Source organism: Sabethes cyaneus, chromosome 1 (assembly GCF_943734655.1).
Source record: "Sabethes cyaneus chromosome 1, idSabCyanKW18_F2, whole genome shotgun sequence".
Lineage (NCBI taxonomy): Eukaryota > Metazoa > Arthropoda > Insecta > Diptera > Culicidae > Sabethes > Sabethes cyaneus.
In genome coordinates, this window is record NC_071353.1 from 52601766 (window position 1) to 52673854 (window position 72089).

The window sequence follows — 72089 nt, forward strand, 5'->3', positions numbered from 1 at the left end:
TTCCGATTTTCACAGCCAACTCTATCACACTAAATTTTATTCTTTCGTCACCATCGCAAATTCCGGACGAAGCAAGCAAACGGATTTGAAGCTATTTCTTCCACTTATATCCCGGTACTTGACGTCTAGCGCTTACAGCCAGATTCGGCAACCGATATAGTCTCCGTTGTCATGGTACAATCGCAAACTTGCACTAATTGAATTCATTCTGAAAATACCCCGCATTCTAGCAATACCCATATCCTATACACAAATCATGTGCCGGTCGAGTTTGAAAACCGAACCGAAAGCTGACTTTTGGCGACGGTTGACTTTGGAGCTTAATTTAAACCTTGCTGCTTGCTATAGCTACACGGTGTCCTCTCGTCGATGCTTTGTTGTTGTTCGCCAGTGTAATTTGCAGACTTAGTTCTGGCACATCGGGCATGCTTCCATACTTCATGAGGTGGTGGCTACGATCGAATTTTCCCGGAGGTGATAAATTGGTACATTGTTTTCGGATTTAGCTGGAAGAAAATAGAAAACATTTTTATATTGACATTGTTGTTGTTACCTCCGTTGAATGCCGTACGAACGAACGATGGCTTTGCGATTCTTCCCGTCCGCGTGTGGATTTGTTCATGCTTCCTTTTTATTTTATCGATTTCTTTGATTGATTACAAAATTGATTACAAATTTTGACTATTTTTTCAGAAACACTGTCTAAGCATAATATTTTTTGACATAAGACTGTACGTCTTATACGGGCTCGGTTTGTTTACATTTCTCAGTTACACCCTTTTGACTAGTTGGTATCAGAATTTCTCTTTTGAAGATTTATACGTTATGTAACTTCTCGGTTGGTCTCGTATCTAACCGGGAAGGAGGTAGTGAGTCTCGGCACTATAAGATGGCAGCCCCATCACGAGACTCGGTAGTGTTGCCCCAGTACGGCTACACACCTAAACAACACAAACTAACAACATTCAAGCATATTCGGAGCGGAATATTCGGCATCGACCTAGGCGACGGAATAAGGACGACGAATGGAGACTCGGGACTTGGAACTGCAGATCGCTAAATTTCGCAGGTTGCGAGCGGGTGCTGATTGAACAGCTGGAACCCCGCAAACTCGGTATCGTAGCTCTGCAGGAAATCTGTCGCAAAGGAGAGAAGGTATGGAAGATACGTGGCGGAAAGGCCCAGTTTTACCAGAGCGGTGGCGCTACCAACGAACTGGGAACGGGCTTTGTAGTGCTGGGCGGAATGCAGGATCGCGTGATAGATTGGAAGGCGATCAACGAGAGAATGTGTGTATTGAGGATAAAGGGTCGTTTCTTCAATTATAGCATCATTAACGTGCACTGCCCGCACGAAGGTAGACCCGACGATGAGAAAGAAGCGTTCTACGCGAGGCTGGAAGCAACGTACGACAGCTGCTCGTCACGGGACATCAAGATCGTCATCGGGGATATGAACGCCCAGGTCAGTAGGGAAGAAATGTATAGACCGGTGGTAGGACCCCATAGCCTGCACATCGACACAAACGATAACGGCCAACGATGTATAAACTTCGCAGCTTCCCGAGGCCTGGTGATCCGAAGTACCTTTTTCCCGCGCAAGGATATCCACAAAGCCACCTGGAGATCACCTGACCAACGTACAATGAACCAAATTGACCACGTTCTCATAGAGGGCCGGTTCTTCTCTAACATCACGAACGTACGCTCCCGTCGGGGTGCGGATATCGATTCTGACCATTACCTAGTAGCAGTACATGTGCGCTAAAAGCTGTCCACCGTATACCGGACACGTCAAAGCCGCCCTCCTCGGCTGAACATCAGGCAGCTAGATAACCCACAAGCTGCCGAGAACTACGCGCAAGTACTGAATGAGGCACTGCCTTCTTCCGAGGAGTTAGGTGCTTCAAACCTCGAAGACGGTTGGCGCAGAATACGCTCGGCCATCGGAGAGGCCGCTACCGCGGCACTAGGTATTGAGCCTCGGAGTATACAAAATGATTGGTTTGATGGGGAATGCCAACAAGCGGTGGAGGAGAAAAAAAATGCTTGGAAAAATTATCTAAGTATTGCCACTAGAGAGAACCTGGCCAAGTACCGACGAGCTAGGAACAAGTTGACCACGATCCTGAGGAGAAAAAAGCGCCAAAAGGAGGACAGAGATCGTGAAGAATTGGAGCAACTATTCCGAGCTAATGACACGCGCAAGTTTTATGAGAAGGTGAACCAAACTCGGAAGGGCTACACACCGAAACCTGACGTGTGTAGGGACGAGGGAGGGAATCTAATTACAAACGAGCGTGAGGTGGTCGACAGGTGGAAGCAGTTCTTCGATGAACACCTCAATGGCGAAGTCGCAGAAGGAGGCGGAACGGAAATTAACCTAGGAGCGCCCATGGAAGATAGTGATGTCCTAGCACCTGATCTCCAAGAAGTCAAACGAGAAATCAGGTTGCTGAAGACCAATAAAGCCGCTGGGAAGGACCGCTTACCGGCAGAGCTTTATAAACATGGCGGAGAAACGCTAGCAAAGGCTCTACACTGGGTTATTTCGAGGATTTGGGAGGAGGAAAAGCTACTGGAGGAATGGATGGAAGGAGTGGTTTGTCCCATCTACAAAAAGGGTGATCGGCTAGACTGCTGCAACTATCGCGGTATTACGCTGGTAAATGCCGCCTACAAGGTACTCTCCCAGATCCTGTTACGCCGGCTGTCACCGATAGCACAAGGTTTCGTAGGGAATTATCAGGCGGGTTTCATGGGGGCTCGCGCAACTACGGACCAAATTTTTACTCTCCGACAGATCTTGCAGAAATGTCGGGAGTACAACGTGCCCACGCATCACATCTTTATTGATTTCAAAGCAGCATACGATACAGTCGATCGAGACAAGCTATGGCAGATAATGCACGAATACGGTTTTCCGGACAAACTGACGCGACTGATCAGAGCTACATTGGATCGAGTGATGTGTTTCGTACGCATCTCGGGGACACTCTCGAGTCCCTTCGAGACACGACGAGGGTTGAGACAAGGTGACGGTCTATCCTGCATGCTGTTCAACATCGCTCTTGAGGGGGTGATCCGACGAGCGGGTATCGAAACGAGAGGCACGATTTTTACCAAGAGTAGCCAACTTCTAGGCTTTGCAGATGACTTCGATATCATTGCCAGGAACTTTGCGACGGCGGAGGCAATCTACGCCAGACTGAAAGCGGAGTCTAGGAGAATTGGGCTAAAAATAAATGCGTCGAAGACCAAATACATGAAAGGAAGAGGCTCAAAGGAAACAAATGCGCGCCTCCCACGGACGGTAACCGTTGACGGCGACGAACTAGAAGTGGTAGAAGAGTTCGTGTATTTGGGATCGCTGGTGACCGCGGACAACAACACTAGTAAGGAGATCCAGCGGCGCATCCAAGCGGGAAATCGGGCCTACTTTGCCCTTCGTAAAACGCTACGATCAGGAAGCATACGCCGCCGCACGAAGCTAACAATGTACAAAACCATTATTAGACCAGTAGTTCTTTATGGACTTGAAGCCGTGACGCTGCTTACGGAGGACATACGCGCCCTTGCCGTGTTTGAGCGGAAAGTGCTGCGGACGATATTTGGCGGAGTACAAACTGAAAGCGGAGAGTGGCGGAGGCGTATGAATCACGAGCTACAGGCACTGCTTGGGGAGACTCCCATCGTACATCTAGCGAAAGTTAGCAGGCTACGGTGGGCCGGACACGTCGTAAGGATGCCGGACGACTGTGCGACGAAAATAGTCCTCTTCAACAACCCCACCGGCACCAGGAACAGGGGGGCCCAACGTGCACGATGGCTCGACCAGGTCGAGAGCGATTTGCGACTTCTGAGACGACTAGGAAATTGGCGACGAGTGGCCCAAGACCGAGTTGAATGGAGACGAGTGCTTGAAACAGCACGAGCCACCCCGGCTCTATGCTGCTGAAGAAGAAGAAGAAGAAACTTCTCGGTTGGCCTCGAAGTACGACCTTGGTCAACCAAGCTAGGCATCGAGTGTTCGGCTCTAGACTGGGAGAGGCTATTAGAGTCAATAGCATCGTAGCACATATCTCGCAATTGTCCTGTACTCTTACAGTTAGCTGCGCAGTCTTGTATAAATCAGAAGGTCAAAATTCGAAATAGAAATGTAGCACCTATTTAGGCTTTGCTTTGCTTTTTTATTGATAACTAGCTGACCCGACATACTTCGTATTGCCAAAAATGAAACTGTGCTATACATAAATCCTGGGGGCCTCCCCCCGCAGTGGCCGGCGCTTCCGACGGCAGGTCGCTGACAACACTCGTGGCCTGCGGCCGTCTCGCCCTGAATCATCTAGTGTTACTATAGGTAGTTTCTGGTGGTCTTGTTATTGACTAATAATTTATGGAAGAGTCTAAAATTTCTCGAATTCGAGTAGTTTTTAAGTTACGTAAAAATTTCTATTTCATTTGTATGAGAGTCCGCCCCCACTACTCAAACCAACATAAAATAAATTCATGCCTCTAAAATCCCCCACATGCCAAATTTGGGTCCATATGCTTGATTAGTTCTCGAATTATGAAGAAATTTGTATTTCATTTGTATGGGAGGAATTATAACCCCTCCTACCCTCTTATAGGTAGGAGGGGTTATAATTCCCCTCCTAAAGAGGGGAGGAGTCTCAACTCACCATAGAAAAAAAATTGACTCCAAAAACACCCACATGCCAAATTTGGTTTCATTCGCTTGATTAGATCTGAAGTTATTAGGAAATTTGTATTTCATTTGTATGGGAGCCCCCTCTCCCAAAAAGAATAGAATTCATCATAGAAAAAATTCTTGTCACCAAAAACTCCCAAAGGCCAAATTTGGTTTCATTAAATGTTGCCATTTTTTATCTTCTTTTGTAGCGGTTTGGGTTCGATGGTGTTGTCATTTGTAATCTTTTTCGACGTTTCTAGTTGTGGTTTTGATGTAATTTTATTGTCTCTTCATTGCGTTTTCTGCATCCATTTATAGTCTCTTGCCTCTCTTCATCGTTGTGCATGGTTTTTTTTCTTGATATTTTTGATCGCTTTTATGACGATGTTTTCGATGTCTTTCTGACGTACAGTGATAGGCATAAAAAAGCCCACCTTGGATGTTGAGACACTTTTTTCGGTTTCTGGACTTTTTATCAAAGACTATTTTATAGCATTGTTTGTTAACTATTACTCTTGCAAGTAATAAACAAGTTTTGCCATTTTTGTTAGATTATGTTTACTCCCTTACATGACTTCTTCAATGTGTGCAAATATTCATTGACCAACATAAAAGCCCACGCGCAAAAAAATAATATTAAGGTGAAATTAGTCGTCATCGATTCTGCAAATTTCAAAAGCAGTTTTTTTGTTTGACCTTCAACTTTGTTCATGAAAATATATTCGCTGTCTTCAGATTGGCAAGAGGAATGCAGTGAATACATTTTCATAAACAGAATCCCGCTTTTGGGCCCAAAAACTGCTTCGGAAATTGGGCTCTCCCACGAAAACGTAATAACTGCAAGTTTCCCGTTAAAATTACTCAAAACCTTTGAGTAACCCCCTTTTTTTCATGTTATGACAGCTAGGACTGTGCGATGTTATTTACAACCTTCAGTGAATCAATTGATACGATATAAACAAAGAAATATTTACTTAGGCATATAAAAGTCGATTGTTGTTGGCTACACAAAGAGTTTTTAACAATCAAAATGGGTGGAAAGAACATCAGCATGCAAGTCCAAAATCTAGTTGTTCAGGATCTTTTGCAGCAGATTTCACAGTGGAACATTGCATAGAAGTTCGGAATAAGACGGGGAGCAGTCAGTGAAATTGTGCACAAGCACAAAGCTTACGATTCACTTGCTAACAGATCCGGAAGAGGCCATCATCGGAAGACCGATAGCTGGACGAATCATCCGGGAAATGAAGAAATCTCCAGAAGTATCAGTCAAGGGCATTTAGAAAAACCTCTTCTTGGCGCTATCGGCCAGAACCGTACGCCGCAGATTAGCGTACGTCATCGAGATCGAGATCGATGTTGTGGACAGATGTCAGCGGCAAAGAATGTTGGTCTGTCTGTCATCGGTCGGGTGAGTGAAGAAACATAAACAACAGGTAAAGAGAAGAGTTGTACAAGATGTGCTAACCCATAAAATAATAAATATATACGGGTCATTCCGTATCAAACGTACACAAGGTTTGGATTCGACCATCAGCGATTTCAACTAAAGTTGGTATAATTATTCATTCGGACCCCACAGCCAATTTCCCAAAGTTTTACGCCAATTGATCAATCCCCCTAGCAGTGGCGCTACTTCCTTTTTCACAAATTTTCAAAAAAAGTCATTTTTCCGGTTTAAAAATCTCTGAAACAGCTTGATGTAAAGACATGCCAATAGTTTTTTATAGGTTTTTGGCCTCGCAATCGTATGATGTTTTTTTGCAATTTGCAATTTGAAACGAAAAATGCGAATATCTCAAAACATCCCCAATTTTATTTGCAAATAAATATACTTAAAATGTTCGCCAGAAAATTCTACATAAGAATCACTTAACTAGAAAAAACAATACTGGTAGTTTCGGAGATATGGCATTTTGAATATCTTGGGCAGACGTAATTCTATCTGAATCGTAAGTCAATATATGTCCAAACTCGTCTGCCCACAGCTTTCGGACATTTTCATGGCTAGATAATGTATTTTAATGAAAAAGATGCATTTTCAACTTAGAATCAACGTAATGAATTTTCATATTCTGGATACTTTTGCATATATTTAAATAAAAGTAACAATTTCGTACAAATACATTGCAATATAATGCATTGTTTGTCGACTAATGCGATATTTAACTCCTGAGATTATTCAAAACTTTGAAGTAATTGCAAAACTCAAACGAAATGACCCATACACCTTTTATATTATACTAGCTGACCCGACAAACTTCGTATTGCCACAAATTAAACTGTGTTGTACATAAATCGTAAATCTCGGATGACCTTTGTCACAATCTTGAGTTTTGCAAGTTTCTGGGGAGTTCATGGGTGGTTTAATATACAAATTTTCCTCACAGTAAAGTAGAAAACAACTCCCCCCATGGCTTAGCCTGATAAAATAAAGCGGATAGCATTTGAATATTCTCCATCATTACAAACCATTTCGCCGAATACCATTTGCGGAACACCAATTCTCGGTTGACCATAACGCGGAATATAGAGTTTCGCAGAATACCATTTCGCGAAAAACCTTACGCGGGATGAACCACTTCACGGAAAATCTTTTCGAAGAAAATACCATTTCGCAGCGGTGACCCAACTGAAAGAAAATAATAGAGGTCAGTAGATCTAGGGAAATAAATATACCTAGATAGAGGTGATCTCTACGGGGAGTTGCCCCCCGCAGCGGCCGGCGCTTCCGACGGCAGGTCGCCGGCAACACTCGCAAATTTCTATTTTATTTGTATGAGAGTCCTTATCCCCCTACCGCAAGGGTGAGGGGTCTCAAACCATCATTAAAAAAATTCCTGCCTCCAAAACCCTCCACATGCCAAATTTGGTTCCATTTGCTTGATTACTTCTAGAGTTATGAGGAAATTTGTATTCCATTTGTATAGCCTCCCCCTCCTAATGCAGGGAGAGGTTTCAATTCACCATAGAAAACATTTTTGTCTCCAAAAACACACACATGTCAAATTTTGTTCCATTTGCTTTATTAGTTCTCGAGTTATGCAGAAATTTGTGTTTCATTTGTATGGGAGCCCCCCCCTCTTAGTGGGGGGAGGGGTCTCTAACCATCATAAGAACCTTCCCTTGCCCCAAAAACCCCTATATGCAAATTTTCATGCCGATCGGTTCAGTAGTTTTCGATTCTATATGGAACATACGGACAGACAGACAAACAGAAATACTTTTTTATAGGTATAGATTTGTAATGGCCTAATTGAATTAGTACAGTGGTTTACCGGTTTTATCTACCCCTTCGAAAGTTTTTGGTAGATATATTTGGAAAGTAGACAAATTTGGGAAAAATAAATTGCTCCAAAATAATTTAAATGAACAAAAAATATTGTTAATATTCATCATTTTCTTCAATTATGTATTATTTCAGTGGAATTTTACGAATCGAACTCAGCAGAATCAGAATTTTATAAAAAAAGACATATTGAAATTCAAAATTGCTCTGATTTGATTCAAATTTTGTGTACTGATTCCTTTGAAATAAATTTTAAATCCGTATTTTTATTAATCACTCTGGATTCTCTTTTCTGAGTCAGTCTGGTCTCAAAAATTATCACTCTTTCCACCTTTATTTCTTTAAAAATTCATAACTTTTGAACCACTGAACCGATTTAAATGATGTTAGTACCAAATGGAAAGTACATTAATTACATTAAAAAATTGAAATCTAAAGTTTTTTTTATGATTGCAAAAACAATAGTGTTTTTATTATGTAGACCAAAGAAACTCTAAGTTTTTATAAAGTGCCGAGAATATAATGGAGGCGCATTGTTTTTGTTTTTACTTGTAATAAAAGGGGTATTTTTGGCAAAGAAAGGTGTCTCTTAAATAAAACATCATGCGAGTCCGTTGCATTTTCGCAACTTTGAAACATAATTAAAAACATAATAAAAACAAAAAAACGATCATTTTAAATGTTTTAAGTGATTTTAAGAGGTCCAAAGCTCCTACAAAAAAAGTTTTTGCAATCATAAAAATTTTGAACGTCAGTTTATTGCTGTTATTTTTCCAGAAAAAAAAAATCATTAAAATACTTTTTATTTGGTATTAAAATTGGTTGAATGGTTCAAAAGTTGAGAATTTTTAAGGAAAAATGGTTGATAAACCACAGTTCCCAGCGGAGACGGGGTTTGTCCGTTAGCGTTACGGTATAGAAAAATGTCACAAAGGATCATTATGAAATATTACAAAGAAGCGTTACAAAATAAATGGATGTTACTTTGCGTAATTGACTTTAGCATTTTTATACCCATTCTGTCTATAACTACATACCACAGATGCCATATAGATAACTATAAAATACAAAAAAATATTCTCTGTTATGTATAAATTCATGCATTTAGAAGATAATTTTCATGCCGCATGGTTAAATTGACAATTTAAAAAAAAGGTAGACAAAAACGGGTCGAAATGGTAGACAAAATCGGGGGTACCTAAAATCGGGTGTAGATTAAATCAAGTGTAGATATAATCGGAATACCACTGTAGTAGCTTTTTTTATTATGGGGTTTTCAGCCGTAGCTAATTGGATACGAAATCGGACTTAAAATTGTACTTGAAGTAGGACTTAAAATCAAAATTGAAATTAGACCTGAAATTGAACTTAAAGTAGGAATTGAAATTAGATGTAAATCAGATTCAAGTTACAATTTGTTTTTCGATTTGATTATATTCACTTTAACAACTTGGGTCATTCGTGACTTCTGCGGGGTAGGGATTTGAACCCGAGTCCTCGGCGTGAGAGGCGTTAATGCTAACCACTACACCGGGATTGACCCTGTGCACTTGAAATTGTATTTGGAATTAAGCTTAAAATTAGACTTAAAATTGGAATTGAAATCAGTGTTGAAATTAGTCATGAAATTCGAGTCCGGAAGCCGAAACTCAGAATTATGGCATGTGGTGAGCGTTAATTTTTAAAATCGTTGATGGCATTCAAGAATGCGAGATCAACAGGCCTGGCATTTTCCGAGAAGTGTTTCTGTTAGTAGGGTAAGACGGGGCAAAGAGTGTCACCTAGGCTCAAACTGTGCTAGATTAAAAAATATCAGTATTTCTACCGCAATGCGCAATGTACCTAACATTTTAGGATATTTTCTAAACAATCTTGGAAATATTGAGCATTAGAAAAGGTCTTTTCTATTTTTCCAAGAGCTTTGAAAAAGAGCCTTTTTTCTAATAGTGGAAAAACACCGGGGCAAAGTGCGTCAATCAATGGGGCAAAGAGTGTCACGTTCATAGGATGGTTTAAATCTGTAGGACCCAGTAAAGTTAAAAATAGTGAAAAACAATTGTCGGTGCATGTTTAAGTCAATCAGTGGCAAGTTTTGCAGATTCTCGCAACGTCTATTCAATATTTTTGACACGTTGTTTTAAGCATTTTATCGCGTGGTCTATTTAGCTCATACGTTCTTTTTCTAATCGTTGTTATTTTATGCACACTTGTGCCATATAGGTAATCTAGATTAAACAGTAGATGTGTTTGGTAGTACAAACCGTACTAACGGAGGTCTCACTTTACGCGTCGTGAGTGACCCGTGATTAAGTGACGCTGCCGGCCTAGCGAACTAACCAACAATATGGCATTGTAAGGCATTATTAAAAATAAGTTCTTATAACCCATGAAAATTGCGGATCGAAAATTGAAATGGACATTGTTTGTCATAGATTATATAAGGCACTAAGCGACATGCTTAGTCAGTCCGCGTCCTTAATCCGCCAGCAGCCGTAGTGCTGTCTGTGCCTATAGTTGAATATGTTCTCTGTTAAGTGTTAAGTTTGTAAATATATTAACTAGTGTAGTATACAGTGTGTGGTGTGTTTGTGTCCCAAGAGCCCGTCCGATCATTGCAATCGGCGAAGACGCCCTAAGGGGAACTACTCTAGGCCTTAATTGCCTAGGACAGGCAATTCCCAGAATACGAGACATCGCATCCGGTAATCTGCGCTGATGGAGGAATTTAAAACATACAGTCCACCCACTCCCAACCGTGCTGTCGAACAAGATGTTTTAAACCTTTTCAAAGCAATATTTTTCTAACTATACATTTACACCCCTCTCCCCAGACTACTGTGACGCACTTTACCCCGAAGCATGTTATTTGAACAAACATGAAAATTAACGCTTGCTTGCAAATAAATAGCCTGTAAATCACTTTTCTATGCAGTCGTTAAACCTAAATAAATAATTTATCTATAATATGGGGTAAATACATTGAATACTTAGAAAGCTTCATTGACACACTTTGCCCCGTGACACACTTTTCCCCGTTCTACCCTACTCGTTTTGCTCAGTTGATACGTTTGTCAGAAGAAAACTGCTAGTGTCGGAGCAAAAAGTCCAGATAGTTTAGACGCTAAACAGATTGGCATTTATAAGGTTGCTTATGGCAATTAACCCTCTAACGGGTAAGACCGTCTGTAGACGGCCTTCGCTTTTGGAGCTCCAGAGCCGCATACGAAATTTGTCTTTAATTGGCAATATGCAAAATGTGTTCAGAACAAATTTCTTGACATTTTGATACTAATACCATAACATTCTGACCATGCATTCAAAAGTTATCATCTTTCAAAAACAAAAATTCCGAAAAATTCCGAAAATAATTAATGCGCGAATATTCCCTTTTTTACTTTTGAAGGAAAAGGACATCTAGAACAAAATGATTGACCTAAAAAATGTTTCTATGAGTAAATTTCATGCATTATTTTAATTTTGTAATATATCTGAATTGAAAAAATATCTGGGCAGAGCGTTAGGCATGAAAAAAGAAAAAGAGAAATTGGACTTTTTCTTGCCTGGCGCTCCTCCAGATAATTATTTTTGCATGAAAATCAGAACTTACGGTTTTTTTGTGGGTAGTTTTATGATAAAATAGTCATTAGCTTGATCGCATCGTTTTTACGGTGTTGCCCGTTAGAGGGTTAACACACTAACTCTACGCACCCCGGCGTATCTATATAATATGACATTCGAAGATAGTGTTGAAGAAGCTATGTCACTATTTCGTAAAGCCGAGAACGACGGAAGAAAAAAATTATTCATCTTCGTTCGTAACTCTCTCCGCACATTCTGGTAGTATATATATCGTAGGAGAAAGGTTGTAAATTCGCAGAAGAGGTCAGGGTCTAACTGAGTCCTACTTCTGTTAGTGTGGGAAATGCAGGTTCCAAAAAAACCCATGTAGAAACCAGCCACGTAGCCAGGGGGGGGGTGCCCTGGGGGCCTTGCCCCCCCCCCCCCCCCCCCCCCCCGAAATGTTTTGGCTTACATTTTTAAAAAAATTTTCAGTGCAGAATAACAATACACCAAGCTAAAACTGTAGCACAAGTATATTTTTGATGAGCGCGCCTTTGAATAATATATAACCGACATCATTTTGTATCTCTCATAGTCTGTGAAAATTCTCAACTATGTAGCTCTCCGTTACTTGGAACATTCGGCATGGACAAAGGCGACGAAATATGAACATTGAATGGAGACTTGGTACCTGGAACTGCAGATCGTTAAATTTCGTTGGTGGTGATAGAGTGCTGCTCGATTAGTTAGGACCCCGAAAGTTTGGCATCGGGCACTGCAGCGGAGATATGTCGCAAAGGCGAGGAGGTGTGGAGGATCCGTGGCAATAAAGCCCAAATTTTTCAGAGTGGTGGAGCGACCAACGAGCTGGGAACGGGCTTCGTAGTGTTGGGCAAAATGCAGAATCGCATAAAGGACTGGAAAACGATCAACGAGAGGATGTGCCTGTGACGTACACGAAGGTATACTCGACGACGAGAAGGAAGCGTTCTATGCGCAGCTGAAGGCAACGTACGACAGCTGCTCATGATAGGACATCAAGATCGTCATCGGGGCTATGAACACCCAAGTCGGCAGGGAAGCAATGTATAGACCTGTGATCGGGCCCCATAGTCAGCACCGACACAAACGACAACAGTCAGCGATGCATCAACTTTGCAGTTCCCGAGCATTTTCGTTTCCCACAAAGATATCCACAAAGCCACCTGGAGACCACCTGACCAACGAACTTCTAACCAAATCGACCATATTCTCAACGAGGGCCGGTTTTTCTCGAACATCACCAACGTATGCTCCCTATCGACTCGGACCATTACCTAGTAGCAGTACATGTGCGTTTAAAACTCGGTTTATATCTCGCGACAAAACCGCTCTTCTCGGTTAAACATTCGACAGTTAAACACCCGCCAGTTGCCGAAAACTACGCGCGCGTACTGGATGAAGCTCTGCCTTCTTCTGTGGAGCTAGGGGGCCATCCATATACCACGTGGACAGCTTAGAGGGGGGTGGGGGTATGAAAATGTCCACGCTTGTCCACGGAAGGGGGGGAGGGGGTATGGAAAATGTCCACGTGGACAAGTTTTTTTTCCTACAAAAAATAGCAATTAGAAACAGCAATCTTGAATTGATTAGCATTAACCACTGATCAGTGATTGTTTTTGAGATCGAATAAAGTTTTATCTTCTGAGGCATATGTTGACCTAAACACATGAACCGAGCATTACGAGGGCACATATCTGACATAAATCTTATCGAAAAGATCAAGCCTGCGTTTGTACACATAGCTGTTGATTGCCGAGTCTGACATTTGATGTAATGCAGTAATAAAGATATAATTGTTTTACAATCCTTGCACCCTTTTGAAAATGATAAGGGTAACGGAAGAATCCACGAATATTCACCAGTCACGTGACTCATTTATCATTTAGGTCGCGGTTGCACCAAATGTGGATTGTATTTTGCCTTAAAATCAAATGCAAGGGCATCCATGGGCAACGTATTTCCAAAAGGATTCGCTTTCAAAAAATTTTATGAATCACATCGCATCGGATTGTGTTGTGTTGAAGTAGACGGCCAAGTTGAGGTGCTTTGGGTAGACAAAGATACTCTGGAGCGCGAAAGTCAAGCTGAAATGGACTTTCTTGCAGTCGATAATAATTTGCAGTAGACAAGATCACAAGAATTCAGATTCTAACACCTTGCATACGGATTTTAATACGCTGCGGAAAATCCATGGAAAAACTCAAATTTCCGCAACGACTGAAAATCCGTAAGCATTGTGTCGGGGTTTTTAGACTGGAGCTTCCTTTCACGTAAGCTTTTTCAATAAATACTGCATAAATCAAGTTGAAAACAAAATTTAGCACAATGCATTTCTGTTTTGTTAAATTTGACATAAGAAAAAAAAAGGTCCACGTGGACAAACAGGGGAGGGGGGGGGGGGGGTTGAGCCAATGTCCACGCTTGTCCACGGAGGGGGACGGGGGGGTTGAAAATTGGTATTTTTCTGTCCACGTGGTATCTGGATGGCCCCTAGATGCTTCAACCCTCGAAAACGGATGGAGTATGATACGCTCGGCCGTCAACGATGCAACCACGGTGTTAGAAGTGGATACATCGAGTGCACGAAATGATTGGTTTGACGGGGAATGCCAACAAGCGATAGAATTGTAGGAAAAGAAGAGCTTGGAAAAACTATCTAATCATATCCACGAGAGGGAATTAGGCCAAGAATCGACAAGCGCGGAATGAGTTGACCATGATCCTGAGGAGGAAAAAGCGCCAGAAGGAGGACAGAGATTGTGAGGAGCTGGAACAACTATTCTGGGTTAATGACGCGCGCACGTTTTACGAAGAGATAAACCAAACTCGTATAGGCTACACACCTAAACCTGACATGTGTAGGGACGAGGGAGGGGATCTAATCACAAACGAGCGCGAGGTGTTCGATAGGTGGAAGCACTATTTCCATGAGCATCTCAACGGCGATATAGCAATAGGAGACGCAACGGAAGTTAACCTCGGAGTGCCTACAAACGACAACAGCGTGCCGGCTCCCGATCTTGAAGAGATCCGGCGAGAAATCCGTCTGCTGAAGAATAGGATTATCGGTCTGATTAGCGCTTTGTACATCGTCTGCTTTGTGCGGTGTATGCTCCTTGATCGAAGCGTCTTGCGGAGGGAAAAGTAGGTTCGATGCGAGAGTGCCAGAAGCTATGAAGTTTTTAAAAATCCTGTAAAACATTTTTCTCACCAGCAAACTAATTAGCAGAAATCATATTGTACGCAAACTTATGAAAACCATTAGAAAGTTACTTGTGTTACATGAATACTTAGTTAAACAAATTAATTAATTAATTCGAAAGAACATTCTGTAACATAACCATTAACCGTTATGTGTTCGACAAAAAAAACACCTTTAAGTGCTCGACAAGGGTACCCGGGTACCCACAAATTGAAACGCTTGTAACTTTGGCGATTTTTGACCGATTCGGACACTTTTACCACCAAAAGATTCAGGAACTTATCGACTTCCAGTGTGGTTATAACAGAGCCGGAAGTGGTTCATCTGGCTCCCGGAAATCCGGCAGTCCGAGGATGTGTTCCAGAATTAAAGCACTTTTTATATTTTTGGATGTAATTATAGTAATATGGGTGTCCAAAGTTCTTCCAATTACTCCGAAAGGTCATTCTTCATTGTTTTAAAACAATACAATGATATATCCTCGGAATGGCCATTCTGCGACAAGTTCCCGTGGGACCTCCTGTGGCCATAAAACTGTTTGGTTTGCAACACTGGCAATATGGGTGTCTAAATTCATGAAATTACTCCAGAAGGTCATTTTTCATTATTTTGATTCTATCTGATGATTTTGCCACGGCATGGCCATTCCGGAACATATTCCCGTGGGGCTTCACAGTTGTCCAAAACCAAAAATATGTGCGCATTAGAGTTTTGAGTGGGAAAACTTGCTTTTAGGTTTATGGAACCTTTGGGAGAGTTTCTTGAAATTAAAAGTTCTATCGTATGGTGAAATTCAAATTTTGAATAATCCCCCTAAAAGTGAAATAAAAAATTTATTTTTCTGCAGCTTCAATATAACACATTGATGAGTTCTGCAAAGTTTTAGAGCATATTATTACAAGAAATTTTGCTGACGACCGTAACCTTTTATCTCTTCAGCGAAGATAGAAAAATCCTATTTCTTAGATGTGAATCGTCAAAATCAGTTTTTCTATTTTAGCTTTTTTTGTAGTAGTTGTATGACTTTTTCAGGTTTTATAAAGTTGCACAAATAGCAAAGATACACAGCTTTGCCAAATGTAGTATACCTCTATCGTTGCTTGTTTAGGAACTGTAAAACTTTTGATATAAAAAATACCCTAATTTTGATCCCCAATTACGCGACTATGCGCAGACGGATACACATGAAACTTCCTGACTTTTTGTAGTTTTTTATTTAGTTTCAGATTTATGTAATGTAATTTGTATCTGTTTGCGCATAGTTGAGTAATTCGGGGTCAGAATTAGGGTATTTATTATAACAAAAGTTTTACAGCTCCTAAACAAGCAAAGATAGAGGTATACTACATTCGGCAAAGTTGTGTATTTTTACTATTTGTACAACTTTATGAAACCTGAAAAAATCATACAACTACTACAAAAAAAGCTAAAATAGAAAAACTGATTTTGAAGATTTACATCTAAGAAATAGGATTTTTCTATCTTCGCTGAAGAGATAGAAGGTTACGGTCTTCAGCAAAATTTCTTGTAATAATATGCTCTAAAACTTTGCAGAACTCATCAATGTGTTATATTGAAGCTGCAGAAAAATAAATTTTTTATTTCACTTTTAGGGGGATTATTCAAAATTTGAATTTCACCATACGATAGAACTTTTAATTTCAAGAAACTCTCCCAAAGGTTCCATAAACCTAAAATCAAGTTTTCCTACTCAAAACTCTAATGCGCACATATTTTTGGTTTTGGACAACTGTGAAGCCCCACGGGAATATGTTCCGGAATGGCCATGCCGTGGCAAAATCATCAGATAGAATCAAAATAATAAAAAATGATCTTCTGGAGTAATTTCATGAATTTAGACACCCATATTGCCAGTGTTGCAAACCAAACAGTTTTATGGCCACCGGAGGTCCCACGGGAACTTGTCGCAGAATGGCCATTCCGAGGATATATCATTGTATTGTTTTAAAACAATGAAGAATGACCTTTCAGGGTAATAGAAAGAACTTTGAACACCCATATTACTATAATTACATCCAAAAATATAAAAAGTGCTTTAATTCCGGAACATATCCTCGGACTGCCGGATTTCCGGGAACCAGATGAACCACTTCCGGCTCTGTTATAACCACACTGGAAGTCGATAAGTTCCTGAATCTTTTGGTGGTAAAAGTGTGCGAATCGGTCAAAAATTGCCAAAGTTACAAGTGTTTCTATTTGTGGGTACCCGGGTACCCTTGTCGAGCACTTAAGGGGTAAAAAAATTCGAAGCCCCCCCATTCCACCTCCTTAAGTGCTACATGAAAACTTATTTTATGAAAAGTTGCACTTTAACTAGTTCTTAGATGTCACAGAGTTTCAGTATCCTTGATCAAAGAAAACTTTAGAATTTCGTACTTTGAAAGCTGAAAAGGTACCCGGGTACCCTGTCGAACCCATAACGGTTAAACATATTTCTTAAACAAAAGGTTTTCTGCATACTAACTTGGCCTCCCTCCAGAGGCGAGTGAACCTCTTAAGTTTAAAACTTCTCTAATAATAAAATGACGTGCACCCCCCGAACGAAAATCCTGGCTACGTCACTGGTAGAAACTGAGTTATCCTCAACCGCATGGAGTGCTATGCCAATAGACAGAAGCAAATACCTGGCCATTCATTTTGACGCAATTTGGTCTTCAACTTTTTTATTCCCCTTCGAGGCAAACTCAGTTTACTTCGAGACCAGCTCGGATGCTAACAGGCCAAGTATTTGAATTACATATACAGGCAGAATCTTATATATAAAAATGGATTTCTGTCTGTCTGTCTGTCGGGATGTTCCGTATAGAATCAAAAACTACTAAACCAATCGGCGTGAAAATTTGGATGTAGAGGTTTTTGGGGCCAGGAAAGATTTTAGTGATGGTTAGAGACCCCTCCCCGCACTAAGAGGGGCAGCTCCCATACAAATGAAACACAAATTTCTGCATAACTCGAGAACTAACCAAACAAATAGAACAAAATTTGGCGTGTGGGTGTTTTTGGTTACAAGAATTTATTCTATGGTAAATTGAGACCCCTCCCCTCTTTAGAAGGGGAATTATGACTCCTCTCCCCTTTAAGAGGAGGGGCTTGCATACAAATGAAATACAAATTTCCTCATAACTCGAGAACTAATCAAGCAAATGGAACAAAATTTGGCATGTGACAGTTTTCGAGGGCAAGAATTTTTTTTCTATGATGAATTAGGACCTCTGCCCGCTTTAGGATGGGGGGCTCTTACACAAATGAAATACAAATTTCCTCATAACTCGAGAATTAATCAATCATATGGAACCAAATTTGACTTGAAAGTGGTTTTGGAGGCAATATTTTTTTCTATGGTGAATTGAGACCCCTATCCTCTTTAGAAAGCGAGTTATGACCCATCTCCCCTTTAAGAGGGTGGGCTTCCAAACAAATGAAATGCAATTTTCTTCTTATCTCGAGAACTAATCAAGCAAATGGAACCAAATTTGGCATGCGGGAATTTTAGATGGCAGAAATATTTTCTATGGTGCATTATGACCCCTTCCCCTTTAAGAGAGGGGGCTCCCATACAAATGAAATACAAATTTCCTCATAACTTGAGGACTAATCAAGCAAATGGAACCAAATTTGGCATGTGGGAGATTTTTGAGTCTTGAACTTATTTTATGATAGTTAGAAACCTCTCCCCCCTGTGGTGGGGGAATATGGACTCTCATACAAATAAAACAGAAATTTTTACGAAACTCAAAAACTAATCGAACTCGAGAAATTGGAGACTCTTCCATAAAACATTAGTCAATAACAAGGCCACAAAAACTATCTATAGTAACTCTAGATCATTCAGGACGAGACGGCCGCGACTGTTGCCGGCGATCCGCCGTCGGAAGCGCCGCCCACTGGGGGGAGGCAACTCCCCGCAGAATTCACTACTGTCTAGGTTTATTCGTTTTCCTAGGTCTACCTGGGTTTCCTGGAACGAGCGACAGCGAGTAAGAAGTGCATCACGAAATGGTACTTTCCACCAAAAAGTTTTCCGTGAAATGGTACATTCCGCTTAAGGTTTTCCGCAAAATGATATTTGGCGAAATGTTGTACAATCATGGCGAATATTACTATCCGCTTTCTGGCTATGCAATGACGGGACAGGGGAGTTGTTTTCTACTTTACTGTGAGGAAAAATGGCAAATTTGTATTTTTAACTACCCATTCCTGGTAACTAATAAGCATTAACATAAGCAGCAAATCAGCATATCTGGCATTTTATAATGCACGTTGTTGTATATTAGCTTTTTGACTGCATAGGTGTTGTAAATTGAATTCAAATTCTTCGTGTCGGTAATTAGCTGTAAATTAGCATTGTCAGCACTATAAGAAGGTTATCAGTAAAGTAGCTGTATATTTTGCCAAAATAGCATTTAAGTAGCATTTAAGGCGCCTTAAATGTTTATTGGCCTACATTTGAATAGCATTGGTGATACTTATTGGTTACCTGGTATGCTTTCATAGTTACGTAACTGCCAAAATGAATCGTCTAAGGTTGAACTCCTCAGACTCTTGCAAAACTGGAGATTGTGACAAAGATCATCCGAGATTCATGATTTTTGTACAACACAGGTTAATTTGTGGTGATACGAAGTTTGTCGGGTCAGCTAGTTTTTCATAAATACGATTAGACACTGTCAGCCTAACGAAAAACGTTGTTACACTAACGCCACGCAAAATTTTTGACATATCTGCTACGATCTCGACGTTCTTGTCTTAAATTTACAACTTAAAAATGACTAAAATTGGTCATAACTAAAGATGGTCGTTTTGATAAAAACGGTTTGGTTTTTCAAATAACTTGCATATATTTTATACACACATGGTTTTCGATGATTAACTTTTTTAGTTAACGTGTATGAATTGAACTCAAATTTCAAATAAACATTCGATACTCATTCAATTCAAATCCATATCACAGAGAAGAAAATGTGGCACACTGCATCAAGGATATTCAAACCGATCCTCTCTTCAAATAACAATAAATCACAGAAGCGGTTGCTCGGCAGCGCACCTTCATTTTCCATTCACGTACAATATCTACACCCTATACCGTTGAACGTCGGTACGGGAAGAATCGCTAAATTTGACGAAGAATAAGATTACCAAAATTTCATGAATATTTGCGTTGGTAACTTCCGCTAGGGAATGGAAATTGATTTCATCGCTTCAACATCCACCACGAAAATGATGCTTGTCAGAGTTTTCCGCGGGCGAAAAAAAAAGAAATATATTTCTATCACTTTTGACACTCACTTCCTACCACCACCGCAGCAGCGCAGATTTTTGCTTCAAATTGCCACACCGCACTGCAAGTTGCCACAGAATATTCCAGCCGTTGCCTTGCTGGTCCAATCGATGTGCACAAATTTCCCCCGTCAATTAACAAGATCAACTTAAGCACAACAGTAGCGAGCAGTTTTCCCGGCAAAGTAAACAGCCTCAAAGTGGCACCTCTCCATCGTTAAGCCCCCTCAACAAACATCGGCTCGTGGCCATAAATTGCCACCATTTCAGCTGCTACTTGAAGCCAATCATTTGCCGCCCGATCACAGTTTACTGTCGTCGACACAAAACCGCCTGCTCGCAGGGAGCTTTTTTCAACCGTAATCTAAATAGCACTTCAACGGCCGTCGGCACGCTGCCACACGCGAAACATTTAATTGGCGCGCTTTAATTTTATGATTTGTTGTGCTGTTTCCCACACAAACGCACAATGCGTAATTAACAGCTAGCACACTCGAACCCGAGGGGGGTACACCCAAGCCGGAAAACCGTTTTTTTCTACGCCAACAAAACAAAACGACAGGTCAGTTTCCGTTTCAAATCCGGAAAAAAGGCGCAAACAGACGGCGGTCACTGCAACAGTTATATCCTTTTTATTTGCTATATCCAACGCTTCAACGGGCCATTAGACTGGCGGCAACACACAAACACAAATCTCCACCACTACTATACCACAAGCAGCAACAATAGTACGTTCTGTGTTCTAGCAGCACGGAAGGTTCAAAGGGCGCAACATAGTCCGTCGGAAGCTCGATGCTGACTGACTTTACTACTCCGAACCGGCGCGGGCGGGACGAATCATCTGCTTCCACCCATCGCCTTCCACCTCACTTAGAACGCTGTGCACACACAGTCTATCACAGGTTCCGTGGGACCCCTGTCCGTGCCTAACTGCCTTGTAGACCGGACCAGCTGTTTTGCGTTGTTTCTTCCCGGATGTGCTAGACTTCATCGTCCCACCGACCGACGACGGAGAGCTGCCACACGTTGTTGCCACTGGAAGCACTGAGAGTGAGTTACTCTCTTGTCCATTATTGTCTCGCGCTTATCGGAAAGCTCGGTGCGGGAAAATCAGATGTTCGATCCGGGTAGGAAACTGTTCTAGTTTCCTCAGTGCGCGCTAAATGGTGAATAAATTCACTCCACCCTGGAAGGGGTTTAACGCATTCAACAGTTGGCTCGAACCCGGCAGTGAACTTATCTTGCTAGGTCAGTGGCGGAGGCACAATTCGTTAGTTATTGCTCGGTGCTTGCATTCCGAGAATAGTTGGTTAACAAGTCATACGACTTTTTAGCAGTGAGGGTAATTATTTTTATTTAAATTGTAACTTATAAATAGTCACTAATTGGTTATATTCTGTGACCAGTTTTAGGTAGTGTTAATATCATCGTTAACAGAAAATGTTAATTGATAATGTTAGGATTTTCTTTCGTAATAATGATGAATTAATTATTTTATTTGTAAAGGATTACAATTCCAATTTTCCTGTCCAATGAAAAGTAAAGACGGATTTCGGGCCAATCCGAGTAGAGGTTGGTATAGCCCACTTTCTGTGTATAAAGACTTAAGGAGTTCATGTAAATAAGGAACTTTGCATACTTAGTTTTTCCAAAATTGGTCCAGAACAACTTTTGGAAAGGGATAAATTTTTAACGTAGAACTACGTCTTACTACAGGGTTTCGATCCAAAATTCAGTTCCAGGCCAGCGTCATGAAAAAATGAAAGATTTTGACTATCAACAGCTCTTCCAATTCAGAACGGATTTTGTGCGATAACTTTCATTCACAGGCACAGACGACTATTACATACACCAAGCATACGGCTGCTATTGTTGCTTCAAAAAAAAAAGAAGAATAAACTTACGACACTTGCGTAACCCCGCTTTTCTGACGTGAAAAGGCTACTGAAATGCTATATAAACAAAAGTCGAGCCGTTGTCGTCGTTCATTCCCTGTTCGAGTGTCGAGTTGTTCAGGTCAACTTTCGATCTGAGCTTGGACCCCACCAGTGGTGATCCGGCTTGGATATCGTCGTGTGGAAAATTATTGTATAAGCTGTTTTTCGTTTACTGCTTGACTCGACTGTCCTACTAGACTGCTCTAATCGACTGCTTGATTCAACTGCTCGACTCAACTGCTCGACTCAACTGCTTGCCCCGACTGCTTGACATGATTGCTCGACTGAACTGCTCGACCCGAACCGCTCGAATTGACTGCTCGAAAAACCTGCTCAACTCGACTGCACGACTTAACTGCTCGATTCAAGCAAGTCGAAACGACTGCTTGATTTTAGTGCTGAAACGACTGAAATGCTCGATTGGACTGCTCGACTCGATTTAAGCTGTTTTAGTTTACATGGGTCACTGCAGGTGAATAAAGTGCTGTTCACAAATCCCGCATAACGCAGTTCTACGCCAACTGGTCGTGTCTGGAAGACAAACGTTCATCATCATCTTCATCATCAAAAAATATAACTCGAAAATTATAAGGCCTACAAAAAATGGGTGACTTTTAGAAAATATCCTAAATTTTCAAATAAAAATAATAAAACCCCCGCCACAAATAGAAATATCTTCAATCGGTAAAAGTGACTGTTTTGTTATGGGCCGATGTAGAAGCATACTAACCACCAACCTTACTATCAACGACCCGAACAAGGCCATCGTTTCCTGAAAAGACCTTCAAAACCTCGGAATTAGAACTATCACTCGCAAGTTTTATAACAACGCGAACCAAATTCGTAAGAGTTTGAAACACGACTTGTGCAGAGACGAGGCAGGGAATCTACTCACAAACTTCGATTCTTCGATGAACACCTCAATGGCGAAGTTGCAGTAGGAGATGGAACGGAAGTTAACCTAGGAGTGCCCATTGAAGATAGTAATACCATAGCCCATCATCCCTAAGAAGCCAAATAAGAAATCGGGCTGCCGAAGCCCAACAAAGCATAAAGCTGACAAACGCCACCTAGAAAGGACTCTTCCAGATCCTGTTACGCCGGCTGTTCCCGATTGCACAGAGTTTCGTAAGGAATTACCAGGCAGGCTTAATGAGGGGGGTCGCGAAACACCGAACTAGATTTTTACCTTTTGACAGATCATGCAGAAATGTCAGGAGTGCAACGTGCCCACGCATCACATCTTTATTGATTTCAAAGCAGCATACGATACACTCGATCAAGACCAGCTATGGCACATAATGCACGAACATGCTTTTCCGGATGAACTGACGCGACGCGACTGATCAGAGCTACATTAGATCGAATGATGTATTTCGTGCGTATCTCTGTCACACTCTCGAGCCACTGCGAGACGCGGTAAGGGTTGAGACAATGTGACGACTTGCTATCCATGCATGCTGCTCAACATCGCTCTTGAGATGTTGATCCAACGAGCATCGAAACGAGAGGCACGATTTTCGCCAAGGGTAGTTTACTCCTAGGCTTTGCAGATAACTTTGGTATCGGTAAATTTGCAATGGTGGAGGCAATCCACGCCAATGCGTCGAGGACCAAACACATTAAAAGGAAGAGGCTCGCAGGAAACAAACGCGTGCCTCCCACGGACAGTAACCGTTGACGGTGACTAACTAGAAGGCTCGTGTATTTGGGATCGCTGGTGGCCGCGGACAACAAAACTAATAAAAAGATCCAGCGGCGCATTCAAGCGCAAAATCGGGCCTACTTTTCCCTTTTCAAAACACTACGCCGCCGTACGAAGCTGACGGTGTCCAAAGCCTTTATCAGATCAGTAGTTCATTAGCCGTAGCACTGCTCACGGAGGACATACGCGCTCTTTTCGTGTTTGAGCGGAAGGTACTGCTACAGGTACAAACTGAAACCGAAGAGTGGCGGAGATGTATGAATCACGAGCTACGGCTACGGTGCAGTAGGGTACGGTGGACCGGACACGTCGTAAGGATGCCGGACGACAGTGCGACGAATGGAGACGTTGAATGGAGACGACTACTCGAAACAGAACGAGCCATCCCTGCTCTAGGCTGCTGACGACGCAACCATCATTATCTTTCTCAACTTCCAGTTCCAGTTTATCTTCGAGTAAAACAATTATCCCTTGGCTGCTAGCTAACCCATTAATCTCGAGTCGAAGAGTTCCAAAAGTTTTCTCTCATTTGTTGTAAGTGTTGTCATCGCGAAAGAAGAAAAAACGAGAATGGTTTCGTATGAAGGTTCGGGAATGGATCTGGGGAACCAGTATTTCACTGCAAAGCATAAGTTTGATGTTCCAGAGATCATGCGAAACCAGAATATGTCGAAGTTTGCCAAGAAATTTTTGATTTGGCGGGCAATTTGGTTATGTAACGGGTGGCAACTAAAATTTTGGAATTTTTTCGCGGCCTTTATGCTCAACAACAAACGAGCTCAGAGAGAAGTATGAGTATGTATGTGTTAGCTCTCTCTGTCCTCTTTTTGTTAATATTTTTTGTATTGTTCATGCTTGCCCAGTTTTGTTTAAAATGGCGTCGAAACAAGAAGCGTTTCGGGAGCGCGTTTACATTTTTACGAACTGCCACAGAAATCTCGGCAAAAAGTATACGGTACAACAATTGAAAATCAAATATGTTGCGGCTTCGACTGCTTACCATATCCTCAGATGCGCAACAACTATTCGCAAGCAAGGTATTGGAAGACCAGCCAAAATTATGGACGCAGAAGGACATCGTTCTCTTTCTCGTTTCTTCAACAACAAGCTCTCTGTTTTGGCTATCAATTAAGATGCACTAGACGAATGTATGAAGAAAATTTTAATCATGTTTCTACAAAAATATCATGCAGATAGACAATAGGCCGTATGAATAAAAGAGTTAGAGCAAATGCTCCCATACGATTTAAACGGAAAAAGCAAAGTAAACTGTCTTATTCATACGGCCTAATACGTGTTTTGGCCGGATAGAGCATCATCACATTACGCCAAAAAAGCACAATCGCTCTTGAATTCGATCCCATTTTTACCCAAAAACCACTACCCGAAAAATCTGTCTCAGTGCTCCCAATCGAAGATTTCTTCGGGATTTTGAGTTGTACAAAAATAACTGGAGAGCCACGAATTGCAAACAGTTGATTGGTAGAACCAAGAGATGCATTCGCCAAGTTAACAGACGGCCGTACAACACTCCATTTTCGACGTCGAACGAAAGCTTTGCCGAACAGCCGATTACGGACCGTTTTCAAATGTACACTAATTTTTTTTCAACAATGGATAATGTATCTTTGATTTCGGTAAATCAGATCTTCTTCATGTATCTTTGTCTTTTTTTGAGAGCTTGAGAAGAGAGTTCCAAAATTTTAGTTGCCACCCGTTATCATCGGAATACAAAAACAATCGAGGGAAATCAATGTGGTTTTAATTTGAGATATTAATGTAGAGAACTCTCCAAAAGTCATAGGGGCTGATTTAAGAATTCGTTTCCAATCAAATTTCATGCTTTCAACAGCGGCTTCCCACAAGCCGCCGAGTTCAGGCGCCTCAGGAGGAATAAAAGATCTTTTTTTCTTTTGTGCTATGGATGGCTATGGAGGTATATATGCTATTGCACAAAAAAAACAATAGAATTCAGTCGCCTCTCGCCAATGAGGAAATAACTCGGTATGACTCCATCCAAATCCCTTCATTTCGGAGGGGTCTGGGAGTCTGCCGTGAAGATTGCCAAGAAACATCTCCACAGACAGCTTGGAAATTCACGCTTATCTTTCGAGGAAATGTCAACTCTCTTAACCAGGTCCCCTATGCACTCAATTCCAGTACCAGATGTAAGAAGTATGCATTCCTGCCGGTAGACTTGAGCATCACCAAGGGCTACAAGCGTTACACCAAAAGTTCTGGCATCGGTGGCGCATAGAGTATCTTCTGGAGCTTCAACGAGAAGGCAGTGCACTTCCAGCCAATCATCACTTAAAAGTCGAGTAAATGATAATCATATTGGACGAGCTTCAGGCTCTGTTAAAGTGGCCGCTAGTCCGTATTATTACTTTGCATTCCGGACTAGACCAGCTGATGCGTGTAGTTACGCTACGCACCGCCAAGGGAATAATTATGAGGCCTGTCGTCAAAATTTGTGTTCCTCCAGTCGATCCACACGAATCAGCCGATATCAATCCCGAGTTTGGAAGCAACCACAAGTGTCAGCTCTCCGCTAGTATGAGCTGTAAAATGCTTTATGTTATGCGAAAATTGGGAACCTTCATCTTTGCTTAGTTGAACCAATGATCGGATAACAAGAAACAATGCAGGGGCTGTTCCGTAGGTTACAGTTTGCAGTTCTAATATTCGGAGTCTTTCCTTTAGATTTGAACGCCAAAATAAACGTTGGACTGAGGTTTGATCTGGATTTACTAAAACTTATTTGTACATTTACTTCTTATCAGCAGTAAGTACAAAAGGAAAGGGTCAAAAATGTAACAAAACGGTTTGCAAACCGTTTTGCACAGTGGATTCGATTTGTAGGCTATCGTTCAAGGATTTAATAGAAGGAGGTGGCTTAGCCGATGCACCGAATATTCCTCTAAGATTTGTGCTCGAGCTAGTCGGTCGTAGGACGGCATGATGAAAGGGGCAATATTTTAACTTGCCAGGGGGAGCATCCGTTTGATGGATTTCTCGGCATCGATCAAGAGACTCATATTCTTCGATAAATTTAGAGTATTGGAGGCTCAACCCAGAATTTTGAGACCGGCGTCGTCACACAAGAAACGGCGAAATGCTGATGACCGATTGTCGTCTAATTGGCTTATATTATCGCGGAAGGGGAGATCAACTACATGACGGCCGGTAACATCTCTTCGGCGAGTTGCTAAAAAAAAATTTTACACATTCTTGGTCTTCAGGATTAGGAGGAAGTGAGTCTTCTACGTCTTCGATATTCCAAAACTATTGGATCATTTCGTTCAGCGACCCAGTGTAACTGCGGTTGCCTGATTTTCGTTTGTAATAGGTTCAAATTTATCACGTATTCCACCGGAAACAACCTAACCCAACTCGGTTACTCGTAGCTTGGACAAATCTTCATAAATTTTTAAGTGACCACGCTTCACGATTGAAAAGAAATGATCAAGACGACCAATTAATAAATCTATTATAAATAGATATAATAGATTATAATAGGGAGTATGAAACTAGGGATTTTACCGACACATACACATCGATAAAATCGGTCAAGAAGAAGGGGTGGTTGTCCATTTGTTCAAAACGATTTACGTTCAGGACATCATCTTCGTCTAGGTTAACTAGAAACAACTAATCGACTTGGCTTGGTTACTTTTTTCTAAGATCGAAGTAAACAAAATAGCATATGTATAAAATCGTCGCCTGGGGCAAGGGAAGTAAGAAGTATGCTTGCATGTGATTGGCTGAAAAATGAAAATGGAAATATTTGATCAATTTTGACTATTTTGCAATTGCGTAACGGTGATAATCTTGTCTAAACAAAACATCTTACCAACAATCACTCTCCCACTAGAGGGAAAGTGTTTGGGACTGGAAGCACCCAATCGAGAAAATTCATTGCGAATTTTCACTGAAGAAAGTTGTTCAACGATCATGGCAGAGTTAAATAATTTTCGCGATATTCCAGATTTCGAGCTCTTTAAAGTTCAAAAATCTAGAGAAATTTTAGAAGGAGGATGTATTTTAGGATTTAAGGAAAACAGGCCGTGCAGCCTCTAAATATCTATGAATCTGTCAATTTTATGCTTAATCATTTAGTGTCAACAACCGACTGCCGTGGATTTGCGTTTGCAATCGAAACGAATTGAAGTTTTTACTATCAATTCAGGTGAACACTTTAGGCAAAATCATTACAATATCTTTTATGATAACTACTCGGACGACAAGTCTAAGTTATATGTGCATTAAGTTAACTTTTGCGAGTGCTTTGATGAGCGGAACAGTCGAAAATGAAGTGAAAATCGCCGGCGAAAATATAGAGGTGAATTTTAATTGTGAACAAATCTCAATATTTAGTCAAATTTACGACCCAATCAGTAATACAACCTATAGAATGTGATTTTTAATGCTTTGAGTTGCAAAATCTTCAAATGAAGAATCAGCTTCAATCAACCGTTCAATTCAATCCGTTCGAAGTAAAGAATATTGGTGCATGAGTTGACTTCGTGCCCTACTTTTAGACGCAGACGAAATATCAAATGTGGATTGGTAAGTAGCAAGGATTACTTTGTATGAACCAATAACCAATGTGGAGCTCGTCAGCTTTCAAAAGTAATTGCTATTGAGGTCGGCTTGTCCCATTTTTTCGAGTGCTGAAATTGTCTAATGTTGTTCCTCAGCACAACTCCAGCCATCGTCAGTATTGTAACGCTTTACGCAACTTCATCATGATAATCTAATAAACAGAGAACGAAAGTAACGAAGAACTTTATTACCTGTTGTCCAACAGAATACCTTTTGTGTTTTTTTTTGCATTATCTGTTGGTTCGCAGATACTTGGGTGTTAAAGGTTTCCTCCCTTCTCATCTCACCTGCACGTCATCTACAGGCATGTCAACAACTGGAAATAGCATTCCAAAAAGGGGAGAAACAGTGTTCATGTGTTTTACCTTCCCAGAGGTTTGTCATAATGATTGAACGAAATCAATAAAACTTTTTTTCCTCGTAATCAAGCTAGCCTTTATCTTGTCCGAGCGAAAACAAAACACGTAAATACACACAACTTCTACGAACTAATGCTCTTATCTTTAAGAAATAACAAATTTAACACGAAACGGAACCCAATCGTCTCCGTCAAAATTTACTCAAACGATGCTTGTACTTGATCTCATTAATATCGTTCCGAAAATGCACTTCGTCTCGTTCTTGCGGTCGATAGAGGTTCACACTGGAGGTTGGAGGAAACTTGTGTGAAATCGAGCCAGTGTCCCATTCGCAGTCAGGCTGCTGCTGCTGGTGCTGCTGCTGCAGACGATTTTTGAGCTGCTGCTGTAGCTTACGGTGAATGGTTTGATCCAGAGGTCTCGGATGGTTGTAGGTGTTGTTGACCCGCTGCTGGTTAGTGTTTTTAACTGGAAACTGTTGCTTTATTGTGCGATCGATTTGCTTTCCACTACAGTACAGATAGGCTCCGCAGGCGGTCGTTAGAATGCACAGGGTTAGAAAGACTCCCGTTAGAGCGATCCAAGCAACATCGGATCGAGTTCGAACTAATGGCTGGGGCGTTGGCATCGTGATGGGGAGAATCGACTGAGTTTCTTCTAGGTCTTCCGTGGAAGAAGCGGCAGTTGGAGTACTTTTTGTAGAAGTAGGAATGTTGGTTGAGCCTGTTGTTGTAGGAGTAGTGGTTGTTGATGGAGTAGACGAAATTGTGGTTGAGGTTGTTGAAGCGATTGAACTACTGCTTGTAATCGGAAAAAAAGTTATGGTACTCGTTGTTGAAGTTGTGGGTGTAACTGTTGTTGTTGTTGTTGTTGTTGTTGTTGTTGTAGTTGTTGTTGATGCTGTTGATCTTATCGTCGTCGTCGGTACCGTTGAAGGAGACGTGTAGTCCTCGTTCAACTCCTTACAAAACTGTTCCTCAACTTGAGAGTTGAATACCGTCACGTACTCCATGGCCACATCGGCATCACTGCTCATGTCGACTTCGATTTGTAATTTTGCTTCACGAATTTCTCGTTCAACTTTTCCGACGAATAAAGCCCAGTCATCGGTAGCGTTCGACAATGTCAACTGTTGAACTACCGCTGGTTGGCCAGCTTCAATTAACTTCGTGTCCAAAATTCTCAACGTAAGCATCGACGAAGTGCGAAATCTTAACTGATAGATAAGACGAATCTCTGTGAATTCATGCATGTAAAAGCTCTCAACACTTTCGCAACAGCTCACTCCGGTTACTACACTACCCAAATAGTATTGCACATTCTCACGGTACGGTTTGAACACTGCTGTATTGACGTAAGGAAGTACTTTGAACTGCTGTTTGGTAACAGATCCGGAACATTCGTGCATTTTTCTCAGCGTAGAAGCTTCGTTAAAATCAATTCTTTCGCAAATCGCATCCAAACCGAAACTTTTCAACGATTGCTCTGCTACAACCAGCAGCAGCAATGTCACTCGGAATATCCTCAGCATAATTTGCTTCCGTTACCGGACGTATTTGATCGTAAACTGCCTCGGCAGTGCATTTCGGTTTCACGCAAACACTAAAGTATGCTTCTGCTGTTATCTGCTTTCGCCTATTTCAGAGATTATATCTTTCCGATAGGCGATACAACATGCTACGAGTGAAGTCAAACCAGCGCGCGCAAAGCGTGGTCCAGCTTGTGCGGGAAAAGATAAACGACCTTACCGATTGCCGATAAATATGTGTCAGAAAGTCAAATTCAATGACAATCAAGTGGTCATAGGAGTAATGGATTGAGTACAACGTATCGTTTGTCACCCATCCACCGGACATGAGGTTGGATTTGATATATAAAATAACTTTCTTCTATCCAGCTAGTGATATGGTCTGGTTGTCTTTGCACCAAAAATAGATTATTTTCCATATAATCACCCTTGGTACAATGAAAACAAAAATGAAAACTAAAATAATTAAGATTTAGTGCTTATTTCCGTCGTAGTAGGTAAAGACACCTACCGATTCTGGCACTCTAATTTCACTAAAAGCGATTATTATAAGCACTTTATTGAACGTACGTCACTGACTTTATTATTTGAAGTCGTCATACCTTTTAACGTGTTTACATACGTACCGTTTTACGCATTCTGTAATTCTCTTCGACCTAATAATATTCAAATTTGATATCTCTATACAAAATCTATGGAAAGGTCCATAGTATGATTGTGAGGAACGTGGCAAAGATGCTGATACCTGATACGATAGTACAGTGGACCCCCGTTCGTTTGAACGATTCCTCATGCAAACTAACGGGGTTAGTTTTTAATTTGAACAACTGGTAGCCCTAAATATGCTGGAACTTGTGTAAACTGGCTGCCCTACTCTTTGTTATTGTTTGGTGGTTTGATTCAGTTGGCAATTGCAAGCAGCGAATATTTCATTCTCCGATCGGATTTCTACCATAATCGTTGGGAAAAAGCAATGTGAAACAGATTAAGCACGTAGATCAGCACAAAAGAATCATGTTTATGTGCATTGTCTGCATAAGCAAATGATGTCATATTGAGAATGACGTTTGAACCATTTTTAATTTGCACGTCGTGCAAACCAACGGGGTTCAAATTAAAAAGTGTTCAGATTAAAAACGGTCAAACGAACGGGGGTCCACGGTATTAACATTAAAAGGAGGGCTATACCTATATACTCTTAATATACCTACCTATAAGTGTCTTTTTACACGGTTTTTCTATGATTTTTGGAATAACGCGGTTGTTTATAACAATTTTTAGTTCAACGTGATGGTTATTAACATTATTTTTCGAAGTAACACGTTTTTTTAAATCGTGTATGGGCTATATCTTACGTTAGACTTTCTAGAAAGCTGTGGTCTTTGGGAAGGTGGTACAAGTGATCTTCACCTGCCATATAGTAGGGAAAATAACTCAGACATTCTTCAACAGGTGGAGTTAGAGTATATGCAGCTCTTTTTGTGTACGCTATGTCTCATCATTTATATAACCTAAGAATATTATTTTGTTCGGACGCTACGACCAGAAAGTATACGCTACCGTACAAAGCTGACGATGTACAAAACCCTTATTAAACCGGTAGCTCTTTATGGACTTGAAGCCATGACACTGCTCACAGAGGATATACGCGTCCTTGCCGTGTTCGAGCGGAAGGTGGATCGGATCAGGATCGGGTCTTTCTTATGGGAAAATGGGATTGCTGAGCACTTCTGCGGGTTCACTATCATACAGTTCACGTCACACCAAGTGGCAAAGGCCTCGAGTTGATTTTGAAAAAAGTGACAGTCGTCAGTCGAGCGGATCCGGAAGTACATTTTAAGATCAGCTTCATACGAGAGTCGTTGGCCCTTAATGACCAAATTAGCGTCGTTGAAATAAAGCAGAAAAATCAGAGGACCTAGGTGGCTTCCTTGAGGTATACCTGATGAGGCTGGATAGCTATCGGATCGATAAACTTCAACGGGAACCACCAGCTGTCGATCGGTGAGATACGAGCAAAAGGTCGCCGCTAACATGTAGTTTTGCAATTGTGATGGCGTGGTTTACCTAGTCAAAGGCTGTCGACAGCTCGATGTACAAAACATCTGTTTGAGCTCGTTGTGCGATACCCTCCGTTATGTATGATGTAAGACACAGCAGAGTAGTAGTGGTAAAACGCTGGAACGTGAAGCCATGTTGATCAGCACTTACATATTGCTTACAGTGGGAAAGCAGAAGTTCCATGAACACCAGCTCAAACAGTTTCGAGATTGCATTCAGCGATGTGATGCCTCGATAGTTGTCTACATCTCGTTTACTTCCTTTTTTGTGTACAGAGAACATATGTGCAAATTTCCAACACGACGGGAAAATCGCACTGGAGATGGACATTTGAAATAAACGAAGCAGCGGTGTCAGCAAGCAGTCTATGTGGCTCTTCAGGAATACAGAAGGTACTCCATAAGGTCCAAGGTTGAAGGATGACTTGAGCATGGTAACAGCCTTCGAAATCATATCGACATTGATGTCAATGGCACCCAGCGTATGACCATATATTGGAACGTTGTTGGCTGCTAGGGCAACACGGTCCGCGCTCAATACCTCATTGGTGAAAACACTTGCAAACTGCTTGGAAAAGAAACGGCATGCATCCTGAGTGGCAGCAACTTCCCCGTTGTATTCCATTGATGATGGGAGCCCGGACTCTTTGCGTTGCTCGTTTTCGTAATTCCAGAAAGACTTCGGGTGATGCTTCAATCTTTCGTTGAACACTGCGTTGATACCGCGAAAAGCAATAAGGCGTGGTACACAAATTACGTAACGCAAAAATTCCGGTTTTTTGACCCCCTCCCTCCCCTATGTAACATTAAGTAACGCTTGGCACAACCCCCCCATTAAATTACGTAACGTTAACCAATTCTTCCCCCCCCCCCCTGGTACTCAACATTGAATGAAAATGGCATAAACCGCATATTTAATTTAATTTTTAAAGAATTCAACTAAATCAGCAAGAGCTTCATATTAAAAACCACAATCGGCCATCGGCTCATGTTCAGCTTAAATGGTCTTGAACCGTAATATGTAACTGGAAATTTAATAGGATTATCTCATTCAGCTACAAACCATAATTTTGTACCAGAATTTTCATCAGTATAAACCGATTCACTGTTTTCCACCTCCAACACATCCTATCCTCGTTTGGCAACTGCCTCTTTGGTATTCATAAATTTGTTACGTAACTATTCTCATGACTCACCTACTCCTCCACCGCTCCCTCCCCTCTAAGCGTTACGTAATTTGTGTACGAAGCCTAACAAGTCAGTCGTCTGTATAAATTGTTTATCCTCGTATAGAGGAATTTTAGTGAAAGCGTACGAAATTTCATGAATCGTCTTAATGCTGCTCTTTTATATGACATCAGCCTGCGTAGCTCATTCGTGTGCTAAGAGAGATGAAATGTACTACGGAGACTACTTTTCGGTACATGTCGATCGATAGCATATATCAAGACATGAGTGAAGGTCTGGGCAGCGGCTTCAATGTTGTCGGGATCTAGTGTGTTTGCCCAGTCAATACTAGACAACAAATCATTGATGCTTTGTTGATCAACTGTACAGAAATTATATGAGATAGCAGTTGGACATTCATCGAAATCCTGAAGGAGTTTATCTACTATGCAGACGATCACAGGACGATGGTGTGGAACTCTCTTGATCAACAGACATGGAGCCGCTGAGACGAATGGGGCCTAGTCCTGTGAGCTTACGAAGCGGAGGTCTAAGGAACGATTGTTCTCGTTGACGGCATGATGAACCATTGCAGCACTATAGTTGTCAAGAAGATTAATTGCACCGGCATGGATCGTAGAGTTTTCAGAATCAGGATAGAGGAAACCGCTAAGGGCAGGTTTCCACGAGATATCTGGCAGATTGAAGTCGCCCAAAATAACGGCGGCGTAACGTCCCTCATAACTGAGTAAACTGACTGGCAGTGAGCGTCAGTTAGATCGTTATCACGGACACGATCAGGTGGGATGTATAAGGCACACAAAAAGAGCAAGCGATCACTCAGCCAGTTGATTTGCGGCTGTTGTTAGGGTTCCGATCACAACGGGAAATGTAATAGAATCCAGAGACTTGCTTGAAAATCGTCTGAGAGTTAAACCTGAATATTCCGTTGTTCAAAATAGGTACAACACATATCCTTTCCTTTAGCTGTAGCGATGTTGATTAGCCTCAAGTCATTGTTGTTTGTGGTAGGATTGGAGGCTTTCTCTACCAGTAACGGGACGAAAGAATTCTTCGCGTCCGACATGTGCATTTGTATCCCCGATGACTATCTTTATGTTAATTCCTGGCACTTTCCTTTCGAGAAGATCCTGAAGCTCCTCTCACGTCATCGGGTTTGTTGTTCTTGACCTGCGTAATGCCGCGGTTGTTACAGCAATCTAGCCGGTCGCTCTTTTTGCAGATGAGATAAACTACACCTTCCATTCACTCCTCCGGTAATTTCTCCTCCTCTCAAATCCTAGAAATTAACCAGTGAAGTGCCGTTGCTAGCGATTCTTGGCCATTTCTGTCGAGTTCTGCCGGGAGTCTATCTCTTCCAGTGGCTTTATTTTTCTTCAGTTGACCGATTTCTCGCCGGATCTCTTCGAAATCGCAACCGCCACGCTGTTGTCGTTTGTCGGCACTCCTAGGTTAACTTCCGTTGCGTCTCCTTCTGCTATATCGCCGTTGAGGTACTCATCGAAGAACTGCTTCCACATGTCGACCACCTCGCGCTCGTTTATTATTAGATCCCCTCCCTCCTCCCTCCCTCCTGCATATGTCAGGTATAGGTGTGTAGCCTCTACGAGTTTGGTTCACCTTCTCGAAAAACTTGCGCGTGTTATTAGCCCAAAACAGTTGTTCCAGCTCTTCATGATCTCTGTCCTCCTTCTGGCGCTTTACTCTCATCAGGATCGTGGTCAACTCATTCCGCGTTCGTCGATCGTTGGCCAAGTTTTCTCTCGTGGATATGCTTAGAAGAATTTTCGAAGCTCTTTTTTTCCTCTCTATCGCTTGTTGGCATTCCCTATTAAACCCATCATTTCGTGCACTCAAGGTTTCCACTCCTAGCACCGTGGTTGCAGCCTCGTTGACGGCCGAGCGTATCATACTCCATCCAATTTTTGAGGGCCGAAGCATCTCGAGTCGATATATGCACCCCGTAGGGAGCGTACGTTTGTAATGTTCGATTAAAACCGGCCCTCGATGAGGCGTTCGTGTTGGTGCGCAACCTATGGTAAAATTCGGCTTTACTGTCACGGATCCTCCACGCCTTCTCGCATTTGCAACAGATCTCCTGCAGTTCTACGATGCCAAACTTTCGGTGTTCTAACTGACCGAGCTGCACCCTGTCGCCACCAACGAAATTTAGCGATCTTCAGTTCTTCCCAAGCAACCAAAAGTTCCGATAAAAGTGGATTTTTAGCTTAATCAGCTACCCAAATTATCATGAATAGAATTCTATTCAGCTTAGTTTTTAAGCAACTAACCGTACTTTCAGGTTTCAAGTAGGAATGCTAAACAACTTTCAAACAGAACCAGAAAGATCGCAAAAAGTTTGCTTAGGTCGCTGTATAGAACGCTGTTCAGCTCGAAAAAAAACTTCGGTTAGCACAAAATTAAAAAGTAATTTTCCACTTTTCCCTGTTTTTTCCTTAACTAAACCATTTGTTTTGGTTATTAATGATAAGCTTAGATCGAAACCTATAGATCAGAAGAATAAAGATTGTTTATTAATATTAATTTATTTTCATAACATGCCTCGAGTTTCGAACTCGAGTACTCCTCTTGGTAACCTAGACACATACCACTGCTCCATTGCTGAAATATGAGATCTGCATAAATTGCACTCGATGTACTGATTTCTCAATTACTGTAACATCAAGGACAGCCCCTCGTTTCTTTTTGAACTTGAAAGTCATAATCTGAACTTGAAGTTCAGAAATAGTACGCGCAAAACTTCATCCGAACGTGAAAGTTTTGAAATAGTACGCGCGAAACTTCATCCGAACGTGACAGTTCAGAAAAAGTACGCGCGAAACATTTTTCGAACTGGATGGTTCGAAAAAAATACGCGCGAGGCTTTATGTGAACTTGCGTTTGACAGTTCACCAGTTTGTTTTGAATGTTTCAGCAGTACCAAGTGGTAATTTTTTCTGCATTTTTCGCAAAATCCAGGTTAGTAATTATATACAATGCAAACAATATTGACTGACGCAAAATTAATTACAGCTTCATTGATTACAGATATGCCGTTTGCCGTAGTCGAGACTATGAATGCAATTCACAGTGAGTGAAAAAAATGCTTCGGGATATCAACATCACCCCCAAAAAAGCAAGGCTAAAATATAAATGTACGATCAAGCGGAATGGCATCCGGTCCTACGATGAGGCGATAGGCTTATGTGAGAAACTCTCCGGTGAGTCCTCATCAGGTGCGCGGCCAGCCAACAGCCATCGCAAGAAAAAAGTTAACCAGAATCCTGTGAGCTTTCAAAACATGCAGGTTCTGGATATTGCAGGTCTGCCTTTACCTTGGTCTTGGTTAACGCCGCACCGCTGCAGCCACAACCCATACCAATGTAACCACCACTCGCTTTACCGCAGGCATAGAACAAACCATTTCTTTTTATTGTTTTAGAAAAATCCATTTTTTGTTTTAATGCCGGAGAAAAAATTCACTATTCAATCAAAACGCCGTTTCAGTGTTTGCGTCGAAGTTTCGCTTCAATTTCAAATTTTCAAATCGCATGTTAAACTTTCTAGTCGCACGTTAAACTTTCAATTCGCAGGTTGAACTTTCAAGTCGCATAATGAACTTTCAAGTTGCTACGAATATTAACGGTACTTTATTAGGAATCAAGTTCGGTTTGGAAATGTAGTATCATGTTGTTCAGCAAGAAAGTCCTATGGAACTAAATTTGAACCAAATATGAACTTCCGAGTTCGTTCCTTAAGTGAAATCCGAACTTTTGGTTGCTTGGGTTGGTACCAAGTTTCCTTATTTCATGCCCTTATTTCGTCGCCTTCGTCCATGCCGAATGTTCCGAGTATAATTTTCCTGTCTTTGGATTTAGATAGGTAGCCGTACTAGGGCCTACGCTACCGAATCTCATGATGGGGCTGCCATCTTACAGTGTACAGACAACACTGTGCGTCCTGCCCTGCTTGTATACGACCTTAGTTTTCAACGAGGTTGGCTACCCGATCTCCGCTAAGGTTGCTCAAATTCCGGCTAGTCCCGCGTGGAGGTAGGGATAGAAATTGCTGGATAAGAGGCTAAGGAGTACTATGGGGTATGTTTTACGCATTATCCAACCATTTCCCAACCTTGCAAACTGTCAAGCTTTGTCGAATTGAAGCTGGATTCGTAGTTCAACGTGAGCCCCTCGTTCGTGTCTCTAGGTACAGACCTTCATATTTTTTTCTCGTACATCCGTGTGCTCGAACTGAGCGCTGGGTGCTACCTCTACAGGCATTCCAGTACAGGATCTTATACATTATCGAGACCGACAACAGAACTGACACCATTCAATGAAGTTGTAAGTTATAGTTATTTTAGGTGTTTAAACACTCAATTAATTAATACTTTCTACTAAAATTCTAGGGGTGCCGGTCTTACCCGTGCTATCTCTAGGTCCATTAATCACTTGAAAACTATATATCTTCTATATTGATTGCATTCCTAAACCATCTTTTTGACATGACGCATTCTTCTTCCATTGTTGCATTGGCCACTGACTGTAATAAAAAAAAATGCCATCACTCTCTAGTGGGACAACTCTGGGTTTCTCAATTGAACTTTCAATTATTCGACAAAAAGTACCTTTTCAGCAGATTGGAACGGGTATTTCTATGGAATCGCGACCATGGCAAAGTAAAGCACTGGTACTGGCGCAGTTGGTACCTACTAGTAGGATATGCAGCAGCAGGTAAACGTCAGCATCGTTAATTCTAAAGTTGGACTATTTGTTGAGTAAGATTGATGACCGAACGGTTGACTGTCTGTTTGCGTTTGCGAAGTCACCGAGTTGTTGAATTTGCTATTTTTGCGCTTACTGGCTCTATTCAGGATATGCAAGCGAATGCACCAAGAAGGATGGCGGATTATTTCCTGTTTCGAAACGATGCGATTTTGTTTCGATTTTTGATGTGTAGCGGAGCACAACTGGAATTAATCACTGTTTTCGGTGCCTTTCTGAGCTACCGTCAGAGGCGTAGCAAAGTGACAAGTAAAAAATAGATTTATTGTTCATTTGTTATGTTTTTATTTCATTCGACAGAATTGAACTTTTCAGAAAAGAATGTTCTAAACAAAAAAGGTTTCGAACAAAAAACGAAGCACAACTCTTTCCCATTTGCCAAAATAAGCTCTACATGCATTCTGCTTGCTATATCCGGCTGCTCACAATTTCAATCTCAATTTCACCGATCCGGTATCGGCTTCGGGTGACTGCATCAAAGCGACTACATCGGAAACAATCATGAATACCATGGTGGCGTGTCACACGGCAATCACGAAATTCCATTAGACTCATCAATTTCTCATTTAGGACGCCGCAGCGTCGTCGTTGTCGCTACGCAGCGAGCTTTTTGCCGTCCGGTAGGACACCACCAAACTGAGCAGCTTACTTCCATCAGCAAATTATCCCCCAATGACCCATTTCTCATTCGACAACACTTCGCAGCTAGTCTGCTTCGTAGTTCCAGTGTTGATTTTTTCCCACAACCGAGCCTCTGCTGGTGCGCAACGAAGAGAAACAACAACAACAAAAAATCAGAAACAAACAACACAACAGGTAAAACATAACATTTCATTCAGATTCCCACATGCCACCTAGGTGCTACGGCGGGAAACGATATAGGTACCGGACAAGGGGGCCATCCATTCTGCTTAACAAGCCGAACATAAAGGATATCACTTCTGTGAACCTACTCCTCACCTAAACGTTAGAGATGTGTGTGGTTCTCACTCGAACCGATATTACGTACAGTCGGTCGACCAACGGGGCTTTGATGCTTCTTCGACTGCTCTCTCCGCTGAACCTTTTTGTCACCACTGTGATCGACGGACGAACGGCACATGCAGCCTGCTAAAAATAGCGGAGAAACATGTTATTCCGTGCAACGACGCGAACCAAAATGCCCACGTGTGTGTGATGAAAAGAGAGTGACAAAAAGGATTGCGAAGAACAAGAAAACAATGAAAACAATGAAAACGTGCAGAAAACGGAAGTGATGACGGTTAAGGAACAGGAAACAATAAAAGCAAGTATAAACAATAAAAACAATGAAAATAGTACAGAATCATTAGACTGACGTCCTTTTCGATGCAAAGCAGAATGATAACTAGTAAAAGCTCGGCTCTTCAATCGGAAGGATTGCAATGATTTTCTACAATAGAGTCGATTAGTGATACGCCTGCGCTGGAAGGAACTCACGGTTTGATTGAAATTTGAATGAACATAGAATGAATTGCATGAGTTTTACCATTTCTTTAAGTACGAGCAACAGTTTGCTAGTTACAGCTTGCCGTTGTTATGCTTTGCGGGAAAGATCTAAAGTGTTCCTAACCTATAATTCGGCACCAAATTTTCAAAAGGGTCAATCTGCAAAATGCAAACAAACCGAGTGAGGGTTTCTTTCATATGCTCCAGCAAAAGACAACCCTCACTCGGTTTATTTACATTTTGCAGATTGGCCCTTTTGAAAATTTGGTGCAGAATTATTAATTCCTGATATACAACACCGTGGGTGTGTATTTTCCAGCCCAAAATGAAGTCTCCAAATCTTTTACAAATAATATCTCGAGATCTGGCTAATCAATACTCAGCTGACTAAGATTCTGAAAATACGGCGAAACAAATTGGATGTTTCGGTCTCAAATCTCAAATAAGCAATTACTGATTTCGGTTGGTAAGGTATTTTTGCGGGAATACCACGTATACATTACGGCCAGCGTAGCGTGCTGGAGAATGACGGTGTAGTCAGTGATCCTAGTCTAAGTGCCAACGACCTTCTGGAGTTGACTGATTCAGGGGATTCAATGGTCAACCGTTAAAGCTACTGGACTGCAAGCAATTGGATAAAATAAAGCTGGGCAATGGTATCTAAAGTATATCCGGTCAGATTCGTTAGGGGTGGCTTTCGCGGGTCTGCTCTACCTAGCCCACAGTTTTCAGCACTTCCATGAACACCCAAAATCCTAACGTTTCATCATTTTCATCTAATTTATTTATTCATTATAATTCATTTGATAATTTTGTCTTAATGAATAGTATTTACTTGCCCGCCCAGTTAGCTTCGGGATACGATACTGGCCTAACAAGCCAGTCGTCGTATGTTCGAATCTCGGCTGGGAAGTGCTGCCATAGAGTCAGTAGGATCGTTACACTGGCCCCCGTAATTATCCTGTACTCTAATAACCGGCTGCGAAGTCTGTCGATAAAGAAGGGTCAAGTCCTCAACAGGACGTTTTTACCTATGGCTTTGCTTTGCCACAACCACAACACGAATCTGCCAAAATGTACGGAGTAATACTTTATGGTCAAATTGTCGAAAGCCGCTTTCAGGTCTTTCATCAACTTGGATTTAGATCAGTCATATGAAAATTAAAACAAAATATTTCTAATCCCTTAACGTTTCGACAATATATTTTGTCATTTTCAAAAGGTCTGTATGGGAAGGGGTACACAAAATATAAATATTCACACATTAATCTGAGCGACATTTTACGGACATTTTACAAACAGATTTTTCTCAGTGTACTTACAATAGACGAAAACCTATTTGTCTTGTCTATGTTGATGTCGTCATTATGCGTTATAAATGTCCTGTTATGTAAATAGCAAATAGTCTTATAACATAATAATATAGGGTATGTTGCTACATCGTCATAATTGCCTATTCCCGTCCTATCCAACACAAATTATTAAAAAAACTAGTTATTCCCTAATATTTTAGTTAGTTGTCTATCATATGCGATGAATCAAAGTGAGCTGAGATCTATTTAAATGCTTTTTATCATAAAAGAAGTCCTACCAGCCAAATTTCCTACGATTTTCGTGCGACGAGGAAGACAATGTCGACTAATCGTTATTTCCGTCATTCATAAATGAAAATAACTTACGTAAGGCACTGTTGTTCTTCTACAGCCAGGAAAACTTTCCCGATCTGCAGAAATTTTGTAGAATAACATTTGTCATGCCGTAATAGTCGCTTTTCAGTGATTTCAAAGTTCACGGATCGGAAGGTAAGTGTGTTTTAATCAAATCAGCACAAGAACTTTTGGAGTATTCATTAAATCCATCCAAAAAATGATGAACATTAGAATGGCTTTACTTATTACGACGGAAAATAGAAAAACCCCTACCTAGTTATTTATTTAATCAAACATTATGAATGTGGGTATTTTGAAAGGCATAGAAAGTAATATGGGGAAAATATGCTTTTTATTGAGATCTAAAATCTTAAATTTGATGAGTTATTTCTTAATCCAAACTGTAAGCTTTCGAAGTATTTTGGCTCTACTAAGAGTTGGATTTTATGAGGTAATTTATTTATTCCAAATATTTGTTTGCTAATAATGGTGTTTAATGGTGTTTGTTGCCCACTTCTCTGTTTTTGAGTAATATCTGAGAATATCTATATTATCGCAGCACTATAAGCAATCAATACACAAATATATGTCATTACCTTCAAATATGTGTAAACAATTAAATTACACATATTTGAAGGTAATGACATATATTTGTGTATTGATTGCTTATAGTGCTGCGATAATATAGATATTCTCAGATATTATTCAAAAACAGAGAAGTGGGCAACAACTGGGTGGTGGGCAACAATTGACAAACTATCCTAGGTATAATTTGCGCATGAACAAAAGACTTAGTTAACTGGTGTTTTTCGACTGATATATATGTATCGAATGATTGTGGTTTTGGCGGTTCAGTCATTGAATTATAGTAGACGCTTGATTTTAGGCTGAGTTATAATTTGTTTCTTACTTACAAAGTGTTGATCGTCTTTGTCTAAATTCTTTTAGCCAAAATTCAAAACCAGACAATACTGTACTCTGGTTTTGAATTTTGGTACAATTTGTTTTGCTACATAATGTTTACGTTAATCAGAATTTAGTTACGATTTCTAATTGGGTATATAATATTGATTTGACTTACTGGTAAATCATATGTTTACGTTGTTATATTTATTACTATTAAGGGGACATGAACGACTAAAAATTTTGAAAAAATCATTTTGAAAAAATCATTATTTTTACCTTTGTTATACTATAACAAAGGTTTAAAAATTGGTCGAAAAACACGAAATTGATCCGAGGCCCGGAGGGCCAAGTCACATATACCAATCGATAGGGTTCGACGATTTGAGCAATGTCTGTGTGTGTGTGTGTGTGTGTGTATGTATGTAATGATTTTTTCTATCGCCTGTTTCTCAGAGATGACTGAACCGAATCGTTCGCTATTACTTTTGTTTGAAAGGTATTATTGTCTAGTAGATCACTATTGAGTTGCTTCGTGACACGACGTTTCGTTTAAAAGTTATAAACAAAAATGTGAAAAATACGTGACACGGGTTTCTCTAGAACTACATGACCGATTTCAACGATCTTAGTATCAAATGAAAGCCCTTATTAAAGCTAAATTATTCAGAAATTTTTAATTGAAAACAAACATGTAGTTTAAAAGTTATGCTTAAAAAACCTGTTTTGACAAGGTAATAATTATCGCCTGTTTCTTAGAGATGGCCAAACCGATTTATGCGCTATTAGTCTCATTTGAAAGATAATATATGCTAATAGATCACTATTGAATGGTTTTTTGATTGGACGTTTAATTTGAAAGTTATGAGCAACCGTATAGACCACACCAAAATTAACAATAATTTATAATGATTTTAACCAAGATAATTTACCTAATTTCAATTATTTTAATATCAAACGAGAGGTTTTGACACTACGAATATATATGCAAAATTTCATAAGAATTGGTTGTACCGGTCAAAAGATATTAACCCTCGAACACTCGCGCCAACTTTTGCAACACAGTTACTCGCGCGCACTATAACCCCAAACCAAAGAAAACGTGCGCACTAGAGGTTTGACTGGGAAAACTTGGTTTTAGGTTTATCGAACCTTTAGAATAGTTTCTTGAAATTAAAAGCTCTATCGTCTGGTGGAATCTAAATTTTGACTAATCCCCCTAAAAGTGAAATAAAAAAACCCGATTTAATCCACCTAGTGGTGAAAGGAACCTTTGTTTATACGGTCTTACTTGCTATTTGAGATAGAAATCGACACGTCTTCGGAACATAATTCATCTATTGGTTAACGTGGCGTGGTTTTAATTAAATTTTTGGAAATTAAATAAGTTTACAAAATTTGAACAAAATAGCAGCACCTATAAATTTTGATAGATCCTTTTTTCTTGAAATTACTGAGTAAGGGTAAGCTGGTTGTTACTAATTTGAGTAAGTGCAAGTAAAAGCAAGTTATAAGAGGAAATATTATTCTTTAACATATACATTGCGTAGTAAAAGTCTAGTTTATAGGTTTTTGAACTACGCATAAATTTCTGTAACGCCATTATTTTTGATTGACATCAATAAAGTTTTCTTGAATAAATTTCATCAATTTCTATTAACCTTCGATTACTCACGCTGTTGCATTTTGTACAACACGTGTAGGTTTTTGAATGCCATATTGTTATAAAGTTACAAATCTCTGTTTAACTAACGTATGTTCTTCAATTACCTTGTTATGAGCAAAATGTCATAATTATTCAATGCATTAATACTTTAAATTGTTGGGCAAATAAATCAGCATAAACTGACATCACAGAAACGAAGCAATCAGCATGTGAGTTGTACCGCGATTGGCCCTTGAAGTTTCTCTCGTTTCTTCATTTGTAAAAATGGTGTCTGTATGCAGCAACACAATCAGCAAATATAAAATGTTTAACCGTTATGTGTTCGACAAAAACAACACCTTTAAGTGCTCGACAAGGGTACCCGGGTACCCACAAATTGAAACGCTTGTAACTTTGGCAATATTTGACCGATTTGGACCATCTTACCACCTAAAGATTTAGGAACTTATCCACTTTCAGTGGTGTTGCAACAGGACCGGAAGTGGTTCATCTGGTTCTCGGAAATCCGGTATTCCGAGAGTGTGTTCCGGAATTAAGGCGCTTTTTAAGATTTTTAATGTAATCATAGTAATATGGGTATCCAAAATTCTTCAAATGACTCCGAAAGATCATTTTTCATAGTTTTAAAACAGTATAATGATTTATCCTCGGAATGGCCATTCTGGAACAAGTTCCCATGGGACCTCCTGTGGCCACAGAACTGTTTGGATTGCAACACTGGCAATATGGGTATCTAAATTCATGAAATTACTCCGGAAGGTCGTTTTTCATTGTTTTAACTCTATCTGATGATTTTGCCCCGGCATGGCCATTCCGGAACATATTCCCGTGGGGCTTCACAGTGGTTCAAAACCAAATAAACGTGCGTATTACATTTTTGAGTAAAAAACTTGATTTTAGGTTGATGAAGGCTTTGGAAGAGTTTCTTGAAATTAAAAGTTCTATCGTTTGGTGGAATTCAAATTTTTATTAATCCCCCTAAAAGTGAAATAAAAATTTTATTTTTCTTCAGTTTCAATATAACACATTTACGAGTTCTGCAAGGTTTTAGAGCATATTATTACAAGAATTTTTTCAGTGGACAGTAACCTTCTATCTCTTTAGCGAAGATAGAAAAATCCTTTTCAGCAATTTTTAGCTTTAATTCCGGAACACATCCTCGGAATACCGGATTTCCGGAAACCAGATAAACCACTTCGGTTCTGTTGTAACCCCACTGAAAGTGGATAAGTTTCTGAATCTTTAGGTGGTAAGTTGGTCCAAATCGGTCAAATATTGCCAAAGTTACAAGCATTTCAATTTGTGGGTACCCGGGTACCCTTGTCGAGCACTTAAAGGGTAAAAAATTTCGAAGCCCTCCCTTTCCTCCCCCTTAAATGCTACATGAAAACTTATTTTATAAAAAGTTGTAATTTAGCGAGTTCTGAGATGTCACGGAGTTTCAGTATCCTGGGTCGAAGAAAACTTTAAAATTTCTTACTTTGAAATCTGAAAAGGTACCCGGGTACCCTGTCGAACACATAACGGTTAAAATGTATCTGTTGGTAGTCGAGTCATTCGGGGTCAAAATTAAGGCATTTTTTTTAATCAAAGTTCTACAGTACCTAAACAAACAAACATAAGGTATACTATATTCATCAAAGTTGTGTATTTTTACTATTTATATAATTTTGTAATACATGAAAAAGGAATACAACAATTACAAAAAGAGCTAAAATAGAAAAAACTGATCTTACAAATTCATATACAATGAAAAAGATTTTTCTCTCTTCGCTTAATAGATAGAAGGTTACTGTATTCAACAAAATTTCTTGTAATAATATGTTCTAAAACTTTGCAGAACACATCAATGTGTTATATTGAAACTGAAGAAAAATATTTTGTTTATTTCACTTTTAGGGGGATTAATCAAAATTTAAATTGCACCAGACGATAGAACTTTCAATTTCAAGAAATTCTTCCAAAGGTTCCATAAACCTAAAACCAAGTTTTCCCAGTCAAAATTCTAATGCGCATGTCTTTTTGGCTTTGGGCCATTGTGCGCGCGAGTAACCGAATTACAAAAGTTGGTGCGAGTGTTTGAGGGTTAATATCTTTTGATCGGCAAAACCGATTCTTCTGAAATTTTGCAGATATATTTGTAGCGTTAAAATCTCTAATTTGAAGCCAAAATAATTCAAACTAGATAAATCATGCTTGATGAAATCGTTATAACTTATTGTAAATTTTAATGTGTTGTATTCAATTAATCATAACTTTCAAATTAAACGTCAAATCAAAAAACAAATCAATAGTGATCTATTAGGTTATGTTACCTGTCAAATGAGACTAATGGCGTCTAAATCGGTTTAGTCATTTCTAAGAAACAGGCGATAATTATTACCTTGTCAAAACAGGTTTTTTAAGCATAACTTTTAAACTGATTGTTTGTTTTCAATAAAATTTATCCGAAAAATTTAGTGTTAACAAGAGCTTTCATTCGATACCAAGATCGTTGAAATCGGTCATTTGGGTCCGGAGAAAATTGTGTCACGTAATTTTTACTTTTTTACTTATAACTTTTAAACGAAATGTCGGACCTCGAAACAATTCAATAGTGATATACTAGGCAATAATACCTTTCAAACAAAAGTAATAGCGAACAAATCGGTTCAGCCATCTCCGAGAAACAGGCGATAGAAAAGTTGCGCCCCGCACATACATACACACATACACACACACACACACACACACACACAGACATTGCTCAGTTCGTCGAACCCTGTCGATTGGTATATGTGGCTCGGCCCTCCGGGCCTCGGATCAATTTCGTGTTTTTCGACCAATTCCTAAACCTTTGTTATACAGGGATACCTCGATATAAGACAATTTATAATTTCAAAAAGTTGTCTTATATCGAAATTGTCTTATATCGAAACATGATTTTTTCACAAAAATTTGGCATTAGCAGTCACCAATTTTGCTCTGTGTTGTGTGTTTATGATTTTTGAACTATTTAATATTGTTTGAGTTATTAGTTGTTTACAATTTTTAGCATTATTTCGAAATAATGAACAAATTTATGGCGACACTTTTGGAATGGAAAATGTGCTCTGGTGTCGTTACCAACAATGTCAAAGGGATTTGTCTTATATCGAGGTAAAAATTGTCTTATATCGAATTGTCTTATATCGAGGTTGTTTTATAACGAGGTTGTCTTATATCGAGGTATCCCTGTAGTATAACAAAGGTAAAAATTATTTGTCTTCAGTGTCAATATAACACATTGATGTGCTCTGCAAAGTTATAGAGCATATTATTACAAGAAATTTTGCTAGAGACAGTAACCTTCCATCTCTACAGCTAAGATAGAAAAATCTTATTTATTGTATATGAATTTGTAAACTCAGTTTTTATATTTTTACTCTTTTTGTAATTGTTGTATGACTTTTTCTTGTATTACAAAATTGTACAAATGATAAAAATACACAACTTTGCTGAATATAGTATACCTCTATGTTTGCTTGTTTAGGAACTGTAGAACTTTGATTATAAAAAATACCTTAATTTTGACTACGAATTACTCGACTACCAGCAGACGGATACATTTTAAACATTTTACATTGGCTAGTTTTGCTGCATACAGACACCATTTTTCCATATGAAGAAACGAGAGAAAATTCCACTTGGGGTCAATTGCGGTACACCTCGCATGCTGATTGTTTCGTTTCTGTGATGGCGGTTTATGCTGATCTATTTTTCCAACAATTTAAATTATTAATGCATTGAATAATTATGACGAGGGGCTCTGTAGCCGCAAGGTTACCGAGTCTGCTTTGACAAGCGAATGGTCATGGGTTCGAATCTTAGTAGAATCAGGCCATTCGATGTCAAAGTGACTTTAGCATGGGTTTATTCTCAGGCCCCTCATCGCCCTTCCTTCATGCTGAGTTCTATATTATCCCGATATGACCTATTGACAGTGCAAAAATGAGACCCTTATAGTAAAAATGCACTGGTTTGCTACGCCAGGGATGACTATAATTGGGGACTGTGCGCTGTCATGTGGAACGAGGTGGGTAAAGTAGAGTAAAGTATTGAAAGAAGGGTACCCAATTACACACAAGCACGCATAAAAAAAAAAAAAATTCAATAAGCATATCGCTCACTCAATAGCGACTATAGCCAAAATAAATGCAGTGCGGGTTATACAACAAACACCCGGGCGATATCACAATAGATCTAACCATAATGGTCGCAGTGATGAGTCCATACAGGAAAAAAAAAAAGAATAATTATGACATTTTGCTCAGAATAAGTTTATTGAAGAATATTCGTTAGTTAAACAACGATTTGTAACTTTATAACAATATGGCGTTGAAAAACCTACACGTGTTGTACAAAATACAACAGCGTGAGTAACCGAAGGTTAATAAAAATTGATTAAAATTATTCAAGAAAACTCTATTGATGTGAATCAAATAGAATGGCATTACAGGAAATTATGCATAGTTCAAAAACCTATAAACTAGACCTTTACTAGGCAATGTATATGTTAAAGAATAAGATTTCCTCTTACAACTTACTTTTATTTGCACTTACTCAAATTAATAACAACTTACTTATCCTTACTCAGCAATTACATGAAAAAAGGATCTATCAAAATTTAAAAGTGTTCCTATTTTGTTCAAAATTTGTAAACTTATTCAATTTTCAAAAATTTTATGTAAACCAACGCATTACGCAACGTTAACCAATAGATGAATTGTATTCCGAAAACGTGTCGATTTCTATCTCAAATACCAAGTAAGACCGTATAACAAAGGTTCCTTTCACCACTAGGTGGATTAAATCGGGTTTTTTATTTCAGATTTTGATTCTGCAGTGGACGTACCAGTCCACTTAATTTGACACTAAATTTGTAATGATCCGACCACGGGAAGTGGCCGAAAAACGATTATACACATAAGCAGTGCAAGCAAGCAGTGCGGCGTGGAACAACTTCGGCGAAATAAAACGCCGCTCCTGGAAAACCACGATATTCAAACTTTATGTACCTTTTTCACAGAAACTACACAACATATTGGAACAAGCTTTGTTTTGTTTTGTTGGTAGTAGCTTGGCAAAGGCTTTTATAACTTTTGAGGTTTGTAAACGAAACACAGCCAGAAAAAAAGGAAAAGAAGAGAAAATTTTATTTTTTCAGGCATCTTTTCTTCTTCTTTTTCGTTTTTCTCAAGCTGTGTTTTGTTTACGAAACTTCAAATCTTCCATGGTCAAATCTTCCACCAAAAAAAGCGGAAAAAACTGCAGAATCAAAATCTGAAAATGGTGAATGACCCTTTGGGTTAAACACTCAAAAAAAAAGATCTGAAATTAAAATAATGATTTTTTTTTAATTTTTGGAGGTTCATGTCCCCTTAACATGCGGTCAGGCATATATTAATATTTTTTGAAACGATGGTTCTACAATTGCTGAAGAGACGGTAAGGGAAAGTAATGAAGAAGGATTTTATGGGAATGGAGGGAAAAGAGTGGAAAGGATGGGGTAGGGGGTTTTCCGCTTAACCTTGGGAACCTTGCGTCTGTGTTTCTATCTTTTGGTTTTCTATTGATTAATCTGTTTATGAGCCGTTCAAGGTAGTCGTTTTTGCGTAACTCCTCTGTTACTTACTTACTTTACTTTACTTTAGTGGCAACGGTCCGTTACCGATCCTGCGCTGAACGAATTATGGTCCTCCAGTACGTCGGTCCTGGGCTGCCGTTCTCCAATCCCCACAAACACCAGCTGAACGTGCATCGTCTTCGACAGCACACACCCACCGGGTGCGGGGTCTGCCTCGGAGTCTACGGCCTCTTTCTGGTTCTCTGCTGAAAATAGTTTTGGCTACTCTTTCGTCGGGCATTCTGGCCACGTGTTCTGTCCACCGCAGCCTGCCACATTGCACTACCTTCACTATATCAGCATATTTGTATACTTGGTACAGCTCGTGATTCATGCGTCTGCGCCACACTCCATTTTCCATTTTGCCACCAAGTATAGATCGCAGAATTTTACGCTCAAAAACCTCAAGCACTCGCCGATCAGCTTCCTTTAGCGTCCATGATTCGTGTCCGTAAAGGGCCACCGGGAGGATTAGTGTTCTGAAGAGCGCCAGTTTTGCGCGAATTTGCAAACTACGGGACTTCAGCTACGTAATCCGTAGAAAGCCCGATTCGCGGCTGCAACTCGTCGTTTCACTTCGCGGCTTACATCGTTGTCACATGTCACGAGTGTACCAAGGTATATAAATTCCTCCACTACTTCATATCGTTCCCCATCTAACTCCACCTCGGCACCAACACCACTTGAGCTCCCACGTTCTTTACCAGCAACCATGTACTTCGTTTTGGCGGTATTAATGGTAAGTCCGAATCTCGCAGCTTCCCTTTTAAAGGGCCTGAAGGCCTCTTCCACTGCTCTACGGTTGATTCCGATGATATCGACGTCATCCGCAAAATCAAGAAGCATGTAAGATTTCGTGATGATAGTTCCATTCCTTTCCACGTTTGTTCTTCGTAATGCATCTTCCAAGGCAATGTTGAATAGCAGGTTAGAGAGTGCATCCCCTTGCTTCAGTCCATCCAACGTCACGAAAGCAGTTGAGGTCTCACCCGATATTCTAACGCATGATTTGGACCCGTCCAGCGTCGCACGAATCAGCGTAACTAGTTTCGTCGGAAAACCATGTTCTAGCATTATCTGCCACAGCTCATTTCGTTTAACTGAATCGTACGCCGCTTTTAAGTCCACAAACAGATGGTGTGCCTGCAAGTTATACTCCCGGAACTTGTCTAGCAACTGGCGCAAGGTAAACATCTGATCCGTCGTGAAGCGACCCTCACGAAAACCTGCTTGGTACTCGCCGACGAAGGACTCCGCTAACGGTCTCAGTCTGCAGAACAGGATACGGGAAAGCACCTTGTAGGCAGAATTGAGCAATGTAATTCCTCGATAGTTTTTACACTCCAGTAGATGCCCCTTTTTGAAAATTGGGCAAATGAGGCCATCCAACCACTCCTCCGGCATTTGTTCTTCCTCCCAGATGCTGACAATGATCCGGTGGATTGCTTCGTGCAGCCGCTCGCTCCCCGCTTTTAGAAGTTCAGCCGGGATACCGTCCTTCCCGTTTTTCAGCTCACTGATTGCCTTCTTAACCTCCTCCTGTGTTGGTGGCTCCACAGCTTGACCATCGCTTACAATTTCTATCCTGTCCCTGCTGATCTCCGCATTTACCTCTCCATTCAATAGTGTCTGAAAGTGCTCCTTCCACCTGGCTGCTACCGCCGTTTTGTCGGTAAGCAGGTTGCCAGCACTATCATTGCACATCACATGCATGGGAAAATTCCTGCATCTCACCGTTTTATAGAAACTCCGTGTGCTGGCGTATCGCTCCTCTGCGCAGACGAGCACGTGCTCCTCGTACTCGCGTTTCTTTAGACGATGGATTCTTTTTTCCGCAGCTCTAGTCTCTCTGTATCTCTCTCTGTTTTGACGCGTTGCCGCAGTGAGCATGAGACTCCTGGCCTGGTTCTTTTCGTCTGTCACTCTCTGGCATTCGGCATCAAACCAGCTGTTCCTCGCTGTGTTCCACGCGTCGTGCCTACCACCTCTCTCGCTGCTGTTTGGATGGCACCATGGATGTTCCTCCACAGCCCATTTATATCTTCTTCTGCTACCTGCTGTTCTGTGATTCGCTGGTCAAGCTTCCTGGCGTTCTCCACTGCTACGCCGTCTGGCGTTAACCGCTGGATGTTGAAACGCAGCGTCCTCTCAGTGCGAGCTTTCGCCGAGTTCGACAGCCTTGCGCGAATCTTACTCACTACGAGATAGTGGTCAGAGTCGATATTTGGTCCACGAAAAGACCGTACATCGATAACGTCCGAAAATTGTCGACCGTCAATCAAGACATGGTCGATCTGAGAGCTAGAGTCTCCATTTGGATGCCTCCAGGTGTGTTTCCGAATATTCAAACGTGGAAAGTAGGTGCTACAGATGGCCATCCCTCTGGCCGCGGCAAAATTTATGAGCCTCGGACCGTTATCATTGGTCGATAGATGCAGTGTCTTCCAATAACTGGACGGAAGAATTCCTCCCTCCCGATCTGCGCGTTTGCATCTCCGATGATGATTTTCACGTCGTGTTTTGGGCACTCTCCATAGGTCCTCTCAAGCATGTCGTAAAACTCGTGCGTATAAGTTGATTACGCTATAGTTGAAGAATTTGCCCTTAATCCTCAACACGCATATACGGTCATCTACGGGCCTCCACCGGATAACTCGTTGCTTTTGTTTTCCCAACACTACGAAACCGACTCCATGTTCTGCTTTCTTACCGCCACTGTAGTAGATGTGGTACTTGAAAGAAGTGCCTGCAATAGGGTCTACTGCACGGAACTCCCTTTCTCCGGAATTTGGCCACCTGAATAGCAGCGATCTCCACTCCGAGTTGATGCAGCTCTCGAGCAAGCAAGCCATCCCGTGCCGGTTCATGGAGAGTTCGGACATTCCAGGTACCAAGTTTTCAATCGTTATCCCTTAATCGTTTCCTTGTCCCTTGCCGTGTCCTATACCGATTGTTCCGTCCTGAATTTCTTTGTTCGTTGTTCGTGGTAATTGAGTTTTCGGTATACTACCTCACCGGGGTCGCGATACCTACGTCCCGCCGATGAGTCTGCCATAGCTAGGTATAGCTTGCGGGATACAGCATTTCATATTCAGCCGCTCGTTACGAGACAGACGCTGTATGAGCCGCCTTTCACCTGGAGAACAGGCGCTCTAGTTCGCACCTCCTAGCTTAGTTGCTTCAGTAAGCACATGAAGCATTTCCGGGTAAGGCCATCGACCGTCATCATTTGACTTAGATCTGCGTAGAGGCGCCAGGTGGGAGCTTGAGAGAGCCAGAGCTATGTTGGACGCTCCTTCCAGGTAACCCTCTCCATTTCATATCCAACTCCTCTGTTATTATTTTGTTTTTGTCTGTTTGAGTCTTTGTTGTTGTTAATATATTTACTATGGTTACTAAATTACACGCTATGTTTATTTTTGGTACATTGGATGCATTGAGTGATAATTTATAAACCGTCCTGAAGTTATGGGTTTTACCTTTGTTATACTATAACAAAGGTTTAAAAATTGGTCGAAAAATAAACACGTAATTGATCCGAGGCGAATTGTGTTTATGTTTGTAATGATTTTTCTATCGCCTGTTTCTCAGAGATGGCAGAACCGAGAGAATTTTCAAGAATTTCATTCAAGAATTTTTATAAAAACCAACAAGTAGTTTAAAAGTTATGCTTAAAAAACCTGTTTTGACAAGGTAATAATTATCGCCTATTTCTCAAAGATGGCCAAACCGATTAATGCGCTATTAGTCTTATTTGAAAGGTAATATATTCTAATAGATCACTATTGAATGATTTTTTGATTGGACGTTTAATTTGAAAGTTATGAGCAACCGTATACACCCCACCAAAATTAACAATAATTTATAACGGTTTTAACTAAGATAATTTTTTCTAATTTCAATTATTTCAATATCAAACGAGAGGTTTTGACACTACGAATATATACGCAAAATTTCATAAGAGTTGGTTTTACCGATCAAAAGATATTAACCCTCGAACATTCGCGCCAACTTTTCTAACACAGTTACTCGCGCGCACAGTAGCCCCAAACCAAAGAAAACGTGCGCACTAGAGTTTTGATTGAGAAAACTTGGTTTTAGGTTTATCAAACCTTTGGAAGAATTTCTAGAAATTGAAAGCTCTATCGTCTGGAGGGATTAAAATTTTGTTTAATGCCCCTAAAAGTGAAACAAAAAAAATATTTTTCTTCAGTGTCAATATAACACATTGATGTGTTCTGCAAAGTTATAGAGCATATTATTACAAGAAATTTTGCTAAAAACAATAACCTTCTATCTCTGCAGCGAAGATAGAAAAATCTTATTTATTGTATATGAATTTCTAAAATCAGTTTTTCTATTTTTGCTCTTTTTGTAATTGTTGTATGACTTTTTCGTGTACTACAAAATTGTACAAATAGTAAAAATACACAACTTTGCCGAAAATAGTATACACTCAAGTCTCTTTTTACACGGTTTTTTTTTACGATTTTTGAATTAACACGGTTTTTTTTATGATATTTTTTGAATTAACGCGGTTTTTTTTTAAACGGTTTTTTGAATTAACACGGTTTTTTTTAAACGATTTTTTGAATTAACACGGTTTTTCAGCGCGATATTTATGTTTTCTGAATTTACACAGTATTTTTTCGATGGTTTTTAAATTATAATGTTTGTATATCGTTCGGAAATTTTCTAAAAAAAGCCAGTATATGAAGTACCAAGACATGCTACGTCTAATACGTACATTCCCAGAATAGAATAGCGCAGAACCACTTAGGTCAGAGGGAATGGATATTACGAACCCCCTAAAACACACTCACATTATTAATAATAAAAAATAGTGTTCAATCAACAAAAAACTATCAATTTTAATCACGCGGTTAAGCGTCCCACCAGGACCCTTTCGTCGATTACGGAAAGTAAAAGCAACCTACTACCCGAAAAGCTCGACGCGCACATGAGCTATAGCATATCTGCTCGATTAGTACCAGTCGCTCCCCCGCCAGCAGTAGCTCAAGCCGAACGAAGCAGCCAACGCCGAAGGCAGCCAGCGTTCCCCGCAAGCAGCAGCCTTCCCCGAAAGCATCAGCCAGCTCCAGTAGCAGCCGCTCGTAGATCGAGTGATTTCCCCTCCACAGATCCAGTAGCAGCAGCCGGCCGGCCCCGATATACTCACACATTGTAAGTTAGGTTAAATAAAAATCATCATCTAAATTGAAAGTTCTTTCTAAGCTGCCGTGTGTCCCTAATCGGTGTCAGAAAGCCGACCTCGAAAAGGAGTCTCTCTCCCTCTAGATCGAGTACGAACACAAAACTTCGAATCTAATTACACGTAAATTCATTTAAGACTGTACGAAACTGTTTCGTGGTAGAAAACAACGAAAGGAATTCGTACATTTTATGCTTCATGGTACTGATACAAGATTTTACATTTTTACGACGATTTTGGAATTAACACGGTTTTTTTTACAACAATTTTTGAATTAACACGGTTTTTTTTACAACAATTTTCGATTTAACACGGTTTTTTTTTACAACAATTTTTGAATTAACGCGGTTTTTTTTAAACGGTTTTTTTTTACACGGCACGTATCCCCCGTGTAAAAAAAGATTGAGTGTACCTCTATGTTTGCTTGTTTAGGAACTGTGGAAATTTGATTATAAAAAATTCCCTAATTTTGACTCCGAATTACTCGACTACTAGCAGACGGATACATTTTAAACATTTTACATTTGCTGATAGTTTTGCTGCATACAGACGCCATTTTTCCATGTGAAGAAACTAGACAAAATTCCAGTTAGGGCTAAATTCTGGTGATCTATTTTCCTAAAAAATTAAATTATTAATGCATTGAATAATTATGACATTTTGCTCATAATACGTTTATTGAAGAATATACGTTAGTTAAACAACGATTTGTAACTTTATAACAATATGACGTTGGAAAACCTACACGTGTTGTACAAAATACAACAGCGTGAGTAACCGAAGGTTAATAAAAATTGTTGAAAATTATTCAAGAAAACTCTATTGATGTGAATTAAATAGAATGGTATTATAGAAAATAGAACCTATAAACTAGACCTTTACTAGGGAATTTATATGTTAAAGGATAAGATTTCCTCTTACAACTTACTTTTATTTGCACTTACTCAGAATAATAACAACTTACTTATCCTTACTCAGCAATTCCATGAAATATCAAAATTTAAAAGTGTTCCTATTTTGTTCAAATTTTGTGAACTTATTCAATTTCCAAAAATTTTATGTAAACCAACGCACTACGCAACGTTAACCAATAGATAAATTATGTTCCGAAAACGTGTCAATTTCTATCTCCAATAGCAAGTAAGACCGTATAACAAAGGATCCTTTCACCACTAGGTGGATTAAATCGGGTTTTTTGTACTATTCCGTACCAAATGCCTGATCCTTATTTCGAATGATCAACATGTCCAGGATCTTCTCCTATCTATTTCTACCTCTACAGTGAACTGTAGTTTTGGGTGGTAACTGTTAAAAGTTTGAAGCACATTTTGTATCCCCCCCCCCCCCCCCCCCAGAAGAAAATTTTTTCTACACTTTGAAGGTTACAATTTCTGCTACCAACTGCTTAGAGCACAGGAAAATTTACGAAACTAGTTGTACGATCCTCGATGTCATCGTCAGTTGCATAGACCTAGGGTGGCTCATCCTGTTTCAACTAGTCGGCTGCATTCAACTCAATCTTGGGTTACTCGTCGTCTATTTTCCAGGCGTTTCAGAAGGCGCAAGACCCAAGTTGAGCCATCTCGCACGTTGGGTCTGGGTGCCCGTGGGGTTGTTAAATAGAACCGTTTTCCTTATGACTGTTCGGTTCACCGTAACTTACCGACTTTCACCAGATGTCCGATGGTAGCAGTGTCTGCTGCGCGTGATTCATATATACTCAAGTTTAGTTTTAGGTCCACTATTATGGGACGTAAAAACAATCGGTCGTAAAAAAGTGGACGTTTATTCAAATTTTAGACGTAAAAATATTGAAGCAAAAAGAAATAACCTAGAATGAATGGACGTAAAAAGAGATTCTAGTGTACCTCCGTCGCTCTCCGCTTCCAGCTATTGCTCCGCCAAATATCGTCCGGAAGGCTGGCATGTCCTCCGTGAGCATCGTCCAATCCATAAAAATTACCGGTCTAATAAGGGCTGTGTACTTTGTCCGCATCGTACGGCTATTTTTTGTTAGCGGATGGAAGCGTTTTGCGAAGGGCAAACTAGACTCGATTTTCTGCTTGAATGCGCTGCAATTTGTGTCATCCGCGGCCACCAGCGATTCCAAATGCACAACCTCATCTTCCGCTTCTGGTTCGTCACCGTCAACGATTACCGTCCACGAAAAGTGCACGTTCATGTCTTTGAGCCTCTACCAATCATGTATTTGGTCTGCGACGCATTTACTTTTAGCCTAATCCTACTAGCCCTTCCTTGTAGTCTAGCACAGTCGGCCTCTGCTGTTGCGAAGTTTCGGCCTACAATATCAGAGTCATCTCCATAGCTAAGAAGGTTGCTACCTCCACTGAAAATTGAGTCTCTCGTTTCGGCTTAGCTCGCCGGATCATCGTCTTAAAGGCGATGTTGAAAAGCATGCAAGATAAGCTGTCAACTTGTCTCGACTTCTGCCGCGCCTGGAAGGGACTCAATGCTATTGACTCTAATAGTCTCTCCCAGCCGAGATTTGAATATACAATGTACCACGATGCCAACTGGGAGGCGCAATTTCAACATTTACCTTTTTTATATCAATTCGATTTTTTTTGTCAAATAAAGAACCTTGAATATAAACCAAAATAGCTTCTGATGATTGAAAATAATTCTCCATTTCCTGAATAATCTCTTTAAGGTTAGGCTACGTCAGAAAGGCCTAAGCGTTTAATCGTTTGATTAATTGAACTAATCGAATAACACAAGGAATATTCGAATAATTTTTAATCGAATACTGCCAGCACGAGTAGTTGAATTAATCGAATAGTTCAATGAGTACAAATAATCCCCGAATAAAGCTCATTAATCGTTCATAATCGTTCGATTAATCGAATGAATCAAAGAAATCTCGCGCAACTTTTACAAAAGGACCTAAGTAACATTGAGAGACTCTCTTCGGCGTCCCTCTCTTCTGATTATTACGGTGACATAAATGCATTCCAACAAAAATTTTCGTCACGTTTAGCTAGATAGTGACCGTAGCAACCGATTCATGCAAAGCTGGTGTTTTAAAGTGCATTTGCATTGCCGTGGGAGGTGAAAGAGAAGAGGCAAAGAGAATCTCTCATTGTTACTTAGGTCCTTTTGAAAAGTTACGCGAGAAATATTCGAATATTTTTAATCGAAGTCAACTCAATTGTAAAAGTATCGTGCCCAAAACAGAAAGAAAAATTCACGCCAGGATAAAATACTAATAAATATAACAACGTAAACAATTCATGGATACTAGTAAGTCAAAACAATACTATATACCGAATTAGAAATCGTAACTAAATTCTGATTAACGAAAACACTATGTAGCAAAACAAATTGTTCCCAAATTCAAAACCAGACAACACTGTAGGCTAAAAGAATTTAGACAAAGACGATCAACGCTTTGTAAATAAGAAACAAATTATAACTCAGACTACAACAGCTAATAAAAATACACGTTATAGAAGCCCTGATGAAGATCAAAATCCGCGATCGAAACGTTGGCGTAAAAAGTCAAATCTAGCGTCTACTATAATTTAATGACTGAACGTCCAAAACCACAATCATTCGATACAAAAGACTTAATTCATACCTCAAGCAAGTGCCACTCCTATAATTTTCCCTCGCAGGAAATGCAAAATTCAGTAGGAAGGAAGGTTGTGGAGGGTCCTGAAAAAACCATGTTAAAGTAATTTAACTTTGAATGGTTATGTGATGTGATGTACTAAATTCTTTTTCCCTACTGCAGTATATGTAAAAACTAAAAATCACGTTGGCTAATTCACCTTGTTGATTCTGATCTTGTAATTTAAAATCACTTGCAAATAATTGCCATTAGATTTCGAAAAGATTTTTGTTGAAAAATATTGTGAAAATTTAACAATTTTTTCTCAAACTACATCACGTGACTGTATTACGTTTACAAGCTTTACTATCCAGGAATATTTCAAGAATATTGACTGCTTAATGACCAAGCCACCCTTGTTGATCCACTGTTGTTCTCCCTGTTGACTACTTTCCCCTATACTAGCCGCTTTTTAAATGTTAGTCATTCGGGATTCTATTCTGCAAATCTAATTTATACAAACAAATTCATTTGCAAATATTAAAGTATAGGTATATTAAAACAGACACTTGAATTTGTCGACAGAGCACGATCAACCTAAGCAATATAATGAATTCAATGAATTCAACACTTTACACCTGCTCCAAGTCAGACTTCGTTCGAGATTCAATCATTATTCTGATTTTCTTACTGCTCAGTATATGCAGTCAGACAGCTCGGTCCGCCTGAATTCAGCTCGAACAATTGGCTCAGTTTCTCACCGGTCAGATCACAGGCCAGCATCACCCCAGCAGCGGACCGCCCAGGTGAGACTGAGAGATGCTCAACGGAAAATCTCAGTGCACTCGTTTTCCCAAGATTGTATCGTATCACCATAAACACGTTTGCATCGCAAATCGTTGCTTTAGCTAGCATATATATTTAGATATACATTCGGTAGTTGCATGTCTGCTCGGTAGTTGGCTTCTAAAATATGCATTATTCGTGGGTCGTTTCGTTTATAATTTATAACATCCGAGAATGTAATTTCCCTGCAGCAAGTGCATAACTGTTGATGTACTACAACTACGCTAGGCTGATGCTGTATTTTTATCATACCATACCTATCATGCAATGCGTGTGGTGCATCCTCTAAGGGCTCTATTTTGCACACTAACGGGCGGTCCTGCTTCCTCCTGTTGACGGTGGAATTTCGTAGAGTTAGAAATGATACATGTTTCATAATTGCCGATAACTCTATGAACTAACTAATGAACTATGAACTAAGCCCTGGCTAGTCGATGATGTGCACAGATACGAACGAAACTGGGGGAAGATTAGTAAACCCATCTGAAGGCTCCGATCCTGCACAAATTTAGGTCCGAATGGAGACCATGTTCCACGTTGTACGGTGCTGTGTACTTGTAGACAATAGTGGGAGCCTTTGGTGTCAAGTCAAAGATGAGACCAGGAACACTCCACTATTGGCCTTGTTTAATTAAGCATCAAGACGAAAACATCCCATCGAGAAGACTGGGAGTTCTTTCTCGAGCAAGCAGAAAGCATACGCGTCACTAATAGCAGCGCACCGTGCGTGGTGGTGTTATCATTTGTGTTGCACTCAAGTTATCATGCGTTCATTATACCAATAGAAACATACTAGCAGTGTCAGTTCAAGCTGCCCTTAGGAGGCAGCACAGCTTTATTTACGGATGTTTTGGCTTTCGGCAGCGTTGCAACGCCAGTCTTCTTGATGGGATGTTTTTGATCAAGGGCAGCAAAGTTCGGTTGTCAGCTTGGGGTTTCAACAGCTTGTAACAGTAACTGCGTCCTCTATTTCGCTGACTGCCGTCCTTAAGACAACCCCAAGTGCCACTCTGGATTAAGCAACGAACGTACAATGTGGCTGCCACTAACATTGGAACGATTATAGCTCCGGGGAAAACAAGCTCATCGCTTTGCTCGTACCATCGTGTGGATCCTGGCGCCTCGAGGACCGCTCACCATCATCAGCAAGGCGTTTGGGAAACTGATCAGTGAAACGAAGCCGACGGTGCATTGTGTAGCTGAAAGTATTGCAGGAGCCGTTGTTGCGGTTGCTGAGTGTTTTGATTGTGCAATTAATTAGATTAATTTTAGATGCCTGACATACGGTTGACGTTGCTATGTCGATTCACGACTGGCGGTGAGCGGATTGTACATGAAAACAAAAAAGCCTAACCCTCCCTTCGAGAGACTGGCTGGTTAATTCCATTGTCTAAAATGTAATAAATTAGTTAGAAAAGGTTAGAAAGTTAAAAATAATTTTAAAATCGAAAGAAATACAAACATTATTCATCATCCACTGCTGGTTCACGCTAGCTCACAGAAAAATCACAAAGCAATCTAAATTCGCTAAGTCCATAGAATTCCCCCACACAAGTGTCGGCCAGGTTTACGATCAATTACTGCATCAATCCTGCTGCAATCGAGCTAATCCCAAACTCAATAGATGCAGGCGTACGGCACTCGTATTCAATTTTAAGGTAATCGGTTCTTTTCACCTGGTGGATAGCGACGGATTCAATTAAAATTACAATAGTCATAAACACGCATCCTCGCTCTAGTATAATAACAGCCACGTGGGCCAGCAGCGGTCAGACTGGTTAAATCTGGCTTGGAAATGAAGTGAACCTGTTTCACATGGCTGTGTCGGCTGATTTGAACCCACTTTTCCGAGTGACAAAAGTTGGAAGGCAATTTATTCTACAGCTCTTCAATCGACTGTTTTGCGTTTGTTTGGAATGTTAATTAAATAAAATCCGTTTTCGTGGAGGACTCTTCTAGCGGAGCTACTCAATTGACTTCCATTCTAGAACCCGACCGAAGGAATGCGTCTGCCACTGAAGGGTACCACTGCCAATGAATGATAACAAAATAGAGCACCCATTTCGAGCTATATTTAAAACATTCTATCTAACCGTTGTTGGCGATCGGTCAAGGCTGCAGAGGTATCTTTCAAGTGGAATCGAGTGAAAATTCGATATTGAAATCATAATGGGGTTTTGGGATCAACTCAAAACACTGGAACTAACACTTCGCAATTCTTTGATCTTAAATTTGATCCTTATTCTTTTGACCAGCAATGGAAATAACCAAAATTGAGTTACAGCAAAATTAATTTAAATTGACAATTAACCCGTGGGTGGCCGCTGCTGTGGCTACTGCGGATGACCGCCAGCAGCGGGTGGTTGCGACCAAAACCACCAGCGGACCCACAGTAGTGTTGAGACGGTACCAAACCTCCCGTTCCCGGCGGCAAAATTTAGCTAGTCAACCGAAAAAGTGAGCCAAAAATAAACTTTGCACGCCTCAAGCGAAAGGCAAATCCGCTCGACGGCGCGGCGGAAAGGACTCGCATTTACTTCGGTCAGAAAACGATATTTCGGCTTCGGGGAAGGTACAGCGTAAAAATGCCATTGCGTTCAAGCGGGCTCCCGACTCGATTGAGTTTCGAATCCAAAGGAGTGAGAGACACGCCTCCTACACGCAGTGAACCGAAGTATAATTTGTCCGCGGGCGCGTGATTGAAAATTTCAAGTGAGAGACATGTTTGATATGGTACCTGAAGGTAGGTTTCGGTTTCGAAGAGGGTTTATGTTTTTGGATGTGGCCCTATGTCAGAAGACTGCTTATAAGAATAATATTGCCAACACCGACTACTATAAATAAGCTTTTTGACTTAGTGCCTAGTGCAAATGAGACATGTTTGGACTTTCAGTTGATCAATAACTCAATCATTTGGGATAGTAGCAACAAATGCAATGTACCCATTAAATGCTAATATATGCACCTTCCAGCATTGGACAAAAGGTAGGAGTCAAAATGACTACTTGTCAGGCATAGCTACCAATACCCCCCCCCCCCCCTTCCTTTCCGCTCTTCCCCCTCCTTCATCAAAAATTTTCATTTCTTTCCCCTACCGTCCCTTCATCAATTGTAGAACCATCGTTTCAAAAAAATATTAATATATGTATGACCTCATTCCAAGGTCAAGACTAAAATCTTGAGATTAGTCTATAATATATGCATGCTGTAGTACTTCAAAGCCAAAAATTGAACTGATTTTGTGGGGTAAACCGATACATACATAGTTTTTTGTAAACAAGAAAATCTCGTGCATGACTAATAAATGCTTCAAATAACGAAATTAGGCGCTTGAAAAGGAATATTTGTTACACCAAAAGAGTAAAATCCGGCGTAATTCATATGTCCATTTGTACGTATACAGCACATAAACATATAATTATAGGTCAGACTCGATTATATACAGTCGCCAATTTTTGTTCACAAGAGTAGGGCGGGGCATAAGTGCGATGTTTGAAGTTGTCATCAATTTTCATGAGATATAAAGAAGCACAACAGTGAAATATATTTTATGTTGATTCAATAACTCAATATCTTCACATTCAACTATAAATCATCTGGGGTAATAGTGTTGATTAATGATTAATTGCCCTAACGTCTTGTGACAAGGCCTACGCAGTATAATTTCTCCATCCATTTCTCCAGTTCCGCGGGCACCCAGTGCTCGCCAGATCTCGCTCCACCTGGTCTTGCCACCTCACTCGCTGTGCCCCTCTTCGTCTTGTTCCTACCGGATTTGATGCGAAAACCATTTTTGCAGGATAGTTGTCCAGCATTCTAGCAACATGTCCTGCCCAACGTATCCGTCCAGCTTTAACCACTTTCTGAATACTTGGTTCGCCATAGAGACGCGCGAGCTCGTGGTTCATTCTTCGCCTCCATACACCGTTCTCTTGCACTCCGCCAAAGATGGTTCTTAGCACCCGCCGTTCGAAAACTCCGAGTGCTCGTAGGTCCTCTTCTAGCAATGTCCACGTTTCGTGCCCGTAGAGGACAACCGGTCTAATTAGCGTTTTGTACAGTGTGCACTTTGTACGGGGGCTCAGATTGTTCGACCGCAAGTGTTTGTGGAGTCCGTAGTAGGCCCGACTTCCGCTGATAATACGTCTTTTATCTCACGGCTGGTATTGTTGTCCTCTGTTGCCAGTGAGCCAAGGTATACGAACTCATCGACTACCTCGAACTCATCCCCGTCGATTACCACGGTACTGCCCAAGCGAGCCCTGTCGCGCTTGGTCCCGCCCGCCAGCATATACTTCGTTTTAGACGTATTTATCTCCAATCCTATCTTCTCTGCTTCGCGTTTCAGTCTGGTGTACTGATCTTCCACCGCCTCAAATGTTCTGCCGACAGCATCCACGTCGCCAGCAAAGCAGATAAATTGACTGGATTTATTGAAAATCGTGCTCTGCATTTCAATCGCCGCTCGCCTTATAACACCTTCAAGCGCAATGTTGAATAGCAGGCAGGAAAGACCATCTCCTTGTCGAAGTCCCCTGCGAGATTCGAATGGGTCCGACAATCCACCCGAGATTCTCACATAGCACTGGATCCCATCCATCGTAGCCATGATAAGTCTAGTAAGCTTATCCGGAAAGCCGTGTTTTCGTCCAAAATTTTCCATAGCTCTTGTCGATTTACGCTATCATATGCGGCTTTGAAATCGATGAACAGGTGGTGCGTGGGAACTCGCAATTCGCGGCACTTCTGGAGGATCTGCCGCAGGGTGAAGATTTGGTCTGTTGTAGACCGACCCTCCATGAAACCGGCCTGGTAACTTCCCACAAATCTATTGGCTATTGGCGATAGTCGATGAAAGAGGACTTGGGACAGCACTTTGTAGGCGGCATTCAGGATAGTGATGGCTCGGTAGTTCTTACAATCCAGCTTATCACCTTTCTTGTAGATAGGGCAGATAACCCCGTCTGTCCACTCCTCCGGTAGTCGTTCCGTATCCCAAATCTTGACAATCAGTTGATGCAGACAGCCGGCCAACTTATCCGGGCCCATTTTAATAAGTTCCGCTCCAATGCCATCCGTTTCCGCTGCTTTGTTGTTCTTCAGCCGCTGGATGGCTTCTTTAACTTCCCTTATCGATTGGGGTGGCACATCTTCGTCGCTTGCTGCACTAATGTGGTCACTTCCTCCGCTATCATGGTCTTCCGCCTGCACGCCATTTAGGTGTTCATCGTAGTGCTGCTTCCACCTTTCGATCACCTCACGGTCGTCAGTCAAGATACCTCCTTCTTTATCTCTGCACATTTCAGCCCGCGGCACGAAGCCTTTGCGAGATCCGTTGAGTCTCTGATAGATCTTCCGTGTGTCGTGAAAGCGGTACAGCTGTTCGAGTTCTTCGCACTCCTTCTCCTCTTGGTGGCGCTTCTTCTCCTTGAAGAGTCGTGTTTTAGCCACCTGTCAGAATGTGGAGCGATACAAACAGAAGCGGAGCTGTTTGTATCGCTCCACATTCTGACGGGTGGCTCTACGCAGCATTTGTACCCCCGCGTTCTTCTCAGCCAATATCTGCTGGAATTCCTCGTCAAACCATTCGTTACGTCGATTCGGTGCCACACTGCCTAGGACGTTCTCCGCTACGCTGTTAATATCTGTTTTCACGGCATTCCAACAGTCCTCAAAAGGGGCTTCATCCAGCTCACCCTCTTCCGGCAGCGCGGTTTCGAGAGATAACGCGTAGTTTTCGGCGACCTCCGGTTGCTTCAGTCGCGCGGCGGTATCGTATGTTGTTCACAACAGATAGTTTTTGACGTATCCTTACCAACACTAGGTAGTGATCCGAATCAATGTTAGCGCCCGGATAGGTTCTGACGTCGATAATGTCTGAAAAGTGCCGACCATCTATCAGAACGTGGTCGATTTGTGATTCTGTCTGGTTGGGTGATCTCCAGGTGTACCGATGGTAGAGGTTATGCTGGAAGAAGGTACTACGTATGGTCATGTTCTTGTAGGCGGCGAAGTCGACAAGTCTTAGGCCGTTTCCGTTCGTTTGCGGGTGGGCGCTGAACCGTCCAATCACCGGTTTGAATTCCTCCTCCTGACCAACCTGAGCATTACAGTCCCCGATGATAAATTTGACATCATGTCTTGGGCAGCGGTCGTATTCACGCTCCAGCTGCGCGTAGAATTCGTCTTTGTCATCATCGGTACTTCCGAGGTGAGGGCTGTGCACGTTAATTATGCTTATATTGAAGAATCGGCCCTTGATTCTTAATCTGCACATTCGGGGGTTGATTGGTCACCACCCGATCACCCGCTTCTGCATCTCGCCCATCACAGCTGTGCCCAGCTCGTGTGTATTGCCGCAGCTCTGGTAGATGGTATGACCATCTCTATACGTACATACCATCGTTCCTTTCCAGCATACCTCCTGCAGCGCTACGATGTCGAACTTGCGGCTCTTCACTTCTTTAGAAATCACGTGAGTACTTCCGAGGAAATTTAGAGACCGACAGTTCCATGTTTCTAATTTCCAATCGTTAGTCCGTTTTCGTCGTCTGGGTCTTTGCCTATTGTTCCGATTAGAGTTATTATTATTACTTACGGAGTCCATTGCTTTGGTTTTTTTAGTGGATCAGGCTTGCAAAGTCCGCAACCAACGCCACAGTATCGCCGGAGGGCCAACGTAGCTCGAAGGAGCCCTCTTCCCCTGTCAGCATACGACCTTGGTTTCCACCGGGGTTAGTTACCCGATCTCCACCGAGGTTGCTCGTATCCCGGCTGGTACCACGAGGAGGTAGGGGTAGGAGTTGCTAGGTAAGAGGCTGTGAACCACTGTGGGGTCTATTTTATGCCCAGTGCACAAGGCACCGATGGTACGCATTACCAAGCCGTTTACCAGCCATAATAGTGTTATGCAACACAAATTCTTCATTTTCCTGAACAAGTGTCGTATCCGCTAGTGAGGCAAAAGTGCGAAAACCGCGAAGTGCGAAGCTTGAATCCATGAAATTGGCACAGCAGTAGTTAACAAAACCATAATATCTTGAATCTGCGATAAGTTTCAGAAAGGAATATTCTCAATTTACACCTTTCCAATTTTCCGCTGGTGCGTGTACTGCAGCCTCCACCAGATCGAAACTTTACGAAAAATTTCTATTTGTTTCACAAACGGATGGAAACTGTTTTGCTTCGGTCAGCAGCTACAGAGCGAACAGTATCCTACAAATCTTTTATTTCTAGTTTCTGTTCTATTTCTTTTTTAGATAGGGTTTATTTCTAATTTCCGTCGTAGTAAGTAAGACCATTCTAATTTTCATTATTTGTTGGATGGATTTAATGAATACTCCAAAAGTTCTTGTGCTGATTTGACTCAAACACACTTACCTTCCGATCCGTGAACTTTGAAATCACTGAAAAGCGAATATTAAAGCATATTATTGAAATTACGCAACTGACTTTATTTCTTAAATTCGTCGTACCGTTTTAAAATCCGTCCATCAAAATTTTTCATCGTCCGAACTAAAAATCTCAACAATGTTTATGAAGCTTACGTGCATGTATTTGTGTAGGATGGCATGACAAATGTTATTCTGCGAAATTTCTGCAGGTCAGGCAAGTTTTCCTGGCTGTAGAACAACGACAATGCCTTGCGTGAGTTATTTTCATTTATGAATGACGGATATTGAAACGACTGGTCGACATTTTCTTCTTCGTCGCGCGAAAAAGCGTAGGAAATTTGGCTGGTACGACTTCTTTAATGATAAAAAGCATTTAAATAGATCTCACTTTGATTTATCGCGTATGATAGACAACAAACCTAATATTAGGGAATAACTAATTTTGCATTGTGTGTCATAAAAATCGCTGATATTTTTAATAATTTGTGTCTGATAGGACGGAAATAGGCAATTACGACGATGTAGCAACATACTCTACAATATTTAAATGCCTTTCATTGGCCGCGTCAATGCTTTAAATTGGTCCAGTGCACTGTGCAGTGGCCGTGGATGCTAACTTTTGGTAGCGCTGTGTTATTTGTAAACAGTGCTGCTCGGTATATTTTTTTGTCGCAGTTTAAAGGTAACGTGGTTACGATATATTCATCATGCAGGAGGTGAAATGAAAGTAATTGTGTGCGGTCACCTGCAGAATCCATCAACGTCGGCTTGGGAGCTGGCGGGACTGACGGATTATTCTAAAAGAGCTGTGGTGTGAGTAATTGAGGGGTGCAAAGAAACTCTCAGGGCTGTCCGCAAGGCGCAGGCCAGACGTTAGAGTTGAACCCTTGATCGTCAACTGTGGTTGAACGTCATTTAAAAATTCAAGGCTAATCTTAGCATCACGGATTGTGCTTTGGCGAAAAAACTGAATACTGACCACTGTGGTTGGTAAATGGTTGGATAACGCGTTAGACAGACCCCATAGTGATCCTTAGCACCTTATCCAGCAACTCGTACCCCTACATCCTCGTGGTACCAGCCGAAATACGAGCAACCTTAGCGGAGATCGGGTAACCAACCCCGGGGGAAACTAAGGTCGTATACCAACAGGGAAGGTGGCACAGTGTGTCTCGACACTGATAGATGGCAGTCCCATCACGAGACTCGCTAGCGTAGGCCGTGGTACGTCTACCTACTTAAACCCTGAAAGCTAAAAAGAATCAAGGAAATCTTACTCGGAACATTCGGCATGGACTAAGGTGACGAAATAACGACATGGAATGAAAACTTGGTAGGGTCGTTTGCGGTGATTTGGACACCTGGGGTAAAATGGACAGGTGCTTTATCTCGGAAAGTAGCAGTTTCTCTGCATTCACACTATTCTTCCTTATCTTCTTGCACCATTATTAACGTAAAAAAATTGGGCTTAACTTTGACAGGTGTTGTGAAATGTAAATGTAAACAAAGCAACTGCCTAAAACGACACCAAATGTAATTTTGATGCTCTAGGTTTTAAGGTTTTTCCAGTGATTTAACAAACTTTTCAAATTATTGTGCAGTGCAGTTCTGTTTGGCTACATAAGAGAAAGTGTTTGATAGAAAATTATAGTTAGATTGTATAAAAATAAATCCAATTTTTTTAACTCATATTGTTGTATGCTGTGTGGGGTGAAATGGACAGTTTTTTTGGGGTGAAATGGTCCAGTTGATTTTAAATCATTTCTTCGGTCTCATTAATTCTAGATACCGTAAAAGCACAAAAAAGATGTGCATGTGATGTTAAAACATGAATCCACCGAAAAGATCATTATAGACAATCAAGAATGGGTTTTGAGTATTTGAGAGTATTTGCAATCCCGCCAATCGCCAAAGGGAACATTCGCAACAAAAGTCAGGGATTTTAATAATCGGGTTTCGATGTGTTTGAGAACTAACTGAACGAAATATTTCTCTGGTCATTTTCCCTCATACTCAGATTCATATTGAAATTTGTGATTTTTTAGGCACTCGGGACTAATCCCTGAATGTCTATGGTTGTGCAAAATGCAATGTCACATTCATTTTGTTATCGTAACTATTTTATCCCAATCGATATGTCGAACTGTCATTCTATCTTCAGCTTTAGGTTTGACCACCATCTCTGAGCCACCAGGAACTAATGCAGGAGCACTTTCATGTGACAAATGTCGAATAAGACTTTAAATAAGATCTAGATTCTTCGAAGTAAGGTTTTGTTAACTTGCGAAAAATCTAAAGTGATATTGGTATAACTTATGAACTGGCTTTTCAACTCAGACGGAATTGAGCTCGAAATACAATTACTAGTTAATATGTGTTCCATGAGCCTCAGTATGTTATTTCGTTAAAACCAACCGTTTTTTTACACATTGTCCAATTCACCCCAGTGGGTGTCCATATCACCCCAAACAAAATTTTGATGCCAAAAAATCATTACTTTTATTTTGACCTATTTTAGCAAAACTAAGCTAGATATAATTGTTAAACTCCACTGGTAAACAGAAAACAAGTAAATCTCAGTATACGATTCAACTTTTTTGAGTTTTGATGCATAGATTATGGGATAATAGGTGATTTGCTTAGGGTGTCCAAATTCCCCCAAATTACCCTACCTAGAACTACAGATCGCTAAATTTCGTTGCTTGCGATAGGGTACTGCTCGATCAGTTAGAACCCCGAAAGTTTGGCATCGTGGCACTGCAGGAGATGTTTCGTAAAGGCGAGAAGGTGTGGAGGATGCGTGGCGGCAAAGCCCAATTTTACCAAAGCGGTGGAGCGACCAACGAGCTGGGAACGGGTTTTGTATTGTAGGGCAAAATGCAGGGTCGCGTAATGGACTGGAAAGCGATCAATGAAAGGATGAGCGTGTTGAGGGTAAAAGGCCGTTTCTTCATCTACACCATCATAAACGTGCATTGTCCACACGAAGGTAGACCCGACGACGATAAGGAAGCGTTCTATGCGCAACTGGAGGTAACGTACGACAGCTGCTCACGACGGGACATCAAGATCGTCATTGGGGATATGAACGTCCAGGTCGGCCGGAAAGCAATGTATAGACCGGTGATCAGGTGCCATAGCCTGCAGACCGACACGAACGATAACGGCCAGCGATGCATCAACTTTGCAGCTTCCCGAGGCTTGGTGGTCAGAAGCACTTTCTTTCCCCACAAAGATATCCACAAGGCCACCTGGAGATCACCTGACCAACGAACTTCGAGCCAAATCGACCATATTCTCATCGAGAGCCGGTTTTTCTCGAACATCACCAACGTACACTCCCTACGGGGTGCGGATATCGACTCGGACCATTACCTAGTAGCAGTATACGTGCGCTCAAAACTATCGACGGCTTATACCTCGCGACAAGACCGCCCTCCTCGGTTTCTACATTCGGCAGCTAAAAAACTCGCCAATTGCCGAAAACTCCACACGCGTACTGGCCTCCTCTGTGGAGCTACATGCTTCAGCACTCGAAAACGGATGGAGTATGATACGCTCGACCGTCAACGAGGCCGCAACCGCGATGCTAGGAGTGGAAACCTCGACTGCACGAAATGATTGGTTTGACGGGGACCGCCAACAAGCGATAGAGAGGAAAAAACCTGATTTAATCCACCTAGTGGTGAAAGGAACCTTTGTTATACGGTCTTACTTGCTATTTGAGATAGAAATCGACACGTCTTCGGAAAATAATTCATCTATTGGTTAACGTTGCATTGTGCGTTGGTTTACATAAAATTTTTGGAAATTGAATAAGTTTACAAAATTTGATCGAAATGAAAGCACTTATAAATTTTGATAGTTCCTTTTCTCATGAAATTGCTGGGTAAGTTGTTACTAATTTATCAATATACATCATCAATTTTTATTACCATCAATTTTTATTAACCCTCGGTTACTCACGCTGTTGTATTTTGTACAAGATGTGCAGGTTTTTGCATGCCATATTTTTATATAGTTACATATCATTGTTTAACTACCGCATGTTTTTCAATAAACTTGTTATGAGCAAAATGTCAGAATAATTCGATGCATTAATGTTTAAATTGTTATAGTTCATGAAAAAGTCATACAACAATTACAAAAAGAGCTGAAATAGAAAAACTGATTTTACAAGTGCATTTACAATAAATAAGATTTCTCTATCTTCGCTGAAGAGATAGAAGGTTACTGTCTTCAGCAAAATTTCTTGAAATAGTATGCTCTAAAACTTTGCAGAACACATCAATGTGTTATATTGAAACTGAAGAAAAATAATTTTTTTATTTTACTTTTAGCAGAATTAGTCAAAATTTAAATTCTACCAGACGATAGAACATTCAATTTCAAAAAACTCTTCCAAAGGTTTGATAAACTTAAAACCAAGTTTTACTAGTCAAAACTCTAGTGCGCACGTTTTCTTTGGTTTTGGGCTATTGTGCGGAGGAGTAACTTTGCTACAAAAGTTAGCGCGAGTCTTCGAGGGTTAATATCTTTTGACCGGAAAAACCAATTCTTATGAAATTTAGCATATATATTCGTAGTGTTAAAACCTCTCGTTTGACATTAAAATAACTGAAATTAGGCAGATTAACGTGGTTAAAATCATTATAATTTATAGTTAATTTTGGTGTGGTGTATACGGCTGCTCATAACTTTCAAACTAAACATCCAATCAAAAAACAATTCAATAGTGATCTATCCGGCTATATTACCTTGCCAATGAAACTGATAACGCATAAATCGGTTTAGCCATCTCTGAGAAACAGGCGATCATTTGGACCTTGTCAAAACTGGTTTTTTAAGCGTAACTTTTAAACTGCATATTTGTTTTCGATGAAACTTGGTAGAAAGTTTAGTGATAGCAAGAGCTTTCATTTGGTACTAAGATCATTAAAATTGGTTGTTTAGTTCCGGAAAAAACCGCGTCACGTAGTTTTCACATTTTTGCTTATAACTTTTAAACGAAACGTCGTACCACGAAACAACTGAATGGTGATATACTACGCATAAATACCTTCCAAACAAAAGCAATTGCGGATAAATCGGTTCAGCCATCTCCGAGAAATAGGCGATAGAAAATGAGCTGCACACACATACATACACACACACACACATACAGACATTGCTCAATTCGTCGAACCCTATCGATTGGTATATGACACTTGGCCCTCCGGGCCTTGGTTCTATTTCGCGTTTTTCGACCAACTTCTAAACCTTTGTTATATAGTATAACAAAGGTAAAAAGAGGTTGCATTGCATAGCATATCCACGAGAGAGAATTTGGCCGAGTATTGACGAGCGCGGAATGATTTGACCACGATCCTGAGAAGGAAAAAGCGCCGGAAGGAGGACATAGATCGTGAGGAGCTGGAACAATTACTTCGGGCTAATAACACGCGCAAGTTTTACGAGAAAGTGAACCAAACTCATAAGGGCTACACA

The 72089-nt window shown here is 40.7% G+C and overlaps 1 protein-coding gene across 1 annotated transcript; it reads right to left on the reverse strand.

The window, feature by feature from the left end:
• Positions 1-32285: 32285 nt before the first annotated feature.
• On the reverse strand, positions 32286-54762 carry LOC128745690 (uncharacterized). Its single transcript, XM_053842768.1, has 2 exons — positions 54540-54762; positions 32286-32989 (listed from the first exon to the last, which is right to left on the reverse strand). Exons 1-2 carry the CDS (start codon positions 54760-54762, stop codon positions 32286-32288), a joined length of 927 nt encoding a protein of 308 aa, XP_053698743.1.
• Between the last annotated feature and the right edge of the window lie 17327 nt (positions 54763-72089).

Excerpts from the sequence above, each read along its gene's own strand:
- LOC128745690 (XM_053842768.1), bottom strand. The coding sequence starts at position 54,762 with ATGTGTGAGTATATCGGGGCCGGCCGGCTGCTGCTACTGGATCTGTGG. Across the intron at positions 32,990-54,539 it reads GCAGATATGCTATAGCTCAT|TGTTCAACGAAAGATTGAAG; the intron begins GTGCGCGTCGAG and ends GTATCAACGCAG.